The following is a 72089-nucleotide window of genomic DNA, read 5'->3' on the forward strand; positions in this document are numbered from 1 at the left end:
TTCAAATCAATATACACACAAAGAGTCATTATTGGGAAAATGGCAAAAACAAGTTAGGGCACATTCATAAAGGAATGACTGTCTAATTATGTACCAATCTGAGAACCCAATGTGTAATAGTCCATTTTCATGTAACAAAAATATCTAATCTGATGAACACATTATACTTTCTAATTCAAGACAACTTGTTTAATCCTAAAGATACATAAAATTTTTTAAATGAGATCAACTAATACAGAAGAATATTTTTAAAATATTAGTGCATATAAAAAAGAAAAAAATGTTATATATGATGTAGAATGTTTTCCTGTAAGAAAGAAAGAATGGTATGTGTGTGTGTGTGTACACACACACATACATATATATATATCTCATTTAAAAAATTTTAAATATATACATATATGTATCTCATTTTAAAAATTTTATGTATCTTATGTGTGTGTGTGTGTGTGTATATATATATACACACACATGCCATTCTTTCTTTCATATATATAGGTACATGTGTGAAGTACCTCTGTGTATGTATAACATACCTTTTTATTATTTTGAAATGTTTCAATTGCATATAACATGTATACAGACACTATACCAAGAACATGAACTCAATGCATTGCTGTAAAATGAACAGATCTACACTCACCCACATCACAAAACAGATATCAAAACCAAGCAGGCACAATGCCCATTCTCATAACAAACCTCACCTTTCTCCCAAGAGATAAGCATGTTAACTTAGGGAGGAAAAAAAAAACTGTGGAAAATGAAACCTCACTTACAGATAAAGGATAAAAGTGACAGATTTCTTGTCAAAATCTTTGCCATCTAAAAGTCAATGGAATGACATCGTAGATGGGCCTGCTTTAAATATAATATATTGAAATCAATGTGGTAGGTATTCATATGTATTGCTTACTATGGGAAAACACTTTTCATACTAGAATAGCTATAGTTTATTTTTGTTGCTATATATTGTCTTTTTATATGAATAACCCTCCATTTACTTAAACATTCTACTACTGATGGACATTTGGATAGTTTCTGCTTTGGGTTTACTATTCATAAAGCTGATATGAATATTTTCATTCAAATCCCATTAAGTTATTATATATTTAGGTACACTTCTGTGAATGTCCAGTTAAAAGTGAATTGGTGGTAGTGTATGCATATGCTTGACTTGAATAGAGAATACTATATGGAATGCCTCTTATGTAGTATCAAGTCCTGAACATAATAATTATTATTTATATTCATTAATAAAATCTAAGTATATTTATAAATATGTGAAATCTATAAATAATATATAATAATACATATATAAATATACATACATAGAATATGTTTAGTATGCAAGTTGTTGAGACTTTGGTGCATGTACAGAGAAATAAACCCAAACCATAAAAAATGGTCTATGTCCAACACAGTAATTTTTATGCTACATGCATGCCCAGTCAAAACAAGAAAATCAATTGTATTTATATACCAGAAGAAGATAGAATTGATTTTTGATATAGATTTTATAGTATTATCCAAAAATTTTAGTCCTTAAGAGTCATCTAATAAAAGAGGTGCATGGTTAAAAACATAAAATATTTCCATGAGAAAATAAATAATGTGGAAAAAATGTTTACCATGTTTCTAGATTAGAGGACGCATTATTTTAATGTCAAATCTCTCCATATTTTTTCACCTGTTTCAGTGTAAATCATTTAAAAATTTTACAGTTTTTTTTTAAATATTCACAAGTTGGAACAACTTGTGAATATATATATATTTTTTTTTCTGTGCAAAAGGTCAGTATTATCCAACATAATCTTTAATAAAACCCACAGAATTTTAAAAATCATTCTTCCTATTAAAATAGACATAAAGACAGAAAATCAGTAATAAAGAAAGAATGTTAACAGCAGTCAGAGGCAAATGAAACATTACTTATAGATGAATTAGTAAAAAGTTATAGATTTTTTGGCAAAAGCTGTGCAAGCCAAAGGTCAATGTGGTGCTATCTTTGAGGTAGTCAGGGGTATCTTAGCTGGCTAGGATTCAATAAGCTTTCAAGTGTCACTCAAAAATGAAGATGAAATGGAGATTTTCTCAGCAAAAAAAACCCTGAGAGTATTCATTGTCAACAGTCATTATAAAAAATGGTAATGACAGTTCTTTAGACAGGAATAAAATGATAAAGAAGAACACAAATGCAGGTGGAAAATTTAACCTACACACATGAATAAAGATTTCTGGTAATGGCAAATATATGAGTAAACATAAAACACTTTTTATTATTTTGTTAAATGTCTTTAAATTATAATGGTTTAAAGGCACATAATTACAATGTGAAATCTGTAATATATGTCTAAAGAAAATCTATAACAAAAGCAGCACAAGGGATAGGAGGAGAAAAGTACTCCACATTTCCTAGATTATGTATAATTTATATGTTATTTGAAAGCAGACATTGAAAAGTTAAATATATACATTGAAAACCCTGGGCTAAGCAGTAAATAGAGAGAGAGATATAGCTACTAAGCCCATAGTGAAGATAAAAGGGGAATTATTAAAAATAATCCAAAAGAAGGCAGGAAAATGATAAAAAGGAATCAAGAACAAATGAGACAAATATAAAACATCATAAAATGGTAACTTATTCATAATAAACTAGTTGATATAAAAATTCTAAAGAAGAAAAGATGGGATTAAAAAGCAAGGCCCAACTATGTAATTCTATTAAAAAGCCATTTAGACATAAAGACATAAGTTAAAATAAATTTGAAAAAAGGAATCCCATTCTGAGGTAACTACATATTTTCAGAGAAAGTAGATTGAAAATCAAGGAATATTACGAGGGATAAAAAGTGATATTTCTTGAAAATCATCCAGAGTTTATAAAAATATAAATATATACATACATAAAATACTTCAAAGAAAATCTATAAGAGTTAAAGGAATAGGCAAATTCACCATTTTGGTTGAGAATTTAAGCAGTCTGCCTAAGTGAAAAGACAATTTGACATACACAGAATCAGTAAAAATACAGAAGACTTGACCCCATTGACATGTACAGCACACTCCAGCCAAAATTGGAGGATGCGAATAGGACATTCACCAAACTATACTATATGATTTTTCAAATAAATAAGTCTCAATAAATTCAATAGGATTGATATCTTACAAATTATGTTCTCTACCCAACCAGAATAAAACTAGAAATTATTTTCAGAATCACTTTTGGAAAATCCTCAAATATGTGGAATTAAAAACAATACCTCTGAGGACTATACAGGCCAAGAAAGAAATCACTAGAGGATTGAACATTATGTTGAATTGCATGAAAATTATAACACAACCTATTGTGGATGCAACAAAAATATTAGGCAAGCAAAAATTCTTTTCTTTTTTTTTTAAGATTTATTTATTTGAGGGAGAGAGAGAGGGGAGAGAGAAAATCTCAAATTGACTCCCTGCTGGGCACAGAGCTGGATATAGGGCTAGATCCCTTGACCCAGAAATCATGACATGAACTGAAATCAAGAGCCAGACGCTTAACCGACTGAGCCACCAGGCAACCCACAAAGGAAAAATTCTAACAATAAGTGCTTATAGTAGAAAATAAGATGTTGACAAGAAATTTTTAAAATTCTACTCTAAGAAGCTAGAAAAGGATTAAACCTAAAGCATATGAGATCATGGCATTACTAAGAATAGAAATCAAGTTGTTAGTTTTTTTAAAAAATGAACTATTCTTTCTCCCCACAGTTCTTCTTTTCTTTTTTTCTCCCCAAAGAAATTCATACATGTATCTTCATAAAGTATGTTATGTGAATATCCTTACTTAAGGAAACTAAAGCATGTAGTAACAAAGTGATACAATTGGACTTCAGATTCTTTCTGTAGGATCTTGAAACATATTTTAAAAAAAATTTCCTAGTTGAAAAATATGCACTATTAATTCTAAAACTATTCATTTAAGGAGCATCACGGTATATCCAAATAATTGTCTAGAAGTAGGTGAAACATAGTTCATATTTAACAAAATAATCTTAATATACTTAGAAGAAAGATAGCATAAACTTTACATATTTATGGATTATAATATGACTGGGAATCAAATTTTGCCTTGATAACAAAAAATCCATAAAATTTAAACTATAACATTGATTATTCTTCTTATTATTTATCTTGTTCTAAGGAATAATAGTTCCAAGCATCCTGAAACTATCAGAATATTGCTTCCTATATGTACTCTCAGGATCATTAACTTCCAAATGCTTCAGGATAAAATTAGCTTACATTGTAATGAAAACATATATCATTAATAAACTAAACAGTTTTTACTTCTTTTTGAATATAACTTTATAGAGTTGTGTATATAAATGATAAATTCATGTTCATCATTTATGTTATATAAATATAAAAACATAAAAATATGTTTTTTTACTTTTATTGAAATTGTCTTAGTGAAATAGAAACTGCATCAAATGTTTGCTATAATCAAAGAAATAATTAGCTTCAGTTCAAAGTCTGGGTACAAGAAACTATTTCATGATAGAAAGCCACAAAGTAGACAAAAATATGATTTTTACTTATTCCATTATAACTTAGATCTAAAATTACACCAATTGAGAACCTATTCACATACATATAAATTAGGTCATACTATTTTATATATGAAAGGAATGAAATATGTACTTTTGTTTCCATATTTGCCTGAAATAATAGATATTTCCTAATCATTTAAGATTATGGACATTTGGCTCAAAATAAAATATTTATAAAGCACTTAAAATACCATAGTATTTGGGAAAAGTGAAAAATAAGTAAGCATCAGGGTGTGGGTGGTTCAGTTGGTTAAACTTCTGCCTTTGGCTTAGGTCATGATTCCAGGGTCCTGGGATTGAGCCCCTCATTGGAGTCAATTTGTTCCTCTCCCTCCCCCCTGCCGTGCTCTCTTTCACTTTCTCTCTCAAATAAATAAATAAAATCTTAAAAAAAAGTAACCATCAAAATGAAATTATGTTAACATTAATATAAAAATATAAATTTATTAGGGATATGTTAAGTTCATTTTGGCTTTGTTTCCTTTTTTTCTTCGGCCCTAATAGTTGTCATTCCATCCTAGATGATGTGTTCAGGCTTTTGTTATACATCATCCAACAGTGGAGCAAATGTATTCACTGCTTGTCATTCAATAATTGTTGAGTTTCTATTATGTTTGTCCCTATACTAGTGATTGAAGATATACAAGTGAATAACCCACATGCACAAGAAGTGAGAGAGACAGACTGCTTTATGGTTCTGCAGAGAAACGGACCTCATAGAATATACTATACGTAAAGAGGTTTGTTCTAACTTACCAGCTCATGTGATTATGGAGGCTGAGTCCACCAACTGCTGTGTGTAAGCTGAGGACCGAGGAAAGCCAGTATGATCAATCAATGGCCTAAGATTATAGAGCTACAGGTGCAGATTCCAGGCCCACGGGAAAGGCATAAGAACCAGGAGCACTGAGGGCAGGGGAAGATAGATGTCAAGATTCAAAAGTCAGAATGACAGCAAATTTAAACTTCCTCTGCCTTTTTGTTCTTTTCAGGACCTCAGAGGATTGGATGAAGCCCACACACACTGGGGAAGCCCATCTGCTTTACTCAGTCCACCAATTCAAATGCTAATCTCATTCTCAAACACCCTCAAAACACACCTGAAAATAATGTTTAATCAGCTATCAGAGTATCCTGTGGCCCAGTCAATCCACACATTAAAATTAATCATCAAAAAAAAAAAAAAAAAGGATCATAGACTAAAATCCAAAAAATTATATGTTAATTTCAGTGACAGATTTACACAATTCATCAAAGGACAATCTTGCAGAAGGAGATTTGAGGAAAGACTGATTTTTATGAGTAAAAAAAAAGTTATTTCTTTAAACCTCAGTTCAAATTTAAAAGGTAAATGGAGAGTAAAGGAAGAAGTGAAGATAGTGTACATAAAGGACCCTCATGAGCAAAGAACCCTTCTTAATCAAGGATAAAACCCTGGTGTTTTAAAACTGCAATGGTTGACTTGAAGGTAATATTTAAGGCAGAAAAGTCATGCACGTTTATGGTGATAGAAGGTTTAAGAGACCAAACTATTGGACCTTAGGAAGCATGATTTCTCTTATGTAGGCATTGATTATATCAGCATAATTATATTAGAGTATATCTGCATATTAGTATTAGAAAGCTCAGTGGTAATCTGGAGAAGGTGTTAAATGAAGACAAGATTGGAACATGGTTTATCAATTAAGAAAGTGCTAGACTATCTTGGATAGAATAATCCTTGTTTGATGAGGATCTGAACAAAGGCACCAGTGACAGAGATGGAAAGGAAAGGATAGATTTAATACATATTCAGGAAATAAATTTAGAAGGAATTGGTGGCTGTTTGCTTGGATGTAAGAATAAACAAGAGTAAAACTGACTTCCTTAGATTTTCATGGATTTAATATTGTGATACTTGATTATGTAAAAGAGATTATAAATATAGCTCTTCATGAAGAAAAAGATATCATAAAGGAAGGAGGGACTTAAGAAGGTACAGAAAACTTATAATTAAGAAAACAGGTTTGCTGCAAGAGCCAAAGATATTTAACAAGAAGTGATGAGTATAAATTACAAAAAGAGCTGGTAAGCTGAGAAATAAAAACATTTATTAGATTTTTCAATATAGTGTCATTGTTATTTGAGTAAAAGCAATTTCAGTGGTTTGAGAAACACCTTAAATTGCAATCTGTTGAACAGTGAATATGGAGTTAGGTAATTATGGCAGTGAGTGTAGAAGGTCGTCATGACAGTGGATTCCCTTTCCTTATTCACCGTAAACATCACAGGGCAGGCGAGACCCGGAAAAGAAAGAGGTGATGTTTTATGGTTGAAAGGTAATATGTACATGTTGGATTTCCTTCTATTTTATTTTTTAGGATTCGAAAATATAAAAAATAATTGGATCCAGAACAACATTTACTGAATAGTTTCCTCAGTGAGTCACACAAGAAGTTCTAAAAGATAATTAAAGTATTAAATTTTCAGTGTTCCTCCATGCAATTACATTTAAAACAGGGTAATAAATTATATCTAATGTTCCCAGGTCCACAAAACACATTTGCAAGAACATTATACCTATTAAAGTGTTATTTTGTTTGCATTCATGATTTTTTATGAATAAGGCAGGTTTTCTTTATATTTGTGGGTCGCTTTGATCCATTTTTTGAATTTTATCTTTGTATTATTTGCCCACTTTCTCTTGAATTTTAAGTTTTCTTTCCCCCTTAAAAGCGTGTGTGTGTGTGTTTATACATAAAACTGGCCCCATGATATTAAAATAATGTTAAATGCAGGTATTAAATCATATTTGGTTATACTTTCTTATATAAAAATTTTGTTACTTGCCTTGTAGGAATAAATTTTAGATCAAAATAAAATAAAATCTATCCGTCATTTAATTTATACCTTCACATTTTCTTTTGCATAAAGGGTTATTTTATACTCTACAAATAGATAAACATGTCAATATTTTCCTTATTATTCTGGTTTTTTTGCCTTACTATCAAACGATTTTCTTATATTTTAACTTGTTTGACAACATGAAGTAGAAGCATAATTTCATTTTTCCTAGACAATATGTCATAAAATCATTTCATCCCCCAATGATTATAAACATCACAGGTATCTTGTGAAAATTCCCATACATTTTTGCCTATCTACATATGATGTTGCATATATGTAAAACACATACACATACACACAAAGTCATGGTTTTAGATTTATCCTATTCTACTGAGCTGCCATGGTATCCTTGTCCAGGTTAAATTATCAGAGCTTAAAATGTTTTAATATTTTTCCATGTATGTATTCAATAATCATATGTGTATTTTCCATAGAAATTCTGAACTATTGCTTCTAAATTGATCTTGTATTGAAATAAACATATGAATATATTCATCTTTTTACTTCTTTATTTTTCTCCTTAAAAAAATCATAAACTTTAAAAACTGTGTATAAATATTAATATACCGCCATTGCTATAATTTATCTTCTGTCCTACAACATTTCTTTATATATATCTTAGTTAATTTTCTCTTTTCCATTTTTTTGGTCATTTTCTTTAACTGCTACTTAGCAGACATTCAACATTCATGATTGGATGGCTTCTCCTCATATCTTTGTCTTTTTCATTGCAAAGATAAAGACGGGAAAAGTCTTCACACTATTTTCCAGACTATATGTTTTGGATGATATTTATCTATTAATTTAGCCATAATCTGGCTATCCATGGATCATCTGTCATCTATCTATCTCTAATTATATTCAGCAATATATATTTTTGCTTTGATATTTTTCGCTGCTCTGTTCTTTTAATTGAAAAAAAAATAATCTTTGAATTTTTCTAAAAATTTTATTTATTTGTTTGCTTGTTTGTTTTAAATTATTTATTTGTCAGAGAGAGAGAGAGATAGAGAGTACAAGCAGGGGAGCAGAAGGCAGAGGGAGAAGCGGGGTCCTCGCTGAGCAGAAAGCCCAATGCAGGACTTTGTTCCAGAACCCTGGGATCATGACCTGAGCTGAAGGCAGACCTTAACTGACTGAGCTACCCAGGCACCCCTAAATTTTTCTAAGAATTTTAATAGGAGTTTTGATTTCTGTTTAACAGGTTTTACTCTAGGAATTACCCCTTTTTTTTTAAACTATTTTTTGTGGTCTTTTTTTACATAGTCTTATTTTGGTTTAAAATTTGTTTTTTCCTTTAATGCTACTGGTTGCTATAACATTTTTGGTGGTTTGGTTGTCCATTTTCTTTAATAGGGAAGTAGGCACTTTGAAATGTTCTAGGTGCATATGTCATTTGAGTTACACACACACACACACACACACACACACATTGGAATACTACTCAGCCATAAAAAAGAATGAAATCTTACCATTTGCAGCCACATGGATGGAGCTAGAGAGTATTATCCTAAGTGAAATCAGTCAGTCAGGGAAAGTACCACAGGATGCCACTCATGTGGAATTTAAGAAACAAAAAAATAAAGGAGAAAACAGAGAAAAAAATGTTCTAGGTGGCTGCTGTGACATAGTCCTGTGACTAGAATGGTTAAGGCTGATCGTGAAATTTTTGTCTTTTGGCAGGTTTTATTATTTTTCTTGTTTATTTTAATATAATTTATTTATCTATTTATTTAGTTTTTTTGTGATAAGCAGGATCATAATTCAGTACCTCAACTGATCCTGATTGGGATGAAAGAATGATTTATAGGGAAGGAATTTCTGTTAACATTCATACTTAATAGGGAATGAGCTATCAAAGACAATTATTCTAGAATTTTTATGTCTTAGAGATCCAGACTATTCATTTGTACTTGAACAGCACACCTGGTTACCATCCTCTTTCCATTTAATAATATTCTGAAATTCCAAAAGGGCTTTCAATTGTATGTTTTATGAATTCAGAAAGGCAGGATCAAGGAAATGTTCAATTTTCACAAAAGGTAGTTATTTTTTAAAAATATTCTGACAAAACATAAGTGTATAATCAATGCATTCTGTACATTTAAATTGCAGGTAACAATTCCATTTTCATACTAGGGCTCTTACCAAAATACATGGTGATAAGAATAATGTTATAAAGCTTCTTTTTATAAAAGAGAAGCTTAAAATATCTTATTATATGAATTGTCATTTAATGAAAAATCTTAGAATGCTTTAAGAAATGGGGAAGAAAAGCAATTTAAGATGCATAATTAAGAATTAATTTAAATCACTATGAAACACCCGACAGTAAGATAAAATAAGGAGATATTGGGCTGTGAGCTGAACAAGAAGAATCACCTATACAATTTGACAAAGAAGAAAAATAAATATTGAAAATAGATAAAATGATTGTTTAAAAAGTTACTGTCTCCTGAATCTTCTGTGTCAGATTTCTCAAACTTTAATCGTTCTTGCACTGGAAATGCTGTTTTCTTTTCTTTTTTTTTTTCTTTTAAGATTTTATTTATTTATTTATTTATTTGCCAGAAAGAGAGAGCAAGCATACACACACAAGCAGGGGGAGGGAGAAGCAGGAAGAGGGAGAAGCTGAACTCAATCCCAGGACCCTGGAATCATAACCTGAGCCTAAGGCAGATGCTTAACCAATGGGCCACGCAGGAGTCCAAAATGCAGCTTTCTATATACATTTCTCTCCCCTTCTTTGGTCATATCTTCACCTTAACTGCACTCAATTTAAAACAATATTTCCTTAACCGACATACAACTTTATTTAAATGTAATGCTATGAAGGGGCACTTGGGTGGTTTAGTCAGTTAAACATCTGACTTGTGCTCAGGTCATGATTTTAGGGTCCTGAGATTGAGCCCTGCATTGGGCTCTCTTCTCAGAAGACAGTCTGCTTGTCCCTTTCCCTCTGCCCCTCTGCCTGTTTACACTCTCTCCTTCTCTCTCAAATAAATAAGTGAAATAAAAATAAATAAATATAAGGATATGGTAAACTTTATCATTAGCGTCAGGGGTGTCTGGGTGGCTCAGCTGGTTAAACATCTGACTCCTGATTTAGGCTCAGGTCATGATCTCAGGGTTGTGAAATGAACTCCGTATGGTGCTCTGTGCTCAGTGGGGAGTCTTCTTGAGATTCTCTCTCCCTCTGTAACACCCCACACATGCACATGCTCCCACTTTAAAATAAATACATAAATCTTAAAAAAATAAAAAGCATTACCGTATCTCATAATAAAGACCAAAAACTGAAAATGAAGTGGCAAAATTTGATTAAAAAATAATACTACCAAAAATACAAATATTGAAACATAATATTAAATCTAATCAATTTCCAGAAATTTACAATCGATGAAGGCAATTCAGTAAAATAATGGAGTATTTTTATTATAGTTAGTAAATGGAGATATTTGGCTTGATATTGATTATGTGAAATGAAACGAAAGGTTGGTGCTATGGATGTGATTTAATTTCTTAGATTTGATGCTGGAAAACATCTATTATTTTTACATATTTATTTGGGAATATATCTATAAAATGCAAAACATATTTAGAGCTTTGTTTGATTATATTGGACAGTGACCTTAATTTTCTAATGCAAATGATTTAAAAGACTTTTGATCAAGAAATCCCTAGTGTCTTCTGAAAGTGTTAAGCTCATTTGGTAATATCTCCAATGTTATAGAAAATATAAAAATAATTCTTGGGGCGCCTGGGTGGCTCAGTGGGTTAAGCCTCTTCCTTCAGCTCAGGTCATGATCTCAGGGTCCTGGGATCGAGCCCCGCATCGGGCTCTCTGCTCAGCAGGGAGCCTGCTTCCTCCTGACTCTCTGCCTGCTTCTCTGCCTACTTGTGATCTCTCTCTCTGTCAAATAAATAAATAAAATCTTAAAAAAAAATTCTTATTTATAAGCCATTGTTATATGGCTTGAAAAATGTTTATAAATTCCTTTTGTGACTTATTTCAAACAATTCTAAATAAGCATGTTGGTCTTGTAAGAAAACAATTACATTTGTGCTGGATATACAAGATATGCTAATCTACAAAGCCAGCCCCATTTGTGTTTATGATCCAAGTAGCCAAAGTGTCCTAGAAATTGCTAAAGTTCATCTCACATCCAATTAAGAGAATGAGTCATGTTAATTGAAAACCTAAGACTAGATTTAAAAATATGTTAATTATAAATAATGTCTTCAGAGGGTAGAAAATTGTTCAGAATTCAGTGACCACTCAGATCTGTGTGACAGTTTTAACAAATCTACCACATACTTCTCTTAAATTGTCATGCATTTCTATAGTAGCAATGTGTACAGTTATTACAAGTTTGTAAAATTTACTGCTGGTGCAATGGCTTGCGTTTACTGAAGGGACTCTTACTGAAGCAGTAGATCTGTGACTATTAGTTCTAATAATATATTTAGCATCTCAAAAACATGTTTTCTTAAATGAATGACTTAGAATAATGAGATTAAAGAAATGTTTCTTGGACAATATCAGAAGATTGGAAAAGTTGATAATATTTATAAATGATCAATTTGGCTTAAAACCAGTGATTTTGCTGTACTTTGGTTAATAATTTTTGCTAACATATTCAACAAATAATTATGATTCTAGGATAATGTATGTTATATAAGAGAAATCCTTTGTTATTCATTTTTTCCCTTTATCTTTGGTTATTATTTTACACTTTCTTTGGCAGCAGTCTTGGTAAATCTCTTGCCTTCATTTCGACATTTTTGGTGTTTGAAGATGCTAATCCATTCTGAGAAAAAGTACAAAGCTGAACAGACTGAAAAATCAAGAACTCTTTTCAGATGCATAAGAGGAAATGACAGGGGCACCTGGGTGGCCCAGTCGGGACATTGGGCACCTGACTCTTGGTTTGGACTCCTGTCCTGATCTCGGGGTCCTGGGATTGAGCCCTACATTAGGCTTTGTGCTCAGCAGAGTCTATTTGAGATTCTTTCTTCTCCCTCCCATTCTGCTCCTCCCCCTGAAGTCTCTCGCAAATAAATAAATAAATAAAATATTTTTAAAAAGCAGGGGGTTGGGGAGAAAACACGCAAGGCAAACTGCTCCCCGGACTGTGGAGGCAGACTGGCAAATATAAGGAGCTGTGACTGACAGAAGCAGAGACTCAGAAGGTGAAACTATCACAGGAACCAGTGGTAGGTAGAAGAAGCTGAACTGTAATTGAAAAATTGCTGGAGGCTCAGTGCAGGTAATTCTCTAGAGTTCAAAACTCCAGGGGAATCCAGTCATACCAATTCTCTACAATCTTTATCAGAGGACATACTTTAAAACTCATTCTATGAGGCCAGTGTTACCCTAATACCAAACCATACAAAAAACTTTGCAGGAAAAGAAAACTAGACACCAATACCTGTCATAACATGGATTTAAAATCCTCAACAAAATATTAGCAAATCAAATCCATAAAAATATAAGAAGAATTATTATGCACTATGACCAAATAGTGTATATCCCAGGTATGGAAGGCTTGTTCAACCTTCAAAAATTGATAAATATAATCTATTATATCAACAGACTTATAAAGAAAAATTACAGGATCAATCATATCAATAGATTCAGAAAAAAATATTTGACAGAATCTAACACCCATTTATGATAAAATTTCTCAGTAAACTGGGAGTAGAGGGAAACTTCCTTAACTTGATAAAGTCTATCTACAAAAAAAAAAAACAAAACTTATTTAATGGTAAGAAATTAAAAACTTCCCCAGTAAGGCAAGGATGTTCTCTCTCATGACTCCTTTTCAACATTAGACTGAAATTCCTTGGTAATGCTATAAGACAAGGTAAGGAAACAAAAGGTATACTGATTATGAAGGAAGAAATAAAGATTTTGTTTGTTAGCTTGATGATGACAGGATTGTCTCTGAGGAAATCAAAAAGAATTGACAAAGAAACTCCAGGAATAAGCAGTCACGGCATGGTTTCAGGATATAAGGTTAGTGTACAAAAAACAATTGCTTTCCTATATACTACCAATGAACAAGTGGAACTTGAAATTAAAAACATGCCATCATTTTACATTAGCATCCCCAAAATGGAATACTTAGGTATAAATCTAACAAAACACACGTAACATTTATATAAGGAAAACTGTAAAACTCTGATAAACAATACAAAATACTAAATAAATGGGGAGATGTTCCAAGTTAATTGATAGACTCACAATTGTCCAGATGTTGGTCCTTCCCAACTTGACCTATAGATTTAATACAATCCCAATAAAAATCCCAGCAAGTTATTTTATGGATATCAGCATATTGATTCTAGTTTGTATGGAGAGGCAAAAGACCCAGAATAACCAATGCAATAATGAAGAGGAAAAAGAGAATGGAAGGACTGATGTTACCCAACTTATAGAGTTATTGTAAAACTACAGTAATCAAGACAGTGTCGTATTGGTGAAAGAACACACAAAGATCAATGGAAAAGAATTGAGAGCCCAGAAATAATCCCAATATATATAGTCAACTCATCTTATGATGAGTTGATAAAGAAGCAAAGGCAATACAATGGGACAAATTATTTTTAACAAATAGTGCTGGAACAAACTGGATACCCACATGCCAAAAAATGAATCTCAATATAGACTTTACATTATTCACAGAAATAACTCTAATTGGATCATAGATGGAAACATGAAATGCAAAATTTAGCTTCTAGGAGATCACAGATTAAAACCTATTGGGTGTCATGATGCCCTTTTAGGTATAACTCCAAAGACTTGATATATGAAAGGAATAATTGATAAGCTAGAGTTCATTAAAATTAAAAATTCTGCTTTATGGTAGACAATATCAAAAATGAGAAGATCAAGAGAATGCAGACTGGGAGAAAATATTTGCAAAAGGATCAATGAAACATTATTATCCAAAATATTCAAAGAACTCCCAAACTCAACAAATAGAAAACAAACAACTTACTCAAAAAAAAAAAAAAGAAGAAGAAGAAAGAAAAAGAAAAGGGCCAAAGCCTTTGACACTTAACTAAAGAAAATATACAGATGACATATACACTTATGAAAAGATGCATCACATATCTCATCAGGGAGATAAAAATTACAACAAAAATGATATACTACTCTGTACCTATTAAAATGGCCCACATCTTGAACACGGATAACCCTAAGCGCTGGTGTGGATGGAGCTACAGAAGGTCTCATACGTTGCTGGTCAGAATGCAAAATGATACAGCCACTTTTGGAGACAGTTCAGCGGTTTCTTGCAAAACTCCACATACTATTGCCATATGATCCAGCAAGTATACTTCTTGGTATTTACCTAAAGGAGTTGAAAACTTAAGTCCCATAATAATCTTCACACAGGTATTTATAGCAACTGTCTTTAAAATTGCCAAAAATTGGAAGCAACAAAAATGTCCTTCAGCTGGTGAGTGGATAAATGAATTGTGGTACATCCAGGCGATGCAATATTATTCAGCACTGAAAAGAAGGGAGTTAGCAGACTAAAGAACATAGGGAAGAAACTTACATGCATATTACCTATGAGGTAATACCCCGAAAGAACCAATGACCTTCCCTTGAGTATTCCACTAAGCCTCCTTGTACTTCCAGTCTAGTAACTGGACATGCCTAGCCTCCTGCTAGCTCTGACATATTAATAATACCATGCATGGTTAGTTATTTTTTCTGATCCTTTTTGGACTTCTTCTTCCTCATCTCCTTCCACAACGGTGTAAGGACTAATTTACATAACATAATTCATATATGACAATATTCATGTGGTTTTCCTTTCCAGTTTAAAAACTAACAGATACAACAGACATATATAACTTTAAAACTATGTAGAAAGTGAAGAACATAATTAATAAAAACTAGTGGTTGCAGTTGTCTCTGAGAAAGGAGGGAAGGGCGCTATTATGAAAGGTACATGGAAGACTTTGGACATAGTATTGATATTCTATGTCTTGATCTGGAAGGTGGATATTTTATATCATTTTTTTAAAACTTTATTTATTTGACAGACAGAGATCACAAGCAGGCAGAGAGGCAGGCAGAGAGAGAGAGAAAGGATGAAGCAGGCTCCCTGCTGAGCAGAGAGAGCCCAATGCAGGGCTGGATCCCAGGACCCTGAGACCATGACCTGAGCCAAGGCAGATGCTTAACCCACTGAGCCACCAGGAGCCTATGTATCATTTTGTTTTATTATGATTTTAAAGCATACATATTCTATATGTTATTTATATGATGCATTTTACAATTTGCTGTTCAATATACTTACAAATGGACTATTACTGCTCACTATGTGGAAAAGATGTTTTTTAAATGACATAGTATAAAAGAACCAAGTATAACAAAAAGCAATGAAAACAAACTAAGTAATATTGAAGCAAATTGAAATGACTATGCTTTTATGATGAGATACTGATTTTAATTGGCTCTTTTCGATATGAAAATTTGAAATACAAATGCATTATATGAACAATTAATAATTAGTAACTATGTAAACTAAATATGAAACAAAAGAACCTTTATGAAAATTATAAATTAAAAATACTTTATTAGCAGATACAAATCTTTGAGTCACAGATAAGAATTTTATAGAAGGCTAAAAAGTTGGGCATATATAAATGCTTTCGTATCATTTGATTAATCACAGCCATTTGGACAAGTAGTGATGCGTTCCTTTTACATATAAGTAAACAAAGAATTTTACTTTTGATGTGTTCATTTCTATTTGCTCTGGCCATTTGTTTTGTCTATTTCCAATGATCTGGTTTTGAGAGTTAAGATGGATTGTCCTTTAAAAGGGCTTCTTTATTGAACTATAAATTAAAGCTAACGTTAAACTAATTATTTTGCCAAAAAAGGTAGAACTGTCCCAATGTACTTTCTGAAGGACTAATTTTGGAGAATTGCAAGGTAAGTAATATTGCTCTCAGCATTCATGCAAGCACATGGATTTAATGGAAAGATCTTTTAGAAGTCTTCAGCTTATAAAGAGAATTAAAGTTGTCATTCTACAACTTATTCATAAGGCAAATTTGAGCAATTAGGAAATGTTTCTGAAAATTCAGTTTTTATTCTTCACAGTATCAGGTGAAATGTCAGGCCCTCTGTACAAATCTGCCAGGACTATTGAGTAGCAAGATCCATTAGATGTTTCATTAATGAGGTTTCCAAATGTGTGCTTCTATAGATTTGTGCCCATCTTTCTCCATTATTTTATACATCACAGTCTAATAAGGTATAATATTTGACTGTTTCTAAACAGTCTTATTTCCGAAGTTCCATATAAACTCTCATTTTGTCTTCAAAATTCCACCCTGAACTATAACCTTATTTTTTCCCAGATATTTGTCAAAGCTCAACATATCCATTTCTCTTTGTCTTTTTTCTTATAAACACATATTTTTTTGGTATATCAAACATTCTACTGAAAGTCAACTTTCCAGAAATATTGTGTCTATGTATTTATTTATTTACACACCAAACTCAAATGTCCGTTCTTTTCCCTCACCTTACTCTCAAGCATTTGCAGAGAACACATCTCAGCCTTCATGAATGTGTTCATATTAACCTTCCAGTCATCATTCTATATTTTGCTTCTATATCAAGTGACCTTGAATTAGAATCATCCAGCCAACTGACTGAACAATTCTTCTGACTCCTTCCATCTTGGTCCCACAATCACAGTTTATTTTATACACAATTGCTCAAATTATCCTATAAAAACATAAAGCAGCTTACTGAAAAATCCTTGACTTGAATTGGAAATGAACCATTGGCTCTTCTATGTCTCAAGCTTTGGAGAACTCTAACTAATACATCAACTTTTCCATTTGCTTCTTCAGCTTCCAGAATGTGTGATTACCCAGAGAAGCTCCCCAGGAATCTTCCTTCATATACGCATTTTTCTCAGCATCACTTTCTGAGAAACCCAATCCCTGACAATGCCTAACACCTGACCATGCACTAAACTTCATGTATAATCTTTTTTTTTTTTTTGCTATTCTACTGTAATTCATTGAAAGCAATAATTTTCTAGTCTACTTAGTTCAAAGTAAATGCCTTGAATCAGACTTTTGAGTCTTCATATCTGTCCAAACTACTAATCCTTCTGACTTGCAAACACATATCCATTTAATACTTCACTCATGTGAAACATCCTGAACCATGAGAGACTATGAACTCTGGGAAACAAACTGAGGGTTTTAGAAGGCAGGGGGGTGGGGCACCTGGGTGGCTCAGTGGGTTAAGCCACTGCCTTCAGCTCAGGTCATGGTCTCGGGGTCCTGGGATCGAGCCCCGCAATAGGCTCTCTGCTCCACAGGGAGCCTGCTTCCCCCTCTCTCTTTGCCTGCTGCTCTGCCTACTTGTGATCTCTCTCTCTCTGTATCAAATAAATAAAAAAAAAAAAAAAAAAAAAAAAGAAGGCAGGGGGTAGCAGGATTGGTGAGCCAGGTGATGGGTATTAAGGAGGGCACAGATTGCATGAAGTACTGGGTGTTATACACTAACATGAATCATGGAACACCACATAAAAAACAAATGATATACTGTATGGTGATGAACATAACATAAAAAAAGAAGAAAACATCGTTTTATTCTCCTTTTTATCATCTCTTGCATGATTTTCTTTTCTTCACATTTATCTCCTAATTTTACTAAATTTGTTATCTCCAGTCATCCCCACAATGTATTATACTTCTGAGGATCGGTATAATATCTATGCCAAATTTAACCCTCTCATTTAAATTGTGTTTTTAAAACAATGAACGAACATTGGATGAAGTGCGGGTCTCTCTATAAAATTATTCCTAAATCAGTCTGTAGATGATTATGGACTACTGGGAGGTGGGGCAGGAGTTGGACTGGGGATATAGAGATAGATGTATGAAAGAGAAATACAAAATGTTGCTTGCTTTCCTATTTTGACTAAGTACCCATAACAGCTCTCATGTTGAAAATACGTCTCCAGTATTTATATTAGAGGCATTTGGGGCTCATCAACTGCATATTTCAGTACCTTGGTTTTGTTCTCCCTATGGTCTCCAGTTCCCATCTGATCCCCTAAGTTCTTTAGCTCTTCACATCTAATTTCCCTGGTTACCCTGCAAAAAGTAAAGATTTATGAAATAAAGAAGATAAATACGAGGCAAAAGGAAAAATAGATCTTGCCTCTGGTTTCTTAATATTCATTCGGGATGCTCATGACAAGTCTCTAGGACTTTTAAAACAAAATTCTTTAAAACTTTGGCATTTTCCAGTCTGATTTTGACACTTATCATTAGGTCACTCTTTGCCTTTTATGGAAATTTTAAGATAGGTACAGCATTCCCAAGTTGCTACAATTAACAATACAGTTTCCATTACAAGGACCTTAGAAATGAAAAGTCGCATAATAAAGCTCAAAAAACAGATTTGAAAGTTAGCATGTATAGAATAGTCTTTGTAATTCTGATAAAAACCAAACCAGCCAACCAACCAACCAAAGAAACAAAACTTTGTTTTAATTCCAATGGCACTTACTTAGTATCTACTTGTTCTTTATTATTCTGGGAGATTAGGAACTGTGTTTCTTATCTATAGAATTGTAAAGTCTGTTTGTGTGTGTGTGTTTGTGTGTGTGCATTTTCCTACAAAAGTATATTTTACAAACAGAACACAAAATAAATAGGATATATTAGAGTAAAATATATATATTGTCAATAGAGTTTCCTTTACTATGTGTAGTTACCTCTGGCCTTATTACAAGGCATAAAATACCAGCAGTAACATCAAATAGAAAGCTGAACATTTCTTTCAATAGCCTACACTAACCATTTCAAGCACAAAGACTGCATTCTACTTAGATTGTTTCAAATTTGAAGCACCCTGAATCAAAATGAAATGCGAGAGAGATGAGCAATAAATGTTCAAAGACTTTTAAAAGTTACTGCTATTATAGTATCTGACTTGGATTGTCATATTGATTACAGCTGAACAATGAAACACACCCAAAAGCAATCATATATATTTTAGTTGATGATTCACTTTGTATGCTTCTGTTCTCTTTCATAAGGTATTCACTTTAGGACTTTGATTTGACTTTCTATATTTTCTCTCTTTTAATTATAGTCTGGGATATTAAACCTTCATTTCAAACCTTCATTTCAAACCCCTTGATCAATAAGGCTCTACTTTAAGCAGTGGCTTATAATAAATTTACAGTGCACCTTTGCATTTACTAAAAACAATTTCAAATATGTTGTAATAAAAGCACACAAGCATTACATAATGCCATACAGAGCATAACAGAATTGCAAACTTACCCTCTAGATGCTTATAACCATTTTTAAAACTTAGCTGGAACTAAAAACACTATGTATCATACAATAATTTGAATATAGTCATTATTTCCCATGTTACAAAATAAATGTATTTAACGCATGCTTTTCTTATTTTTATCCACATATCACTGTGCTTATTTCTCTTGCTAGATATAATATAAAATAAACATGTATTGTGCAACCACTACACCAGCAATTAACAACAAATTAACTTTTTTTTTTTTAAGATTTTATTTATTTATTTGACAGACAGAGATCACAAGCAGGCAGAGAGGCAGGCAGAGAGAGAGGAGGAAGCAGGCTTCCCTGCTGAGCAGAGAGCCCGATGCGGGGCTCGATCCCAGGACCCTGAGATCATGACCTGAGCCGAAGGCAGCGGCTTAACCCACTGAGCCACCCAGGCGCCCCAACAACAAATTAACTTTTAAGTAGAATAAAAATTTATGAAAAAAGTAGAGGTTTTATGGGGGATTTTATAAGCAATATAGGAAATTTAAAAGAAAATTTCTTTTCATAAATACTAGAAAAGATTTTGCTTTATTCTGGGGACTATGGAAAAGAATGCACAAAGGTAGTCCGGAGTGGAATGAGATGTCTACAGGTTCTTTGACAGTAGAGACTTGATTTTCTGTATTTGTATATATTACATGTGTCTTATTGGCACTGGCATTGTGACACAGAATAGATTATGTTTTATACATTCTAGGTAATACAGCAGTTAGAAAGGGAGAAGGGATACATTGGTATGTATGCAGAACTTTCTTCATTTAGATCTGCATATTTATTAATCAAATTACTCATGGAAGAAATAACACTAACAGTGTAATATTCATTTAAAGAGCTGCCTCCTCATAAAATTAGTCCTACTTGTATATCTCTCTCCCTTATAGCCAGACTTGATCTACTTCTTTCACATGTCAATTCCTCACACGCCTCTCTATTTCTGAAAGTCCAGCATTTGGGAGATCTCGGTATAAAGAAAATACATTTAAAAGTTAAAAATAGGGACGCCTGGGTGGCTCAGTTGGTTAGGCAGCTGCCTTCGGCTCAGGTCATGATCCCAGCGTCCTGGGATCGAGTCCCGCATCAGGCTCCTTGCTCAGCAGGGAGCCTGCTTCTCCCTCTGCCTCTGCCTGCCACTCTGTCTGCCTGCACTCGCTCTCTCTCCCTCTCTCTCTCTGACAAAAAAAAAAAAAAGTTAAAAATAAAAATTTTATAATAATTTAATATTATGAAGTTTATGAAAGTGACTTGGGAGAACTTTCCCAATCCACAGAAAGCCAGATGAATGAGGTTCTGACAGTACCGTACATATTGAAGCATGAGAAAATGAGCAAAAAGGATGTAGTCCTAAGAACTCCAATAGGATTTATTTTGGATATCAAGAAATTAAAGAAGATCCTTGGAAAAAGAAGGAATCCTCAAATATTGTTGCAAAGTGACCTTCATATCCATTCTAGGAGGGAATCCTATATAAGATGAAATAGTTTTATCTCACTGTCATATTTTTCAAAAAATCTATTCAAGGATACATGAATTTAAGATTTTTTTGTCCTGTCTATAATTTCTAAAACATGATACTTTGTTAAGGCAAAATTAATGAACTAATTTAGAAATATTTTCTAGTGTTATTTTGTAAGAAAGTGTCTATAATGAACTTTACGGTAACTATCCAGTACAATATTTTGGTGCCTGTATGCTTCAGGTACAGTTATTTTACCCAGCTTGATTTATTTATTACTAAATATTCTCCATCATGAATACTTCCTTACATTCTAGTAATACCAGTTTTGCCTATAACTGAGGACTTTTAGACACCTATCACTTGATTTGAACTCTAATTTGAAGACAGTCCCCAGGCTAAAAATTTATTTATTTCTGAACTTGCCTGTTCAGTTTAACATACATTTGTAGAAAGTCTGTGTGTCAGGCAATATGTGAGACTCTTATAAGTAAAATAATCAAAATGGTATGCTGTGTTCAAGAAATTAAGAATTTAGTAGATCAAAATCAGTACATTATATTAAGTACCTAAACAGCAATACTTCAATCCCATGTGTTATGGAAACACATCAAAAGGTGAAAATCTGTGAGAAATTCCAATATTTCTAGAGGCTAGAAAAAATAATTATGCTAACAGATAATGATATTAATATCTCTATCTGGATATACTGTTGCCCTCTCTATAAAAACATATCCTACAATGAACTCAGCATCTTCTATCTTTAAATATCCAAATTAGCTCTACTCACTCTAGACATGCCTACATCATCACTGGTATCATCACTGATACCAAGCTTGATCCGTTTTTGTTCTAAAACAATTACTTTGTCTCTCTGTTTCTCTCCACATTCTACAACCTGTATCAAGTCAGTTTTTATATATACTGACTTTTTACCCTTAGGTGTGTGGTTGGCTAATCATTCCTATGAGAGGACATTATTCTAGTTTCTAATGGTCTGATTAATCAGTTATACAACAAATACCTATTGAGTACCTATTGATTCATTCATATACAAAATGAGCACCTATTGATTCATTCGTATTCATATGTACCTAGTGATGTTACATAGCAAAGACAGAGTCACATTTCTTAATGTTTCTTCTACAGCCAAATTGTGATAATTTGGAAAAAAGATGGCTCAGAAAGGAATTCGCTATTCATGAAAAGACAAAAACCAAAAATTGGAGAGTAATATTATAGACAGGATCATAGATGCACACACACAAAAATAAACCGGTAATCTGTATGTATTCTGTATGTATATGTATACAGATATGTAATCTGTATACATATATAATATACATACATATATTCTTAAAAATATTTATCTACTACTCAGTTTAATCACTATCATCCATCTCCCATCTCTTTTTCAACCTCACTTATTTCTTAAAATATGACACTTCTTTACAGATATTCCTCTGGAGCCTACTCTCTTCCTACTCATGTTTTTAGTGTTTGCTTTATGGGCTTGATATATAAATATTATGAATGATTGATTAATTTATTTTCATGGAAATTCTGAGTTATAACATTTACCTTATAAAATATCTTATATTCACTGTGTCTTCCTTTTTGTCATTTGCTCGAGGTGATTTCCTAAGAAATGATGTATGGAAGAGAAACCTTGTTTGATTTTTCACATATCAGAAAATGTATCTTATTTTACCTAGCTTCTTGAAAGACAGCTTTTAAAGGTGTAAAAATGGTGAATCAAAATTATCTCTCTAAATTACAACTTGGAAATCATTTTTCAGTGTTCTCTGGTGTACAGTTTTACTGAGGAGAAATCAGGTGCCAGATAATTTCTATTTCCTTTCTAGAATTTTTGGAATTGTCTCTTTATCTTTAGAAGTTCTGATAATATAATTATGATCTGCTTGTGACTTGCTGTTCTTCTGCTCTTGCAAACTAATTGATTTTATTAGATTTTCATACATACATATATACATACATGAGATACTGTGGGTGATGTGTATCATTACATAGATTTTAATTTCATGAACAAGTTTATCAAAGAACAATTTATAAAAATATTTTTATGAAATAAATAACCCATAATGACATGCACTTTGTATTTCTATGCATTTCTATATGTGTGTGTGTGCATGTGTGCTATTTTTATATAATACATTTTCTATGGGTTTTTGCTTCATATTCTCTATAGTATTAAAAATAATTATCAATGTGTAATATATACTAAAAAGATGTATTTGTGTGAGTTGAGTTAAAATGTAGCAGAGAGGAGTATAACTATTTCTTTATAAATTGACCTATGGGTGCCTGGGTTGTTCAGTCACTTAAGTGTATGCCTTCAGTTCATGTCATGATTCTAGGGTCCTGGAATCAAGTCCCACATTGGGCTTCCTGCTCAGTGGGGAGTCTGCTTCTCCCTCTGTCCCTCCCCCTACTCATGTGTGCTCTCTCGATCTCTCTCAAATGAATACATACATACATACATACATACATACATAAAATCTTTAAAAAAATGAACTGGCTTGTAGTTTATACAGTTTAATTGGGTGTATAATCAATAGTATTGATACTATTGAAGTGAAGTGAAGAATCTATATACAGATATTCCGTATGTTTTATGTGGAAGATATGAAAATCATGTATAATCTTCTAGCATATTTGCAATGCATTTTAGAAACTCAGAGTTCTTGGGGCGCCTGGGTGGCTCAGTGGGCTAAAGCCTCTGCCTTCAGCTCAGGTCATGGTCTCAGGGTCCTGGGATCCAGCCCTGCACTGGGCTCTTTGCTCAGTGGGGAGGCTGTTTCCTCCTCTCTCTCTGCCTGCCTCTCTGATTACTTGTGGTCTCTGTGTATCAAATAAATAAATAAAACCTTAAAAAAAAAAAAAGAAACTCAGAATTCTCTATTCAGAAACAAAGATTCACATATCAAATCATGCTCTTTTTTTTTTTTTTGCATTCATTACATACATGAGGTTTTAACTCAAGGTATTTTTGCTAGCTCATTTTTTTTTCTTGATCTATAAGATCAGTAAGCAAGGCTATATCACTTTTCCATTGCACATTAATAATCAAAGAGTAGTTTTTACTGCAGGAGGTGTGTCAGGGCAATTTGACAAACAGTGTTTTGAAGGATCATGACCTTGAAGGTCTCTAGCAAGCCAATTTCTGAATTTGAAGAGGCTGTCAGATTGAATTTCAAAGAACAGTATATTAATGTCCATGATTAAAATTGGAGATACCCTATGCAATGGTTTTTATTTTTTTTAATTAGATTGTAATTAGATAATAAGGTCCATACACAACCAATTAGAATCAAAATTGTCTAATGAAAGGGGCATGGTGCACAGGAGAGTATATATCTATGCCTTTGCTTATGTGTGTGTGTTTATGTGAGTGTTAGAAAAGCTACAGATATGGTTCAATTTTTACCCAGTTCAATTCTACAAAATGATTAAAATATTTAATGGATATGTTATTCAAATCCCAAGATTTGCCATTGTAGAAGATGAAGAATTGTGACAGGAAAAGTTAAAGCTGAGAGTGTTAGCTTAATCTGTTAGGATCAGATCCAAGCAATTTTAATTTCCTGCAACAGAGGTGATAATAAGACGAGTGGATGGTAAGGACACTGTGTTAGAATTTCTCTACAGTTAACATGGGACAATATTATGATTTATCAATTTAAGCTAACTACAAGAAAATTTCCTGGATTCTTTTGAAAATAATTGAATTTGTTTTCAGAAAGATGAGAGAAGTACGAGGGAAGCATGAGAAGATTTCTAAAACTGGAAGCTTCAAAAAGAGTATGCTCCTAGAGCATTTATAATTATTTTGATGACCAGTAAAATAAAATTTGTATTAATGGTTAAGGCCATATTCCCACTGAAATATACCTACACACATACTTAAATGCATAAATATATATATTTAAGGAATATGTTCACAAAACCAATCATTGTTCCTATGTGGCTAATATCATAAAAAAATGAATATTTGGGGAGATAACTATCATTGCACAACCTTGAATTTCACAAAATTATTATGGATAATAATACACGGAAGTTTTATTTAAGAAAGCACTTTTCTTTGTATATAGAGTCATAAGGTGTATACATAATTGAACTGTTATTCAGGTTTCTTGTTGCCCAGGTCCATAAAATTATAAAATACAGGTTACTTTCATCCATTTCCTAGTTCAATATTGATACATAAAACATCAAAGTTACATTAGTAAATTTAACAATGACATTGAGAATTATAGGTATTCTTCACCTGATCATATCACAGCAGCAGAAACATTCCCCATTCTATAAAGACAGTAAAAGAATTTAGATATTATATGACAGTCTTAAAAAGAAATACTATTCACACATCTTAAAATGCTACCCCCCCTTTTTTGCTCAAAGTTTTTATTCTAATGGCATTTCTGGTTCAATCACTGACCGAGGTCTTCATTTGTTTTTTTTTTTTTTTTTTAAGAAGACTTCTTTACTTGTTTTAGAGAAAGTGAGACAGAAAGGGGTGAGGGAGAGAATCTCAAGCAGACTCTCCGCTGAGTGCAGGGCTTGACTTGGGTTCATTATCAGGACCCTGAGGTCACAACCTGAGCTGAAATTAAGATTCAGAGACTTAACCCACTGAGCCACCCAGGCACCCCTTGTTTGATATTATCTAAGTGCTCACTGTACAGGGATTTCTATTTTAAAAATGTAGCCATAGAATGGAGTTTATTCATGCACTTACATAGTTATTTCTAAGGTTTATACCATGTGGCAGGATCTTTGCAATGCCATGGGAAAGAGCCTTATATATAGTTGAATCAGTGTCTTGGCTTCTTGGAGCTTATAATGTACTAGAGGAGACATGTATTATGCAGTTGTAGTTTCAGTATGATGCATGACACAAAAGGGAAAAAAAGAATACCATATATCTATGATAGAAATGGAGAGACAGGATATAAAGGTAGGGAGAATAATTTCTGCAAGGAATGATTACTGTTGCTGAGATATGAAGGAATGAATATATGTTAGATAGATGTTTATAGGCAGAAGGAATGACACATATTCTGTGGAAAAAAAAGAAGTTTGGGAAGTTGGATAAAGCCAAGCATGACACTTTGGTTGGGTTGTTCTGAATGAGAATGAGAGGAGCAGAAAGCCTGGAAAAATAACCAGAACACCTCATGCAAGGTATCATAGGCCACAGGAAAACTTTTGAGTTTTATTTCAAGGGCAACGGGAAGCAACTCAAAGTTTTTAAAGTTGGGAGACAGAACTATATTCTATATCTTAATTCATGATGCAGAGAAGTATGCATTCGATGAATGCAGAGTATAATGTGAAGAAAGATACATTGATGATGCCAATGAATTGGTTGTGCTTTTGGGTGAGAATGGTAAAGGAAGTTGTAGAATTCACTTTGTGGTATTTGAATTTTTTACAAAACTAGCTAATATTTCAGGGAAACCATGAGGCTGTTCCTTTTTAGTTCTCTTGTCTCTTAAATGGATCTATTAGTGACAAAATGTAAGATTTTGTTGCTATACAACTATTGCTTCTGGGAATTGGGAGAAATGTGGTAAGCTCCTCAACTAAACTGAAAGCTTTTTATTTTATTTATTTATTTTTAATTTTTTAAAACAGATTTTATTTGGTGGGAGAGAGAGAGAGCACAAGCAGGGGGAGCAGCAGATAGAGGGAAAAGGAGGTTCCCCACAGGGCAAGGAGCCCAATGCAGGACTCGATTCCAGGACCCTGGGATCATGACCTGAGTCAAAGGCAGATGCTTAACCAAGAGAGTCACCCAGGTGTCCCTAAATTAGAAACTTTTTATATATTTTACTGGCCTCTTCCTTTTAAAGTTCATTGTAAGAGAATATTGTTCCTCTCCTGGTTTTTTAGTAGCTTGAAATTTTCCTCTGGATTTATTTTTGATTGAGATTGCATAATCACCTCCAGTTCCTCAAATAATTCAATGAATTTTCTCATGTACACATTTAATGATGTTATTTGTCAACATTATACAAATATTCCATTATATATGTACTCATTTCTTTATGTAGTACAATAGAATTTCCAATGGTTTTCTATCATAAGTGATTTTGAAATGAATATCTTTTAAAAAAACATTTGAATTTGGTTATACACGTTGAATTTGGTTATACACTTTGATCAGGTTCTAAGAAGTAATCAAATGCATTTTGGAATTATATCAATTAAAACTTCTATAGATAACACGCAAAATTCTCTCTCATTACAATATACTGAGGTGAATACATAGTTAAGGAGGACAGAAAGAAAGAAGGAAAGGGAGAGAGAAAGCAAAATATGTTTATACTTACAGCACTGTAATTAAAATATTTCATTAACTATATTTAGATTTCCATGTAATAATTGTGCATGAACATTGCTCATACTTATTAGTCTTTAGTACTTTTTTGTCTACAAACTGTCAGATCATTCCTATAGCCCAAATGATTAGTATTTGCACAATAATTCCTTTTTTTGGTCTGTGTGAGTGATTTATAGACATTGTCTTTGTTATAAAAACATAACAGCAAACATCAAACTGAATTTTCATTACTCCCTTGTTTTCTTACATTTACAAAGGCTCAATTTCTGGAATAATTATTGCTCCCCTCCCCTTCATTCTCATGCTTTGGACTCTTCTTTACTTCTGCACTCTCAGCTGATGACCTTATGTCACACTTGACAAGGATTAAACTCTTAGCCAACAAATGATAATTCCCTCCATTTCGAACACCACAGTAACTAGCATAACTAATATCTGTATCTATCTTTACTTTACCCTTCTCTTCTATTATGCAGAAAATGCATTTTTCTTCCTTTCAAAGATCAATTCTCTTGTATTCTGGATCCCTTTCAGAATATTTATTTTTTGTTTTTCTGGAATATTAAAATTTACCCACTTTACTAAGTCATTCTCATCATTATTCTAATATGATCCAAGAAATCCACTTTTTACACTTGGTTAGTTTAAAAAAAAAAAGGAATAGATTAAACAAAGTTAAACACATATAGTAACTGTTACCATGTTTTGCAAATATCCAGAGTATACAGTATATTTGTATTTAATTTATAATGAAATTTGCTTATCATTAATAAAAAGAACAAAGATGTTTTTCAAAAAACCTTAAAAAATAAACTTGTTCACAATGAGAGACTATGGACTCTGAAAAATAATCTGAAGGGTTTGAAGAGGTTGGGGGGGGTGGGAGGTTGGGGGAACCAGGTGGTGGGTATTAGAGAGGGCACGGACTGCATGGAGCACTGGGTGTGGTACAAAAATAATGAATACTGTTATGCTGAAAATAAATAAGATAAATAAAAATAAATAAATAAACTTGTTCAGTTTGAGATACTAAACATCCAAGTAGAAAACAAAGAAAGAGAAAGACACTTTTGGGTAAAAAAGAGTCACTCAGGAGAAAATCTGAGTTAGAGACATAAATTTCAAAGTAAATGAGTACACTGACTTTTAAAGTCATAATCCTGGATGAGTCATTGAAGGAATAAATATACATAAGTAAAAAGGAATAATGTGTGATTCTAAGATATTCAAATACTTATAGCTTAAGAAGAAAAAGTGATGCCAGTAAATGAGACAAATGTAATAAATGATACAATAATGGAATGCCAAGAGCAAGATATACTGGAAATAAAGTACTTCCAGAGTGAGAGATGCCATATTAAAGGCTGCTGAGAAATCAATTAAGAAGATTGAAATGGACTACTGGATTTGTGAAGCTGATGATAAAGCATCTAGAAGAGTAAATCTGCTGGTTATCATGATAAATCTGAAAAACAAATACAGTTTAAAATTCTGAAAATAGATTATCTAAACTTTTTTTGTTATGCAGGTAATATTAAAAATACAGCTCAGAAAAAGATATTACAAATATTTAATACATAAAAATTAGGGTAGTAATATCAACTCCAATTAAAATTTAAATATTATTAGTGTGAAAATCATTTAAAATTAACAGATTGTATAAACTAATAAAATAAATGTACAAATCATTGACTCATAACTGAAATCTAATATTTTTAGAAACATAAAGAAATAAATATAATTGGCAAAGAATAGAATGATAATTAATGGACTTTCACAGAATCCAGAAAGCATGCTAGTCGGTATTGATACTTGATACTTATGAATTTCAAATATAAGTTCAGTTTGGAAGTGATAGGCAAATTAAATAATTACATTGACACTGCTTGGAGGAAAAAGAAAAGATAATAAAGAAATACATTTGCTCTTTCATTAACAATTACTTCAAATTTTAAAAGACATACTTGCCATGTTTTATAAAGCGTTTCAGATCATAGAAAAGGAAGGAATGGTTTTCAATTCCTTTTCTTAAACTGTTGTTAACCATTACAAATCTGTCAAAGGTATCTTCCCATATTCAGAAATCTCACCTTGGAACAATAATGATCTGAGATAAATGCTGAGACCTAGATTAGGTAAGGTTATCTAAAAAGTAAAAAGGTGGTATAGCACAGAAATTCCAAAAGGATGCTGTTAAAAGAGGTTTATCTCTGTGTAGATGTTTTTCTGAGGTAGCCATTCAATAGAATGCCATTCATAGATATAGGAAATCTTATACATCTGTGCTGTTTTGTATGAAACTCTTTATCAGAAAAATACAACTCAAGTAATGATTCTCTTATTTACGGAGACCTGTTTTCTTAAATTGCAAAATTTCACAGGATGCTTGAGAAGATTCAATACGCAAAATGCCAAAGAAGATGTTTGACAGAAAACAGATGTTCAATATATATCTTTGCCTTACATTATTTTTCTGAGAAAAATGCACTGTGTTACCAGACATTTAATGGTATAAAACAATTGCATACATCTTTAAAGGACTGTCTTTATCAATTCCTTCCAGTCGAAAACCACCTGCAACACACCTAGAGAAGAATAAAGCTAGGTTTCTTAGCTCATTGCAACAAATCAGACAGACAACAATATGGGATTTATGGGGTGTCTCAGTGAAAGGGCATTAGTAAAGGATTTGTTAGAGGATTTTGGCTAGTGTTATATAATTTTGGAGAAGGTTCAAAGAAGTACAGTGTTGCTCTTCATAAAGTATGAAAAAGGATAATCCTTGAGTATCTTACCAATTTTTATCTAAAAAGCAGAAGAAATGAAAGGGAGCCAAACTTTATGTGGGAAAGGAACAACAGTTATATCAGCATGAATGGGGTGGGGTGGATCTTAGGTCAATTGTGTGATTTGGATGGTGCTTCAGTTTTTGTTTGTGCTCAGTCATTGTTATGGAGTGGTCTTGTTTCTGTCCCACTCCATCAAGGTCACAGAATGACCTTGTATGCTTTCGGTATTTTGTAAAATTGTTTATTGTCAATAAGAGTACACTATCACTTAGCTATGCAAGCTGGGACAGCTCAGCTGAGTGTGATCAGGGGCTGCTTGTGGTATTTGTCACATATTATATGCTGATGTAAGATTAGGCCAAACGAGAGTGATAGTAAAAATTTTACAATTATCTCTATCCTTTATCTAAATGTTATAATAAAGAAAGATTCAATTATTAGTTGGTGTAAGGGAAAATAAAATAAGATCAAATTATTTTAAGTATAACTATAAATATATAAATACATATAATTATATATATTTACATATCTGCAACTTATATGTAATATACACCTATTTTGAATGCAATTATGTATTAAAACCACAATTATAAAACATTTTGTTAAAGATAGCCACTTAAACTTAGAAATACACAAATGATGTAAATTCAAATATAACCTTACTTTTTAGTCTTTTGTGCTGTCTATAAACTGAGTATCTATAAAAGCTCTCTGACTTTTGAGAAAAGTCTATAAACATTTTATATTTTTTTGTAAATTAAAACCTGAATTTTTCCCTAGGCAATCAACATCTGAAATCTGTCTTAACTCAGTTGTTGCTTGACTTTCTGGCCCTGTTTCCACAGAAATATAGATCAGATGGGTTAATATAAGGGGATGAATCTTTTTTTAAAGATGGCAGTCTTTCAAATTTTTGCTGTCTGATAGAACAAGCCAGTAACTACTTTCCTCGGGGGGAAAAAAATCAAAATCAAATAGAAAAATGCCCCAATGCTTCTGTAATACTTTTAAAGAGCTCTGTGATTGTCAGCCTTTTGGGGGACATAAAGGTATCTTTGAGTATGATATGTTCTGATATTTGGAATTTTAGGAAGCCTGTAACATAAAAGCAAAAAGGAGAGTAGTTAGTTCTATACTAGTGGTATAAAACTTTCAGTCTTCCCATTAAGGGGAGGAAAAAGTATTGTTGAGTGAATATCTGTTATCATTGATTTGTTCACTGTAAAGTGTGTTTTTTTTTTCCTTCAAACCAGAAGTAACTGGTTAAACCATTACCTATTTCATAATTATTACAGTTCATAATTATTTACATCAATGATTGTGAATGTGAATTGCATTATTATTATTATTATTATTATTGGAGAGTTATCAGTGGAGAAAAATTCTTAATTTTTATTACTAAATGATTTTCAGTCATACACAGAACAATCGGTGATGATATTGTAAATAGTAAGATAAAAGCCACAGGGGAAGAATATAGGATAGACATACAAAGTAATGCACTTCTTCCTGAAGATTTCCTTTTAAAGTCTACAGATAATATTAGTTATAAGAAATTTTTCCTTGATTTAAAAAATACCTTAAAACAATCTTGTCTGAATGTATCTTCTTAGTCTATTATTCTTATATAGACGCTTCTTAGAAATGATTCTGATGAACCAATCCCAAAGATATTGTATCACTATTATGTAACTACTGATACTGGGTCCTTACATTATCATTTTCTAGTTTTAAGAAAAAAAAAGATGTTTTTTAAAGATGTCCTGACAGCTATGTATAAAAGAATGAAACTCCACCATTCTCTGGATACACAAGATAAACTGGAAATGGATGAAAGATCTACACATGAGACAGGAATCTATCAAAATCCTAGAGAACACAGGCAATAACATTGGCAAGAACATTGGCTACAGCAACGTCTTTCAAGACATGTTTTCAAAGGCAAAGGAAATAAAAACAAAAATGAACTTTTGGGACTTCATCAAGATAAAAAGCTGCAAAGCAAAGGAAACAGTCAACAAAACAAAGAGGCAACCCAGAGAATGGGAGAAGATATTTGCAAATGACACTACAGACAAGGGCTGATATCCAAGAACTATAAAGATCTCCTCAAACTCAACACACACAAAACAGATAATCACGTTAAAAAATGGGTAGAAGACATGAACAGGCATTCCTCCAAAGAAGACATACAAATGGTTAACAGACAAATGAAAGAATGTTCATCATCAGTAGCCATCAGAGAGATTCAAATCAAAACCACATTGAGATACCAACTTACACCATTTAGAATGGCCAAAATTAACAGGACAGGAAACAACAAGTGTTGGAGAGGATGGAGAAAAGGGAACCCTCTAATGCTGTTAGTGGGAATGCAAGCTGGTGCAGCCACTTTGGAAAACAATGTGGAGATTCCTAAAAAAATTAAAAATAGAGCTACCCTAAGACCTGGCAATCTCATTACTGGGTATTTATCCCAAAGATATAGATGTAGTGAAAAGAAGGGCCATCTTTACCCCAGTGTTCACAGCAGCAATGTCCACAATTGCCCTACTGTGGAAAGAGCCAAGATGACCTTCAACAGACAAATGGATAAAGAAGATATGGTCCATATATACAATGGAATATTATGTAGCCATCAGAAAGGATTAATATCTAACTTTTGTATCAGCATGGATGGGACTGGAGGAGATTATCCTGAGTGAAATAAGTCAAGCAGAGAAAGTCAATTATCATGTAGTTTCACTTACTTGTAAAGCATAAAGAATAACATGGAGGATGTTAGGAAAAGGAAAGGAAAAGGGAATTGGGTAAATCAGAGGGGGAGATGAAGCATGAGAGACTGTGGACTCTGAGAAACAAACTGGGGGTCTGGGGGGGAATGGGTGAGCCTCCTGGTGGGTATTAAGGAGGGCATATATTGTATGGATCACTGGGTGTGGAACATAAACAATGAATCTTGGAACACTGGAAGAATAAAATAAAATTAAAAAAAGAAAAGAAAAAAAAAGATGTCCTGAGAAAAGAAAATCCTTAATTCAAAGGAATGTTATGGTAGAGAAAAAATGTTGTTGGTAGAGAAAAATGTTGGTGGTAGAGAAAAAATACAGGATAAGAAATGTTGTTTGATCAACTATGAATAATATGAGGAATATTGAGCCAGATAGAACTGGCTTTAAATACTCTGCCACAAAAATAAATGGTAACAGAAATTTCTTAATCTTTTTGAATCCAATGACTAGGACTTAGACAAAAGATAAACAAAACTTATTTTAACTAATATTTCAGGAACTCTTAAAATATCAGAACAGGAAAGGACTTAGAATTTCAAGTTTGGAAAAGAACCAATGGGTCACACAGGACAATTACAATTCAAACACATGCTTTAAACAATCCCCTTTGGTTTGCCACTGTTTACAGAAATTGTACAAAATACTACTGTTAATAATAATATAATTATTTTTTAAGATTTTATTTATTTATCCGAGAGAAAGCATGCACAAGAGTTGGGGGAGAGTCTGAAGGAGAGAGAGAGGAACAGGGAGAGAGAATTTTGAGCAGACATCTCTCTGTGCATGGAGCCCAACCTGGGTATTGACCTAACAACCCCGAGACTATGACCCCAAAACCAAGAGCTGACTAAGCCACCCAGGCTCCTCAATAAAAATATAATTATTGTTAAAAAATGTGTTTATTAGAAATCTTGTATGTGGCAACATACTTGGATTATTTATAATCTATTTTTCAGTATGATACAGAAAGTCTTCTAGGTTTTCTTCCAATTCTCTTATTTTTATGATTAATGATATCTATGAAGTTTAAGTCAGGAAGACAAAGCAACTAGTAAACAGGTGACTAGAAAAATTAACAAATTGATCCTATTTTTGTCTTTTTCTTCTACAAAGATATAATCAGTCCCTTCATAGAGTGCTTTGTACCTATGAATCATATGCACAAGAGATGAGAAGCTACGTATAATCAGAAACCTGGAATCACCCATTTGTGATTTTGTTTAAAATTACACATTCTACAAAGAATTTTTTAATCCATGTACCAGATATCAAATAAAAATTCTTTGTATGCCAGAACTCTTTTAGATGTTGGAAATTCAGTGATGAACAATGCAGACAAAGGCCCTGGTTTTTATAGACATCCCATTTTAGAATACTGATATGCATGCTAAATTAACTGATATCATTTAATGGTAAGTGTTTATAAGAGAGGAGGTCAGGATGGACAGAAAATAATAGCAACAGTAATAAAAACTAAAATTCATTGAGTATCTGCATTGTAATAGGCGTGGAGTTAAATCAAAACTGCATTGCATTATCTCATCTAAATCCAAAACCGCCATATTAATTACATAGCACATCTCCCTCAGTTTATAGAGGAGAAAAGAGAAACATAAAAAAATTTTAACTCCATAGATTATGTCTCTCAGAAAGGAGACTGTCAATAAATGAATATGAGGTAGAATTGTTTTGTGGGATTAGAGTATGAAAAAAGGCATTTAGAACATTAATAAAATATTTTGCCATTTTATGCACTATAAATTGACAAATAGTTCTTAATATTAAGGATGGCTTATACTTTAAAACAGTTTCAAACACAGCAAATTGTTTAATTGACTTTTTTTCTAATCTGTTCTTCTGTGCTGTGTATTCATAGTATCTGGGCAGACTGACAAGAGCAATATGTATTTTATGAATAAACATCTGAAGAAATCGAGATACACAGCTGCTGCAAATGTCAGTTTCCATCATTTATGATACTCACATATTGCCCATTATATGCGGTCCTCAGAAGGCGCAGGATGCAATCATTGTTCTCATAGCAATAATACAGGGACATTGTATAGGCTCCAGAGGAGGCATTCTGCTGATCATGGTGGTATCCTCTACCTTAATTATGCACTATATTTGCATTATTGAGAGCACATTGCTGCCAAGGAACTGTTACGATGTCAATGCAATTACACTGATATTATGATGTTTCAGCATTGTTCAAATGTGAGATCCTTACTATGCAAAATTTGATAAAAAAAAAGGCAATAGGATATTTATATCACCCCATCAAAAGAATATTTGACATAAATCAGATGTCATAAATCAGACGGGCACACTTAAAGTTTGCTGAAGAATTTAAATAGTTTTGTAAGCTTGGTAAAGATTTATTGTACTTGCAGTTTGTTTTTTGTTTTTTTTTTTCTATACTGAGAGATATTGAGTTTGAAATGTATAAAAGCGCTAATAATCAACCATTAGTAACCATGAAAAGGGCAATTTCAAAGATTCCACCTTGTAAAACAAAATGGCTGCTTAATTGCTAATGTCCCCATAAATACTGTATTTGAGAGCTGGCATATTTGTTTATTGAATTTGCTACCACTTGTTGAAAAATAAAAACCAAACATATATTTTTAAAAGAACTCAAATTTACTTAAGTCTTTCAGTTTTATATATACCATTATATTATGCTGCCTATATAAGACATTTATATTATACCATTATATTATGCTGCCCATATAAGACATTTGCCATAAGGCTAAATGATCATTTAACATGTTCACATACTCAGCAATCATTTTAGTAAGCAGTTACTATATTTCAGGAATTACATTAAGTGATATAAAAATAAACAAAATTACAAAAAGTCTTTCACTGATAAAACTGCAACCTAGACAAAAATACCAATATGTAAATCAATATGTCATGATGAAAGTCATTTCAAAAGCAGGAATATTAACAGATTTTAGGTACATATAAATAAATTAGAATAGAGAAGTTAGGGCAAACCTAACTGAAGACATATGATCTGGATCTTACAAAATGATAGAAATTGGTCAGGTAACAAAATGAAGTAATATTTTAGGAAGGAAAAATCTGTCTAAAAGGAAGGGATGTAAGTCAGTCGGGCTGGTGAATTAGCAGTTAGATCAATGTAAAAAGATCTTCACCACACTGGGTTTCAGAAGAATGGGATAGAAGGAATATAAGAGTTACAAGTAAAAAAGTAGGCTGGACATTGATAATCATGTACTTGTATGTCTTCTAAGCAGTTTTGATTTTAAGTTGTGGTCAACAGGGTTCTGTGAGAGCTTTGAATGCCAAGAAGTACTCTCATTATTTCATGTAGGAAATTTGCAGAATCAGGAATGCAGGGAACAGGACTGCATTCATAAAATGCTGCTCCTTCCATTAAATGTGGACTAGAAAAATGTGCTAATTCGTATACGGGGGGTCAGGAAGTGGAATGACTGAAGAAAACAATATGTTGAGTATCTCAGCTGCCAGCAGCACAAAACCAGGGTATTTTCAGGCAGGAGTCTGGAGGCTCATACGCTGGAGCCTGACAAAATTTCACACCCAATCCACAAAAGTCAGGGTACACCACTGCTATAAGTGCATAAGTATTTCCCCTTCTCTTCCACCTTCTAATCTCAGTCTTCATTTGTGGAGATGTCAAAATCCATGCAGATTATCTTTCTAGCACTCTGAGCTTTCATGTTTAATATCCTCAATTCCAACTATCTCTTTCTTCACCTTGTCTGTCCCAGTGATACCCACAGTAATACTATATTGTTGCTGTCGTCAATAACTGTACCATTCTCCCCAAATCTCTACTGGGGGAGTTCCAATCTTTGCCTACTTTTGTTTGCAGAGTTCACTTGCTCTAAAGCCCTCACTCTGTATGTTATTCAATCACATTTGTACCCCATCATTTTTCCTTTCCACACTGCCCTCACATCCTTTTTTACCTACTTAAGTCAATTTAGATTGGGAAGTGTTATTTGTTTTTATATCCACATCCTCAACTCTTACTTTTTTCTCCTCCCACAACACTTGGCTGGCAGACTTTTTTTTTTTTAAGATTTTATTTAGTTTTTGAGAGAGAGAGAGAGAAAGAGAGAGAGAGAGAGAGCACACGTACAAGCAGGCAGAGGGGCAGAGGGAGAGGGAGAAGCAGACTCCCTGCTGAGCAGGGAGCCGGATGTGGGACTCGATCCCAGGATCCTGAGATCGTGCAGAAGGCATCCTGAGATCATGCAGAAGGCAGACACCCAACCAACTGAGTCACCCAGGTGTCCACCAGCAGACTTTCAACTCAAGTTACAACCAGCCCTTGATTAACTCTTTATCTACAGCCAAACAGTTGAAAGTGGCTTTTGAAAACACACGATCAACTGTTCAACTTTAAGAAGTCTGAAGCGGACCCTTAGTGATACTCAGAAAACCTATTTTATTTTTCTACTAATTTATTATTCCACTCTCTCAGATAAATATTTTGCATCTTACTCTTCTCTTTAGATCTAATGCTCTTGCCCCATGTCTCTCATAGAATAAATCCACCTGTAAAATTAGCAGTCATCAGAGAAGCTCTCATTTGCTCACCATCCTTTATACTATTTTACATTTGTTGCAGTATAATGTCCTGCTTCCCATTAAAATGGATAAACTACCTTTGCTCCACATGGGGTAAAACACCCCATGTTCTCTGGGCAATACCCCCTCTCACTTTCTCTAGTTCCTTCCTGTAATATTCCTCTACCTCTTAAATCATCAAACTTTTCCCTTCTTTTGGATCATTAACACTTGTCACCTGATCATGCTGTTATTTAGTTTATTTAAAAACATGTTATGATCCTCAACCCAATCCAATTATTGCCCTGCCCTGTTCCTTGCTCCTCTTAAGGGTAAATCTCTTTCAAAGATGTTGTTTCATGTGTTTCTTCCTATCTTAGTTTTCTCTCATCAATTTTCCTTTTTTCCCTATTTCTTCTTTCTCCTTCCAACTTATTTAGGTGTTGATATTTCCACAGTTCCTGCCCTAGATCCTCTTCCCTTCTCCCTCTACAGTCTCCCTAGGTTACTGTTTTTATGTTTCTTTGTTTGTTTGTTCTGGTTTTTTTTTATGAGGTTTAAAAACAAAAAGTCATGAAATCAGTTTAAAGAATCATGACCAGATCTTGCTCGTAATGAAATAAAATGAGAATTACATTGGAAATGTCCGTGAATATCACACATAGTAAGAGCATGAGAAAAAAGTGGTTTTACAGCTGGATTGGGACTGCTCTATGCTTAATTGTGAGTATGCCTGGAATCTTATATTGACTTACGGTCAAGATCAGGATGAGTTTTTTTGTTTTGTTTTGTTTTGTTTTTAAGATTTTTATTTATTTTATTTGACAGATAGAGATCACAAGTAGGCAGAGAGGCAGGCAGAGAGAGAGGAGGAAGCAGGCTCCCTGCCGAGGAGAGCCCGATGTGGGGCTCGATCCCAGGACCCTGGGATCATGACCCGAGCCAAAGGCAGAGGCTTTAACCCACTGAGCCGCCCAGGCGCCCCCAGGATGAGTTTTATAAATAATATTGTATACTGGGTGAAAAAATTCCCTGAAAGTCCCCAAACAAGTGTATTTTATAATATTTACCAATTTATGTTAATAGTTTACACTTGGCTTAACTGCTTATATAATCTGCTTTGGGAATGTGATCAATAAAGGTGTAAGAAATGCCTGGGAATGGAAACTTTCCTGGACTCCCTTGAAACAAAGATACCATGTGTATGTATGTCTTGGTGGTTCATAAACTAAAGATGAAGTGGATCTTGTGCAGCTTTTAAAGAACTCTGGTGAGCTGTGCCTAGAAATCTGTCAGGCCACCAATAATTGCCTGTAATCCTGTCTCCTGTTGTACTATATTTTTTAACCGTATTAAAGCTTTAATAAGTATTCAGCCTGTGAAGTCTTGTGAGTCCTTTCAAATATTCAATCCTGTGTAATCAATGCAAGCAATTTTGTGAAAATTTTATTCCAGTATTTATACATGAATATGGGTTAAGAAGTCAAATGTTTTTTATTGTGGATTAAGAAAAGCTGCAGAGGCATTGCCTTAGGTCATTTTAAATACTATTTGTATGTGGTGACTCTCACATTGACATCTCTAACTGCTTCCCTAAGTTCTAGATTTGCATAGTGCACTGCACATTTGACTCTGGATTTATAATGGGCATCTCAATACAACAATCCGACAACAAACTTTTGATTTACTATTGTTTTCTGCCATCCGCCACCCCATTACTGTATCATATTGCCATTTATTCATTGTTCAGGAATAAGAAAAGGAAAAAGGAAAAAAAAAACAACACAAAACTGGAATCAGCCTTATCTCTTTTCTTTTCCTTACTACTCTCCAAAATCTATTAGCAAATTAGTGAGAATTTGGTCAAAATATATCTCAAATCTAACAGTTGTCTCCACAAATGCTTTAACTGCCCCTGGCCAGTTAATCATCTATTTAGGCTACTACTGGTCTTCTACTTTCATTCTTTTCAGGTATAGAACATGCTCTGGTGTGCCACTAGGATTTCCCTTATAACTACAGCATACATTTTCCCCAGCTGTTGGGAACATTGACTATTGATGGCTTACAGATGTGTTCTGTAGCTAAAGGTAGGTGCCTTTCCTATGGGGGAAGGTTGCAATTAATGATTGTCTGATTTGAAAGCACAAAGGCCCAACACCATTGCCTCACTTTGGGACAACTCAAGAAGGCCTGTTGCCAAGTTCCATGTGGGAATGTCTAAAGCCTTTCTTGGCAACTGTATCTTTGTTTAAATTCTCTCTCTGCCCAATCCTGCTTCTCTCGTATTTTTGTATCTACGGAACCAAACCCAAGACACCAATTTAGAACCATTTAACCACAGAAGTTTTAGCGCACCTTTCCATTAAAATCAGATTAAATCACTTTTCTGTTCAAATATTCATTGCCTTTCTACCACCCTCAGAAAAAATCAAAAAGCAAAAAACAGAAAACAAAAACAAAAACAAAAACAAAAAACCTGATATGACCAGTAGGGTCCTGATTGATAATGAGTCAGATTTTCTTTTACTCATTTTTTTTATTGCATTTTTTTTTTTTTTTTTTTTTTACTTATCCTATTCTAAATGCTCTGGCCACTCTTAATTTTGTTCTGGCAAATCTCCCTTCTGTGTTTGGGCCATTGTAACAGCTGTCTCTTCTAGCTGGATTACATTTATTCCTGATCTTCAGATGTTTAAAATCATCCTGTCATTTTAGATCTCAACTTCAATGTAACCTAACATCTTATTTAAATTTAGATTCCTTTCTGCTTAATAAATCAGAAGCATCCTTCCACCTCCTTTCTGTGACATTCTACTTTACCTTTCTGCATAGCTTTCATCACTAGGGTATTTTTCTGTTTCATTTATTTATTTATATATTTATTTATTGACGCATGTATGTATGATGCATGTATATATGTATTTACTTATTTTTGTCTTTCGCAACTAGAATGGAAAAATCTATGAAAGTGGATTCTCCATCTATTGTCTTTACTATTATATTCCACTTCGTACAAAATAAGCAGGACCCCAGAAGTCTGACAATAAGTATACTTGATAACAAATGGCATAATGGTAATCATAACTTCCATTACTATAAAACACTTACTTGTCTGATATCTGTATCACCACAACTGGATTCCTTAAGTATGTCTTTCATTGGCCACCTGGAAGCCAACCAAGGAGGAGTGATTTGTGCAGAAGTAATTTATTAGTTCCCAGGAAAATTTAGTGTTGGGGTTAATGTAGAGCATGAAATCAGCTGTAATACCGAGCTTGCTAAAATATAACAATGGAGGCCACTGGGGGCGAAGAAAATTTTCCAGAGAAGGGCTTAGGCCTTTGGAATGCCCAGGCCTGTGCTACAACTTTGCCTTAGGAATGTCTCCGGGAATTGCCTTCCCAGAAGCTTTCTAAGCCCAAACAGCGGCCCCATGGTCTAAGAGTTGTATGCATTGTCCTTCAGGCTATGTTTAGCAGAACTGTAGAACACACAGTTAGCATAACCTATCTTTCCCGTAAACTGAGCGCCCCAGTTGCAGTAAGACCCTTGTCACACATCACCTGCTGGAGAAACAGTGATCAGGTTTTGTGATTATCCTGAAAGACTATGAAAAGCGGGAGCAAAGAAAAAAGCAAAGCGTCTTCGTCTCTTGAGCGTTGACCCCCTTGCTTTCTCCTCTCTTTCACAGCAGAGTTTGAAGTTATCTTTCATCCCTTCATACGGGGAATGCTGGCCATTTTGGGCAATTTAGCAGAGGCGAAAAGCAAAAAAAAAAAAAAAAAAAAAAAAGGACCAGAATGGGAAAGCGCCAAGCAAGGAAATAGAATCAGCTAAAGTCCCGAGAGAGTACCCATGGTTCAACTGTGGATGAATACTCGAAATAGTTCAGGTCACACCTTGGAATCGTCCTAATCAGCAGTAAGGGATTTGGAGCATCAGTGCTCCCTCCTCATCTGTCAGGCTTTAGTTATAAATCCTGGTCACTTGCATAAAACATACAAATACAACAGATACCGGCAAACTGAAGAATGCTCTTTAATCAAGAACAGGGACATACTTAAAGAAGTGAAAGGATGCCCTTGGCGAAAAGATTTGACAATATGTGGGTGGAACCATGATATCACGTGCTGTGATTGGGCTTCTGAGCAGAAGATTAAAAGGATTTTAAAAAAACAGGTTTTCTTAACTAAATTATCAAATTCAGTTAAAAGCCAATCAACAAACTATGGTGGAGACTTTATAGATGGTTTTAAAATGAAACAGAATACCTGATAAACATTGTCCTGCTACTTATAGCAATTTTATTTGTGGTGAAGATGATTCATTGAAAAAAAAGGTTTTCTTTAACAAATGTAGTTGGAAACAATAAATAGCCATATAAACAAAGCAAAACATGATCCCTAATCCACAATATTTATTTCTAAGCTAGAGCAAAGATAAAATGTAAAACATAATGATGACATTGATGCCCTAGTAGAAAGTGTAGGTGAATGATCATCTGAAATTATTGTTCCTTTCCTAAACATACCACAGAAACTAGAAACAATAAATACTGGAAACTTGACTAATTTAAATAATAAATAATCTACATAAAATTAAAACCAAAGCAAAATTACATGACAACAAATTAAAATAGTTGAAGGCATCACATTGAGACCTTTAAAGGCTCATTAATCAAACACAAATTACTACTAAGTATTTTATAGTACTTTATCTCCCCTTTTTTGTGAAAAATAGGCGATGAGTCAAAATTTCATGTAATTCATTTAATTCCACCAGAAGGTTTCAAAAATCCTCAAATTCAGTTTTCATTTGTGTTCATTATTTAAAGGAAGAAAAATCCCATGGCCTATTCTAAAGATGCTACAAAGGCATCTCTTTCCCTTCTTAAAAAATATCTTTTTTTTCTGCAAAGTTTTCCTGTTTTCTAGATTGCACATGAATACATAAGGATGTGCACATTTTAATATATACACATACATATGCTTCACTGTAAATTAAAAATTAAGGATGCCATAGAGGAATAGTTAAAGGCAATGAGGAAGCATTGATTAAAAAGGAGGAGCCCCTGAGGAAAAAAACAATTATATGCAAATATCTGAAGGTTAGAAATTTTGAAAAGGCAATTGTCTTGCTCTAGGTTGGGATAGAGAAGTGTGCTAATTAATAAAAATTAAATGTAAGTGAATTTTTCCTAAATATTTCCATGAAAAAGCAGAGGTTATTCTTTTCCATTATATCATCAACCTTCTTTTTATAACAGCTTTAGATTATTATTCCACTGCTATTGTCAAAATAATATTAATAAAGATAAAAATTATATCAATACATAGGAGGAGTTCATTTTCCTTATATTCACTGTAACCATGCGACTTGTAATAATAAAAGACTTTTAGTTTTCTGAAATATGCATCAAAACACTTTCTCCTTACTTTACGCCAAATTAGCAGTGGATTGGTTAGTAAATTCAAAGTAATTATTACATTCTGTTCAAAATATCATATTCAAAGTCATACCCAGAGAAAAGAAGCCTCAACAGTTGAGTAGTAAGTAATCTAACTAAAATCTGAGATCCCACCAGTTTAGAAATAATAGTATTCCAATCCATGACTACTTATACTTTTGCTGATACTAATATTTTAATTTGTCCATGAAATAAGGCAACAAAATTGGATACATAACAAGGCAAAAAGCAACTCAGAAGAAAATTATTTAAAAAGTCTTTAACATAAAAAAGGTTATGTGCAGATTATAAAATAATAACCAAAAAAGAATGATTCTACATTTAACTTTGAATAGTAAGAAATGTTAAAAAAAAAAAAAAAAAAGAAAAAGGGAGGCTTTATTAACCATAAAGCAAGATACAAAATAAAATCTACAACATTTAAACTACCAGTTTGGTATTAGCCAAAAGACCATCATCATCATCATCGTCGTCGTCATCACCACATATTCATACAATGTACCTTTGGGGAGCCCTTGTCTTCTAACTAGTGAAAATATTTCAGTGAACAGAACAGATTTAAAACTCCTGCCTTAATGAAACTTATTTTAAGCAAGGAGAGCTTATCTATTGGAGTCATCTTATAATAAAACAGTCAGTCTTCACTAAGTGCTTCTTTAAAAGGAGCTGTATTATCTCTTTTTGATTTCCAAAAAACCTACATTGTTTTACATTACACCTCTAGTACTTTTCATCTTATAATTGAAAGTTTGTACGTTTTGACCCCTTTGCCCACAATGGCTCCTCCACTCACCCACTGCCTCTGGTAACCACAAGTCTGATCTCTTTTTCTAAAAGTTTGTTTTTAGTTTTTGTTTATTTTTAGATTCCACATATAAGTGAGATCATACAGTATTTTTTTTTTCTCTGACTTACTTCATTTAGCACACCACCTTCAAGGTCCATTCACATTATCATAAATGGTAGTGTTTTTTCATTTTATGTTTGAATAATATCCCATTGCATATATACACCACAACTTCTTTATCTATCGATGGACATGTAGATTGTTTTCATGTATTGACTATTGTAAGTGATGCTGCTATGAACATGAGGGTGCAAATTTCAAGTTAGCATTCTTGTTACCTTTGGGTATATTTTCAGAAGTGGCACTGGTGGATCATATGGTTGATCTATTTTTCAATTTTTAAAGATCCTCCCTACTAATTTCCATAGTGGTTGTACCAATTTCCAATCCCAGTAGCATTACACAAGTATTCCCTTTTCTCCATATGCATGCCAGCATTGTTGTCTCTTGTGTTTTTGATGGTGGCCGTCATAACAAGCATGAGGTTATATTTCACTGTGGTTTTGAATTGCATTTCACTAATGATTAGTGATATTGAGCATCTTTTCATGTGTCTGTAGTCTTGTCAATGTATCTTCTTTGGAGAAATGTCTATTCAGGTCCATTGCCCATTTTTAAATTGGGTTGTTGTTGCTATTATTATTATTATTATTATTATTATTGCCATTGAGTTGTGTAAGTTCTTTATATGTGTTGATATTAACCCCTTATCAGATATATGATTTCCAAATATTTTTTCCCATTCCATCGTTCGTCATTTCACTTTGTTGATAGGTTTCTTTGTGCAGAAGCTTTCACATTTTATATAGTCCCCCTTGTTTTTTATTTTGTGGTTTGTGCTTTAGCTTTCATATCCAAAAAATTATTACCAAGATACATGCTCAGGGGCCTTGTATGTCCTAGGAGTTTCCAGGCTTCAAATCTTACTTTTAAGTGTTTAAACCATTTTGAGTTAATTTTTGTGCATAGTATAAGTTATTGATTCAGTTTCTTTCTTTCACATATGAATATTCAGTTATCCCAGCACCATTTATTGAAGAGACTATCTTTTCTCAGTTGAGTTTTCTTTCTCCCTTGTCAAATATTAGTTGCCCAGATATACTTGGGTTTATTTCTGGGCTCTTGATTCCATTCCACTGGTCTCTTTGTCTATTTTTATGTCAATACTATACTGTTCCAATGTATAACTTGAAATGAGGAAAATGGGATGCCTCCTGCCTTGTTCTTCCTTCTCAGAATTTCTTTTTGCTTAATTTAGTGATACTTAAAATAATAAAAGTGATTCTTCCTAACCCAACCATATTATTTTGGAATCAGTAAAAGAGGAGAATATCATTAACATGCTAAAAATTATATTGGGAATGGATCTATAAAGTAAATCACTTAATTTGATTTAGCTGTACTTAGAAGAAAATCTATACTTTCAAATATTAATAAAGACAATAAGAAAAAATACATTAAATAAGCAATTCAATATGCTTAAAGATAAAACAAGCAGAATGAATGCTAGAAGCAAAAAAAATAAAAGAATAGTGTAAGAAGTACAAAGTAAAGTCTTTGAAAAAATATCTATACAACAAAACCTCAGGTACATAGGGAGGGCAAACTTGCATGTGCACAAAACAGAGGATTCTAAATGCAAATGCTTATAGAAGAAAATTTAAAGATCATAAAATGACTATGCAAATAAATATATTCATAATTTGAAATTATACAAGTAAATATGAAGGTGAGATAAAGTGATTTTCTCAGAAAATCCATTTTTTTAGTAGAAGCAGAAGCTAAGACAACACATTTACATTGTAAAAAAATGTCTGATTCCATTTTCTTATGTTTGACTGATGATGTCTTAAGCCTCTTAGCCCTTTGCATCCACTCTCTCCTTCTATCCCACATCTAGATATGATGATAAGAAAGTTTGGGTACTACCTTTGGCATGGCAGGTGGTTCAAAACACACAAGCCCTTTTTTGCATGCCAGGGAACCCTTATCAGGATTCAACCATGAATCATGTGTAAACATACTACATATATGCATTTGAATGTGTATACATGTATCGTATATATCATATTGATCCCAAACCAGAATCTTTCTGAATGGGAAGACATCAAAGAATTATTATTAATGTCAGTAGCAAACATATATGCCTTTTATTTCCACTATTATTAACCATTAGTAGAGGTTTTCAGCAGATCATTTAGTAAGAAAAATTTTATAGGTACTTGGGTAATTTTTTATTATAAAATGGGAATGGGGGAAATATTAACTATGGCATAAGCAAACATATACTTCAAGTTCAGTTTATCTACTATACATGACTTTCCACTCATGCAGCTAAAATTTCATACATTCTTTATATTATGACCAAAGCTAAATGTTAATTGGCTGTCTGGGCATGACTGTGTTGCTGTTGGAACTCAGAATCCACTGGTTGTCTATTCAAAATGAACTTATAACAGTCCCTATAAGACAAGGAGCTAACATCATAGAGGAAGAGATGACATATGTGAACAGTTCAAATATAATGAAGTAAAGGGTGTCACTGAGTTAAAACAAAAAAAAAAAATAGAGAAAGAAGATACTAATTTTTAAAAGAAGAATTTGGAAAATATTTATGGAGATAACAGAATTAAGCTCGGTGCTTAAAGTTTGGTCAATATTTCAATAGGTAGAAATGGAGTATTGACCCAGGAATTCTTGGCAAGGGGAACAGAAAAGGCATAAGTGGAGAGGGAGGTCAAGTGAATGTCTTCTTTTGCATACAGTGAGAAGTCTTGTATGCAAATATGAAATTATAGGTGTTTTGAAGAGCAATATTTAAATATTTAAATGACTGATATCTAGAATCAGAAATCCTCTGATTCTTTTCCCATATCTCTCTGATTGTGTATAGTTATAATTTTTAACATCACTATCTCTAAAGACTGCAGTGTGATTGATTTGGTATAACAAATCTTGAGAAATTATAGTAAACAAATTGTGAGTCTTTAATGAACTAGTAGGAACAAGACTAATGGAGTATAGCCAATTTTTCTAGTAACTTTGACAATCAATGAGAAAGGTTTTATAGCATAGTAATTATACCATAAAGTTAGCAGATTAAATAAAAGATATACAGTGGCTTAAATTTGAGAAGAGGAAAGTGAAAATAAAGTAATAAATTGTGACCATTATTAACTGTGACAAAAAGAAAGAAATAAAAGATGACAATTAACATTAATGGACTGAGGTTTGAATAAGAATGAAGTCATGATCACACAAGTATGGACCACCAGTTTTGAGGGAGAAGGGCACACTTAGTTATATGTCATAAACAGTTAGGGATAAAAGTCATAAACAATAAGGGATAAAAGATGTGCACACACTGGGAAGCCAATATCTAGACATTTTTCTAGGTTTCCATACAAACACTTATGTTGCTCACTTCTTTCCTCTATTGTAATAAAAGTTTGTATTTTATTCAATGCTTATCACACATTTTTGCTTTGCTTTTTAATTTATTCATGAAGTTTAATATTATCTCAACAGCAATACAGCATTTCTTTTTTTTTCACCCGGTCTTTTTAATTTTACCAGAGTACTATGCATATGATTAGTGCTTAATATAAACTTTGTTATATTGTTCATTATCTAGCAATAGAAATTAATTTTCTACTGTTCTCAATTTTCCTTAAAGAATAACACATTTTCTCCATTAGAGTATTATTTACATTAAGAATAATTCATAGCTAAAACATCAAACAGAGTCTTAAAATGATTATGGTATTTTACCAAAATTAATGAGACCTGAACACGTCTAAGGGATTTGGCATCTATACCAGTTTTATTATTTTAATATTTTTGAGTTATGCATTAAGAATTGCAATATGAATATCATTAAAGAAGCTTTTAGAATTTAATAAGACGTATTTCAGTGATTTATATCTACTACTATTTCATGCTGTTGATGAACAGAATTTAGCTTGGTTGAACTGTATATCCTCAAAAAGGGTATTTCATCCTCCATTACTTTTCCACATCAGCAGATGACAACTTTTGATACCAGTTAACAATTCAAAAGATAGAATGTGATCTTAAATATTTATGCAGAGTTTGGTCTATTTTATAAAATTTTGTACAAGAATTTTGGATTCACCTGTAAAGAATGAGATGATTTAGTTAGAATAATTGCTTATGCCAAATATATATTCTGTAGGCCAGGGATATCATCATTGAAAGTTATTTCTTACTTGGATAAATTGGAACTCAATATAAGGTGAATTACATCAAAAGAAAAAATCTAATTTATCACGTATAAATATATCATATAAGTTAAATTAAACTCTGATAAACACAAGATGACACAAAAGAAATTTATGTAAATAAATTATCCATAAAATCTGCATTAGGTTGTTGTAAAGGAAATATATTTATTCAAAATGACACTATTGCTAAGCTACATGGCTTTAATGAGAGAAATGAAATACAGAAACTGTTCTAAAAATGCTGTGCAAAGCACCTCAGAGGGTGTGAAAATTACATTTATGTTTCTGTGCTATTTTTTTCTCTTTCTCTTAAATGTGCTCTGAAATCTATCACTGTTTTACCAAGAATTACATTTTGCTCATTTTTTTGCTCAACAAAGAGAAAACATTTATGATTTTGCAATAATATGGTTTCTAATTTCAGACAGTTCTTTATTTCTAAAATTTTTAAGCCACTTTTCAGTGAAGATTGCATTTGCTTCATGCATATATAAAAAGCTAGGTTTTATAATGTTACTTCAGTTCTTTTGATATGATAATGTAAAGTTAATTGTATCCCTTTTCAGCTATTGAAAACATTAATATCATTGCCTGTTAATGTGAACAGGTGGGGAGAAGAATTAGCATATTCACTAATTAGATTTTATTTGCAATTTTATTGTCAAGCGCCATGTCTTTATCTTCAAAGTTTTTAATGAGAGACTCTCACTCTTCTAATAACATTTTTGGCTTACAGAAATGTGTTTGAAATTCCAGATATATTTGAATTTCCTCTAACTTCCCTTTCATGGTAACTCTATGAAGAATAATTAACATATTCTTCTGCTTGTATTCATAAGAAAAGCGCGAGGTAAGTTAATTTCCTAATGTTTATTTGTTTTTAATAACAGTTCATTCTTTGCTACAAACCTAGAATGATTAATACCCTGTTTACTGATAGATTCATTTCTCTCCACCAGTTTGAATTACATGTTCTGATAACTATAACCGAGAGGGGTTTCCTCAGATTATCTCTACATATCAATCAGCAATGATGTCTTTTCATGCTTACAATGGTCACATGCAGGGCCAGTAACATAATTAGCTAAACGAAAACGTGGGGTCTCTTGTTCACAAATTATTAAGAACTCAAACGGCAAGAACAGAGTGTTAAACAAAAAGAAATGTTCTTCCTAGCATGAGACCCTGTGTGGTTGCAAAGATCATAGGTGGATGAAACTGGCCCTGGCCACACACTATGACAGAATCAATATATCATAATGGTTGAGTTTATGGCCTCATGCTGAGATTTTAATTCTATTTTGTCAATTCTTTAGCTATTTGATCTTGGACAAGTTACTCTGCCTCAGTGGTTTCTCTCCACACAACCAATGATATCTAATTTATGTGTGTGTGTGTGTATTTAAGAATGGATTAATTAATATATGTAAAATATCAAAAAATGGTATCTAAGTAAGTTTTCAATAATATTAGCTAATATTACTTTTATAAGATGTAGCTATTTTTGAAAAATATAACTGGTGGGTCAATTCCCATAGAAAACTCCTTCCCACACTAATTCCATAAAATGGCAGCTTATATTTGGCACGAACATTTTTTTTTTGCCGCTCTGAGAGCCACTGATAAGATGGCTCATCCTAGTTTTCTGTTAGTCTGGCATTTAAATTCAGAGGTAGAATTAAGATCAATCAATTTTTCATTGTAAATTCTGTATATCTAATGGACATACGATCTGAATTTTCTAAGCCAGTTATCATTATTTTTTTTACTATTTTCAAAACATGATTAAATAAATATACGATTGTATAATATCTATACTTACATTAAGAGATTTCCAAGTTGACCATGTATATAATAAATGTGTGTGCATTTGTGTTAATTGGTAGTCTCAGAGCATTCAGTTAGACTAATCAAGTATTCATTCTCAGTTAATCAAGAATTCATTCATCTAGTATGTGTATGGTCAGCTAGGATTTAATCAGAATGTCTACACCCTAGAGGTGTCTTCCTCAAACATTTCTATAATGCATATCTTGACTCAACATCAAAAGCTTTACCAATTTCAATAATGGATTTTAGAAGTGGATTCCCTTTGGTAAAACTATTAGTTTTAAAGTTACGTGTTTTGTTTAAAACAGTTTCTAGGATTTCCACAGTCTTGCATGTTTGAGGCATAAGAATCAAGTGAACCGGGGTGCCTGGGTGGCTCAGTGGGTTGGGCCTCTGCCTTTGGCTCGGGGCATGGTCTCGGGGTCCTGGGATTGGTCCCACATTGGGCTCTCTACTCCATGGAGAGCATGCTCCCCACCACCCCACCCACCCCGCCTGCCTCTCTGCCTACTTGTGATCTCTGTCAAATAAATACATAAAATCTTTAAAAAAAAAAAAAAAGAATCAAGTGAACCTTCACTTTTTATACTGACAAAGACTATCTCCTTAACTAAACATCACTTAGGCTCCTAGAGTCCTTTTGTCTACTAAGCCTCAATCTTGGTCGCTATTCTTGCTAGGCTTCCATAGTCCAGTTGTAGCAAGAATTCTGCTAAGTTAGTTTAGCAAGAATCCTTACCCTTGATATCTGATCATTCTTGGTATCAGATCTAGGGCCTTACCCCTACTATGTCCCAGGTGATACTTGATCACCCTGGCCTGACTTCATCAAGAATCCTATTAACTCAATTTGCAAGAATTTCCCCTTCCCTAGATGTTTCCTGTTAGTAATTTTCCATTCACTGACCTGTCACCCAATGTGCTCCTTGGCTATAAAATCCTACTTCTTGTTATAACAGAAGTTGAGCCCAATTTAAATCCCCCTATTGCAATAGTCTTGATACCAATGGGATGGTGCTGAATAAAATCTTCATTATCATTTTAGCAAGGGTTAATATAATTGCTTTTTTTTTTCTTTAATAGTACTAAGAGATAGTACCCTGCATTTGACTCCTAAAAAGATCTGAATTCGACTACAGTATAGACAGTTCACCTGAGTTTGCAGAGTTAGGTAGCTTAATTCTACCTCTAGAGTCTTTAATCATGTACCACAGCTGAGTTTTTCAAGGAGGGTGCTTTCAGACCTCCATAAAGAAAAAAAAAAAAAAAAAAAAAAAAAAAAAAAAAAAGTTAAGATTTTATTCTAAATGAGAGAAGTGGGTATAAGAAAATTTCTGCCTATCTGTACATGATTGAAATATGGCAGAATAGAGTCTGAGATTTCTTTCCTTTTATGCTGGTAATGAAGTTAGTTGGGAGTGATTAACCATCCTGTACCTCTAATAATTAACAGTTTTCAATATCTTAAATAACTTACTCGCTTTGTGGCAATACCTTACAAATCAAAATTTCAATTTTCTTTTAGGATTTTTATATAAATATAATAACAATTCAAAGTAAAACTTTTCAGAGCACAAGTACTAAGTTTTGGTAAAGAAAACATAATGATCATATTTTTATTACTTAAAAAGGGGTAGAAAATTAATAATTACCAAAAATTTGGTAGGCTTTTAAATATATTAGCCTTGTATTATTTTTCCTATTATTTTAATAAGGACAATATAAGTAAGATATATTGAATATCCTAGCTGTTATCATATACTTATTAAATAACTAGAACTGGGATTCAAATCAGGTTTTTTTTTTTTTAAGATTTTTAAAATTTATTTATTTGACAGACAGATCACAAGTAGGCAGAGAGGCAGGCAGAGAGAGGAGGAAGCAGGCTCCCCACTGAGCAGAGAGCCCGATGCGGGGCTCGATCCCAGGACCCTGGGATCATGACCTGAGCTGAAGGCAGAGGCTTTAACCCACTGAGCCACCCAGTCGCCCCCCAAATCAGGTATTAATGACAACAAAATCAATGGGGATGTTTTTCTATTGTTATTGTTTGTGTGTGTTGCTTTGTTTGCTTATTGCTTTTATCTACTATATGGCTTCCTTAAAAAAATATGGGGATAATTGGAGAAATAATCCTTGAAGAATTATAAACTCTGAGATAATTCCTATGAAAACTACACAAGTTACCTATTTTAAGTAATTATGCAGAAGCTATGCATGTTTGGTTGACTATCAGTCTCAATGCATAAATCAATATATTTATCAATAGTTATCATGCCTTTCTGTCTTTTTTTTTGGTCATCACATTCAAGGAATTTTTATTTTCTAAAAATTTTACCAGTTTAAAAAAAAAAAGAAAAACAATTCTCACCTATAAATTTCTCCTAGAGTGTAGGCATTATGAACCTATTTCTTATATTTTTTTCTTACTATAAAATTTTTCTCTTAGAAGAGTCATATTTGCTGAATAACATGAGATACATTATAGTTAAGGTCTCAGGCAAGCAATACATATTGATAAAATAGTTATTTGACTAAAATATTCACAGTAAATTGAATGCATGTGGTCTTAAACATCCTAATCCTGTACACAAACTAATTAAAAAGGAAAATAACTTTTTGATCTAAGGGAGTTTGCATATTGGATTATTAGATGGAATTAGAAGTAAACCATTCACCCTAAGTAGTGGGGCACCTGGGTGGCTGAGTGGGTTAAGCCTCTGTCTTGGGCTCAGGTCATGATCTCAGGGTTCTGAGATCAAGCCCTCCTTTGGACTCTTTGCTCAGGGGAGAGCCTGCTTCCCCTTCTCTCTCTGCCTGCCTCGTTGCTTACTTGTGATCACTCTCTCTGTCAAATAAATAAATAATATATTTTTTAAAAAATCACCCTAAGTAGTAAACTGAAAATAAAAGTGGAATCTAGGTATTTATATTATTTTTTGTACATATCATGTATACACATAAATCTTGCCACTAGTGGCAACATGGCTGGACCTTGATGGCATTATGATAAAGGAAATAAATCAGACAGAAAGACAAAAAAAAAAAAAGAAATAAGAGTTAAAATCCAGATATGTATTGTAACTAAAGTTCAGTTTGTTTACAAACATTACTATTAAATAATACCATAGTTAATCTAGTAATTAGCTATTTATTCACTGATACTTTCTTATGTTATTCACTGATACTTTCTAAGATAAGAATTCAAGATCACAGAAACAATGATTTTTTTTTTCAATATCTAAACTGCTAAGTATTGCTTGGTTGAACCATTAATTGTATAATTTTGAAAATCTTGCATGGGTTATTATTTAGAAAAATGTGTTCAGTATGTATTCTATTCTAAAGTAGTTTTAGGGGCACCTGGGTAGATCAGTTGGTTAAGCGCCTGCATTTAGCTTGGCTCAGGTCATGATCTCAGGGACCTGGGATCCGGTCCTGTGTTGGACTCCCTGCTCAGCTTGTGCAGGGGGCAGTCTACTTCTCTGCACCCCACTCATGCTCTCTCTCTCTCTGAAATAAATAAATAAAATCTTTAAAAGATTTATATAGTAGTTTTAAGCAGTGAGACTATGAGAATGAGGTGATTGGACAATTTAAGTTTATGAATAGGATGGAAATAGACAGAGCTGAGACAGCTTGTTACAGTTGGTATTTCAGACATGTAGAGTAGCAAAGTTTAATGAGGACAAGCAAGACTTGCAAGCGGGGGTTATGTCACAAAGTGCCTTGTACATCATGTTATGTTGTCAGGCTTTATCTTGTAGTACAAAAATGATTTTAAGAGACAGTCACCTTATCAAGAAGCATACATTTCATCTGTAATTGTGAGAATTTAAATTAAATTGGTGATGAACCAAAATAAAGTTGTTTTCTCAAATAAATAGTCATAAGGTGAGCAGTCACATTGTAGGTTGGTTCTCTCACCCTCAAAACATGACGTCAAAGGTTGTTTCCATCCAACTAGAAGGTAAGAAAAAGTAGTTCAGGGCAAGTGGCTTTGAACAAATCACCTATGATCACAATCGATTGATCAAACCTCATCATTTGTGAATGCATATGGATGGCTAGGAAACACTGTCTCTAGCAATGTTGCTTCAAAAATTTAAGTGGTGGTTCTGTTATTAGAAGCACAAAGGAAGAAATAGACACTTGGGAACAATTAAAATCTTTTCACAATATCTCATTAATAATCCCAATTTATCAAAAAGTAGACAGAAGAGATGCCTTGGTTAAATTATTGAGACACCTCTGTAGAACTCTAGAGGTTCTAAAAAATACAATTTTAGACCATTGTACAAAGATAAACAACAACAGTAAAATTATATTTCACAATGGACAGTCTAGCAGTTTCTCAACCTCAGTATTATTGACGTTTAGTGCCAGATAATGCTTAAAGCCATTTAAAGTCAGGTATGAATTTTTTAATTTTTTTATTTAAATTCAATTAGCCAACACACAGTACATAATTAGTTTTGATGTAATGTTCAATGATTCATTAGTTGTGTATAACACCTAGTGCTCATCACATCACATATGAGTTTTAAATGCATATTACTAAGTGCAAAAAGCCATTCCATAAAGGCTATGTACTGCATGATTCCAATTATAAGAACTTCTGGAAAAGGTAAGACTATAGAGATTATAAATAGATTGATGGTTGTCAGGAGTTCAGCAAGGGGTTGAATATATGAAGCATAGAAACATTTTAAATTGGGTTTAGCGTATTGAAACTATTTTGTATGATTCAATATCGGTGCATATGTGGCCGTATGCATTTGTCAACATTTATGGCCCTTCATAGCACAAGGTGGGAAAGTTGATGTATGAAATGAAAAACAAACAAAAACAAAAACAAGAGGTCAAGAGATTTCAGGATTGAATTCAGAATGTGACTAAAGAATCTAACTGTATTTACCAATGTATGGTGCAACCTACCTGAAGGGAGTGGAGAAACTGGTGCTAACCTAAATTACTTTGGAAATGAATATCATCTGTAAGACTTAAGGTAAAATAAGCTGTATATAAGCACTGTATAAAAGTTAATAAAGTTGTCCCCAAAGGGTCTGGAATATCAATTCTAGAGTCATTTTATATTTACACTTGAATCGAGCAATTAAGTACTTGAATGGATGGAGGGAGCCAGGATTCTCACAGTTAGAGTAAGAGGTTACAGACCAGCCACATGAGAACACTAGAATGATCCAAGTAGTGATAGCATTAGAGACATATGTATTAACCAATACCAATAAATAAGTACAAAGACTCCGTGGAGAATTGTGTGAATTAAGGACTGAAGCAAGAAATATATAAGAGGATCCCAGAGAAACGTGTAGTTCCACATAGTTAAAAAATGCTGAACAAACAAACTAATGAACCCACGGTCATGATGGGATTACGTCAAAGGCACATAGGAGTGAAAAGAAATAGCTTCCAATGACCAAAGTTATAACAACGTAAGAAACAAATAATGTAGTAATGAATTCTAATCAAATTATAAAATAAATACTCTTGGGTTCATACTAATAGAAATAAATTATTAAGTAAATATATTTGGAGAAGAGTCAAATCTCTCATGTAGAATTATCTCACGGAATTTGTGCAGATGATCTCATTCATGAGCATAATGAGTTTATAATTCCACTCCTTAAATAGTGCTGCACATATTGACTCCTTCCATGGAGTCAAGAATGATAAGGTCAGAAATTAATAACTTTCCAGTGGAGAAACTTGGAAAGCACTATCTCAGCCAGTTGGTCAAAGTTAAGATTCTCCATGATAAGTCATGTTAATAGTATGTATCTGATACCATGTGATGAAAATTATGTTGCCTCTATGAACGTCCACTGAAAAAAAGCATAAAATAAGTCTACTCATGAGAAAACATCAGAGAAAGTCCAAAAGAGATATATCTACAAAAACATGACCACTCCTCCATAAAACTGTCAAGGTAAAAAAAAAAAAAAAAGAAAAAGAAAAACTGTCAAGGTCATCAAAAATGAGAAATGTCTGAGAAGGCATCATAGCCAAGAGGACCCTAAGGAGACATGACAACTAAATGTAACATGGTATCGTCAGTAGGAATCTGGAACATAACAATGAGGTTAGCTAAAAACTAAATATGAATATACTATAAACTTATTTAGTAATCATTTATCAATGTTATTTCATTAATTGTAATGTACCATACTAATATAAGATGCTAATAATAGGGAAACTGGAGTGTGGAGAACATGGGGAGTTTATCTCTGTAACTTTTCTGTGAACCTAAAACCATTCTAAAATTTTAAAATAGTAAATGTTTAAAAATTATCAGAGGAAAACCTGTGTGTTAGGTAAATAAACAATCTAGAGATAGTAACTCATCTCAGAGATAGTAACTGATTCCATTCAACTCAAGTGTAAGCTATAGCACTAGAAGTTTCATTTAATTTTTATGACTCTTAATATTTCATTTTTGGTGAAGCCAAACAATATGATAGATGATTTTGCTCTTGAAAAGATCCTTTATTTTGAACTATTATTGAGGATCAAGTCCCTACTCCTTCCCCAAAATGTAACATGAAAATAGTAATTGAAATTTGCTTCGATGCTTATGAGGTTACTATCCTCGAGAAAGAGAGAACAGAAAAATATATCTTGAGTGTTTTTCCCAGGGTGCCCTTTGGCATTCTATAAAAAGATGTCCTTGATGAAAGATTTTAAAACTTTCAATGATTTTTTCAAAGCAGGATATCTTGAAGTAGCCACTCTGAGTGACAGCTGAACACAAATTTCTGACTACCAGAAGAGGAGTCATGCTCACAGTACATAAATATTCACAGAGATGGTATCTTTAAATAAACTTGCAAATAATCTGACAGTAAAATGTATTTTTATGTTACCCAGTGGAATTAAAGTGAACTTTTTTCCTTTCCATTTTTCTTTCAGTGAGTTTTTAAAAAAAAGTTGTTTCCAATTTCAGCATCTGCTACATTGATGTATATTTTCAAAGAAACTGCTTGGTAGTTTTAATTGTTTTTACACTGGTCTGAACCAGGTGATTGAATTCTGATATATTTTTGAGTCACAGTTATTTTTATTGGCCCTTTACATCTTACCTAGCCATATTTCTGTAAAATTCAATGCCACTGGTTAAACAGTAATATATAAAAATAATAAATTATGTCACTGTATGTAGAATACTAGTGCATTATTGATACGGTAAGATCAGACATTATCAACAGTTTTACTCTATTACATTCCCTAAATATACACAGAATCTGAAACAGCTTGAGCCTCTAAATTTAGTTCTTGAGCCTTAAGGTAATTAACTGACTTCTACTTTAGGTCAATGTAGAATAAGAGGGGATAATATAAACCCTCCTGCTTGGAACTCCTACTATCCAGGCAAGTATCAAAAATAAAATACCTCTGGTTTTCATACTTTAGGTAGTAGGCAATGCAGGAGACTGAATTTGGGGAAAGAGGAAACAGATGATACTCGTTCTATAATTGGGCATATGGCTTGGAAACTGCTGCCAGGCTGAGGAATGAAGAAAGAGAATCAAAGTGGAACTTAGAAATCTTACGAGTTCAGGAGATAAATCTGGGTCTGGAAAATCCCAGACATACAGAATTTGTAGGGAACTATGCTGGAAAAGAAAAGGTTACAGAAAGACAAAGCGAGGGAGAGAGAGGCCTCTCTGAAGATTTTAGTTAAGGATTGAACAGCATCTGAGTGTGAAGAAGCTGTACAACGCCAGGAAACAAACCACTCCAGAGGAGTAAAGGAAATAATCCCAGGTGTTCACATAAAGTGGAGATGATTTCCTGTTCCCATTGGTCGGAGGAAAAAAAAAAAACACAACAACACTATAAATCACAGAAGGATATTGACTCGGTAGCGGCAAAAATGAGTAACAGGCTGATAGCTGCTTGGGTCCTATAAAATGAAGCCTAAAAACAAGCTTTGAAGGAAACCAACTGTCTCCAAGAAATTTAGTGTATCTCAGAACAAAACTCAAAAAATTTTTGAAAATACAGAAACTATCTAGCAGCCTGTAGAGTAACATTCAAAGATATCCAATCTCTAATCCAAATTAACCAGGCATTCAAAAAGCAGAGAAACATAAAATGAAGAGAAAAAAAATCAATGGAATCCTACCTAGAATTAGCATTATAGATTTCCTAGACAAAGACATTCAAAGATTTATTGTAATTAAAATTCATATGTTCAATAAGGTAAATGGCAAATTGAGCATATTATAAGTATTGAAACAATAAAAAGTCAATAAAATTAATTTTTAAAGATGGGAAGTATAAGATCTAAGCAATATATACTGCATGAAATAAATAAAAGATTAAAAACTGCAGGAAACAAAAACATGGTAAGATTAATAAACTTGAAGTTAACCAATAAAAACTACCAAAAATGAAATACAAAAGAAGCTGAGAATAAGTAAACACACTATCAAGGAGTTCTGAGATCACTTTAAACTATCAACTATATGTACAATTTGGATTTCCAAAAGAAAATAAAAATATTAGAAGAATTAATAGTTGTCATCTTTTCATATTTTATTAAAACCATAAACAAATGCAGCCACATTCAGCAAAGCCAAGTATATGAAACACAACCTGCACCACGTAATCTAAAATGAAATTCTTGAAAAACAGAGAATGTTAAAGGCAAACAGAAGCGACAGAGATACTGCAGAGAGAAACAAAGAAAATAATTATTGCAGGCTTCTTTTAAAATCAAATCAAGACAGAGAATCATGGAATGATGTTTTGATTGGTGCTACAGAATAAAACTTAAGGTAGATTACTAGTAATATATAACCAGCAAACATATCTTTTCATTTTTTAAAAGTAGCAGACTGAGGGTTACAGAAAGGAGGAGGGTGGGGGGTTAGGGTAACCCAGTGATGTGTATTAAGGAGGGCATGTGTTGGGATGAGCACTGGGTGTTATATGCAACTAATAAATCACTGAACACTACATCAAAAATTAATGATGCACTATATGTTGCCTAACTGAACATAGAAGAAAAAGAATAGGCTTTGACGCATACAAAAATTAAAAAAAATAGTAGCAGACTTTCTCAGATATGCAAATGTTGAAAGAAATAATAAACTGCATGACGGTTCAGTTTATATAAAGTCCTTCAGGTAAAACATGATACAATATAGAAATCTCTATTCAAAATAAATTAATATTAGTAGAGATAGTAAATGTGTGTGTAATTATAAAACACTTTTTTGCCAACAAAGTTTTTTTAAAGATTTTATTTATTTATTTGACAGTGAGAGAGTACAAGCAGGGGGAGCAGCAGGCAGAGGGAGAAACAGGCTGCCCGATGAGGAAGAAGCCCGGTGTGCGGCTTGATGTGGGGCTCCATCACAGGACCCTAAGATCATGATATGAGCCTTATTTAACTGAGCCACCCAGCTGTTCCACTTAAAACTGGTTAAGGTAATTGACAGATGCATTAAATAATGGCAACATATTATACAATTTTCACATACATAGAGGTAAAATTTTTTATAGCAATCGCACAAAGGCTAAAAAGGCAGTTTAGGAGAATTAAATTGGGAGATTCTTACATTGCAAAAGAAGAGGCATAATGTTATTTTAATTTAATTTATTTCACATTTAATGTGATGCATTAAAATGCACTTATTGAACCTTAAAGCAAACATTCAAAAAAAATTGTAGCTATAGCTAAAATGGCAACATGGTTATTAAAAATGATCAATGAAATCCAAAAGATGTTAGACAAGGAAAAGAATGGAATAGAGTTGCCAGAATGTTGGTTGCCAGAAGAATGTTGGTTGCCAGGGGCTAGGGATGGAAGAGAGAGGGAAATGTTAGTCACAGGGTGCAAACTTCCAGTTAAGATGAAGATCTTAAGAAGATCTGGAGATCTACTGTATAGCATGGTGACTATAATTAATGATACTGTATTATGTAGTTGAAAATTGTTGAGAAAGTATATCCTCAGGGTTCTCAGCACACACACAGAAAGATAATTATGTGAAGATGTGAAAGTGTTAACTCATCTCATTGTGGTGATCATTTCACAATATACACATGCATCAAATCATCACATTTTACACCTGAAACTTGTATGATACTATGTATCAATTATAGCTCACAAAACAAGGAAAAAATAAAGTAAAATTGCCTATAAGACAAGATGAAGAAAAATGAAAAATTACAGGTTGGACAAATAGAAAACAACATAGCACAAGCATTTAAACACAACCAAATTGGAATACTTGACTTAAATCACACGGTCAACCAATACTACCTAATTTAACATTTGTAGCATACATCACTCGACTACAGAAGAATACACTGATTTTTCCCAAATGCACAGGGATTATACAGCAAGAAAGATCATATTCTGGGCATAAAGTCAGTTTCAGGAAATTTAATGAGATTTAAATATTTAAAAACAGATAATGATCAAAATAGAATTAAATTATATTAGCACTGATTTGATTAAATTAAATTAGAAATAAGGAATAGATATTTCCAAAAGATTCCCACATAAATATTAGGAAACTAAATAATATGCCTCCAAATAAACCATCAGTCTAAAAGAATACATAACTAAATATAAAACACTGAACTGAAAGAAAATGGAAATAACATATCAAAATTTGAGATTCTTCTAAGTTAGTAAGCAGACAAAAATTTTTAGAACTAAACAAAAAAATCTCTAACAGGAAAGAAGGAAGGTCTCAAATAATGTCTTCACTTCACATGTTAAAAAAGCTAGAGAAGAATAGAAGAGAAAATTCAAAGAAAAGAGAAAAAATAAAGATAAAAAACATGTATAAGATAAAAACAGAAAAACAATACAATGAATGAAACTAAAAGCTGGTACTTTGGGAAAAGCAGGCATTAATATACCATAATAAAGTGGGTTTATTCCAAGAAAAGAAAGTTCTTGTAACTGTTTTTTGTTGTTGTTGTTGTTTTAAATTTACTTATGTTTTTAAACTGCCCTCTAGGCCCAATGTGGGGCTTAAATTCATCACCTTGAGATCAAGAGCCATGTGCTCAACAGAGCTGGACATCTACCCCACCTTTTAAGGTCAATAGAAGTCAATTTTTTTTAATGGACTGAAGGGGAAGACACACACACACACACACACACACACACGCGTGCGTGCGCGCACACACATGCATCATTTCAATAGATGTAGAATAACATTGGCAAATCTAATCATCACCCTTGATTAAAAAATCTCAGCATGCCAGAAATAATTGGGAATTTCCTCAGTCTGAGATAGGAGATTTTAGAGTAACATCTGGCTTATGTCAGAGTTAATATTAAGCTTAACTATTTCTCCTTTAAGAGCACCAAGTCAAGGTTGTCTGCTCCACCACTCCTATTCAACATTGTAATCATTATAGTAAATGCTGTAGTTAGTGAAATGTGCCCCCAAAAGTTACTGAGATTAGAAAGGAAGAAGTAAAACTTTATCACAGATGGCATTACCATGTATGTGCAAATCCAGTGTTCTACAGAAAAGGAACTAGAACTAATAATTTATTTAACTTAGTTGTAGGACACAAAATCAAGCAACAAAATCAATCATATTTTTTATATTCAAAATAAATGCTAAGAATTGAAGTAAAACTACCATTTACAATAGTGATAGGAGTATGATATTCTCAGGAATAAAAATGTCAAAAGATATACCAGATCTGAAACTACAAAATAAAGCTGCCAAAATTAAAGAGGCAAAATAATTGGAATAAAATAATAAAGTGGGAGCTACCCAAAAGCATAATGACAAATTTCTCAGGTCACTTGTCTTATGACTTGGCATCACAGGGTTTATTCTACCTCTCGAACTTCACCTTCTCTTTCTACGATGAATGCTTTTTTATTTTCAGTCATTAAGGACTCCTTGTTATTTGTTCAAAATCTAGGCCATGAAATAAGCCTTCCTCTTGGCCTTTGCTCCCTTTGCATTTGTTTATTACATTCTTTCTTCATACACCTACATGGATCATTTCCTCACTCCTTTTAGTTCTCTGTTCAAATGTCACCATATGGAGGGATTACTCCCAGATCTCATTAAAATAGCAGCTCCCTACCCTGACATTCAGTATCCACTTCACCCTCGTTTACTTGTAAAACTGTTACTTTTAACAGTCTGGACCGTTTATGACCACCATTTCTTACCTGTTTCATTGGTTAGCTAGAATGTAAGTCCATGAAGGCAAGACAAGAAGTTTATCTGTCTTAATTCTTGCAGTATTTCCAACATCTAGATAGTGCCAAGCATATCTCCAGTGTTTGATAAATACCTGTTGAAATTATTTGGAAAAAGGAAAATAATAACTGTTATATATTTACATATCTTTTCTTCCTAAAACTGAATGTGTTAATAAGCAATATTAATTTTCATATTCCTTTAAAATACTTCCATGAGAAATATTTTTTTTTCAGAAAAAAATGAGATAATGACTTACCTGTAACATACACCAAACAAGCAGAAATTTGATTCAAGGACTCTGAGCTGATTTAAGTACAACACTGTTGCAGAAAGCAGAGCAAGGTGCATTAGATCTGCTAACTCTTGTGGGAGAAAGGGTCTTCAAGGGGTGCCTGGGTGGCTCAGTGGGTTAAAGCCTCTGCCTTCGGCTCAGATCATGATCTTAGGGTCCTGGGATCGAGCCTCACATTGGTCTATTCTCAGCAGGGAGCCTGCTTCCTCCCTCTCTCTCTGCCTGTCTCTCTGCCTACTTGTGATTTCTGTCTGTTAAATAAATAAATAAAATCTTAAAAAAAAAAAAAACAAGAAAGAAAGGGTCTTCAACTTACAGGCAACTCAAATATGTTAAGTCCAACAGCCAAGTATGAAATAACGTAAAGCATGACCTGAGTTTCTCTTAGAAATGCAAATTGTACCATGTGTTTCCACATCCTGTGGAGAAGATTTGATATTTAAGATACAAAGTCTAAAGGAAAAATGAATTTTCCAACGTGATTCAGCCTGGTTCTTTTGCATCCCTGTTTTGTTTTCTTTCTTTAAGTTCTATGAGGACAGAAATGTTGCCTTAGAAATATTTCCAGTTACCTAAAAGGACTTGGCAAAACATAGTGGTCAAGAATCTGGCAGGTCAGGAAAAAAAAAAAAAGAAAGGCATATTCTAAATTATAGTAATCACTTACATTTTTATAAGCACTCCAAACTTTATGTGTATATAACACATACATATATTCTATTGTGTGTAAAAATTCTACAAAATATATATACCCATTTCTTTTTATCCTTATGAAGTCCTATGATGCTAAAAGACACTGTGCACTCATTTTCAAACTGAGAGAAAAAAACTGCCTTAGTGAGAATGAGCAGTTTACCACAGGGTACAACTGGAGAATGACAAAGCAGGACATGAAATTCCCTTTTCTTCAGCTGATTTACCTGTGGAATATCTTTTTAAAATTTTGAGTGGACTTTCATTCTTCAACAAGATCACAAATGGGTATTGGTTAAATTACTCAGTCTGTAATATTTTGTTATATAATGGTACAAAACTAATATAAGCAGGATCTTAAGTGTTAAATTCCCAGGCTCCACGACACAGGTAGGAAACACTGTATTTATTTGTAACTCAGAGTGTTATTGTGAAGTATCTAGAACAGTGCTGCCAAAAGAAATAAAATATAAACTACAAATTCAAGATACATACTAATTTTTACTCTTTAATAATAACACTAGAAATAGTGAAAAGAAATGAGTATTATTAATTATAACAGTATAATTTATTTAACCTAATATATCCAAAATATTATCACCCAAATGCAATAAACATAAAACATTAATGAGTTCATACATTCTGTTATTGTATTGTCATCAAAATACAATGTGTGCTCTGCACTTATGGCACATTGTAGTTTGCACTAGCTATAATCAACGGTTCTCTAATAGCCTCAAGTGGCTAGTAGCTGCCATATTGCACACAGCCAAATCTAGAGCCTAGGAGATTCTCCGTAGAAGTTCTTTTTCTTCTCTCTACTCCCTTCCTTTCCATCAAGTATAGTATATTTAAGATATATATATCTTACCTTACCCATGCCAAACGTGTTTTAATTTTTATGAACAAATAAACAGAAATAAAAGAAATGAAATGAAATAAAATGAAAAAGAGAGAGAGAGAGAGAGAGAACTCATTACCAGAGGAGTACATTTGGGAACTGTGCGAAAGTTTCAATCGCAGTCACATCAGAGAAGAAAGGAGTGTTCGCATGTGTTTTATATTACATTCAAAAAAATCTAGTAGGATATATGGAAAAGGTTACAGATTTGCCTTAATTTTAATGGCGAGACAGCTATTATTTGGGAATGTTCAATGTTATTTTTTTAGAGTCTAATTATATGTTTCATTTGGTAACAAAAGATTCATAACTCATGGAATTATGGAGTGGAGCTGATTGGATATGACAACTTTCTTTTTTCTAATAATTTTGACAAGGATGATATGGGAAGTTGAGAAAAAATATATTGTTGCCACTATTATATTATGACAAACGATAAGGGTTTTTTAAGTCAGATAGCGATAGATGCTAGAGAGATAGATGATAGTTAGATAGATGATAGATAATTGGATGCTGTGCTAACATGAAGGGTTGAGTTGTCAAGTCAAAACACATATCACAAAGGCATTAAACTTCCCTAAAGACTCAAAGGTTACAAGTAAGAACAAGGCATAGAGGATGTACTATTTTCTAGGGCTTAAATCCATCAGGTGAAATTTCCAGCTGAACATCTCTTTTTGTTCCCTTCATTAGGACACATTTTGGCTTATATTTAAAATAATTTATTAAAATATCCAGTTTTCATTTTTGAGAATCTACTATGTAACCAATATTTCACACATGTAGTTTTGAATACTCAAGACAAACTTCAAAGTCTAAGAGAAATTTATTAATATGCTCAAGGCCACTGAAAAAACAGTGATAGAGGATCTGGATCCAAGTCAGCTTCCAATAAAAATTTATTAAATGGGGCAATTTTGGTTTGAATACTGCTACACTTTATATACCATTAATTACCCAAAAAAATATTTTTTGTTGCTCCCTTCCACTCTTCAACCGGTATGCCCCTCAAATAAATAAGTTGTAGTTTATTTATAAATAATCTATTTAATCTGAGAAGTAAGATCATGTGAAAATATTTTATAGATAGAAAACCCTCTTTTCCACTAGCAGATGGCATTAACATGTTTATAAAGAAGTTCATTTAGAGACAACTGCATGGGGATCTGAGTGAGGTATTTACTCAGGTAGCCATCCTCCACATAGAGCCAGAGTGAATTACTTGTTAATATTTCCCTCTTCTCCACTCCTCCTTTAAATTTTTTGGCAATAGTTAATATATTTTTTGGAGATTTAAATACATGTTTATAAGTTACAGATCTACTGAACAAAAATATGTTTGCATTATTGAAATAAATACCATCCAAAAAGTTTAATAATCTAGAAGCTCTAATTACATATAGTAGTTTTTATATAATTTATACAACTTTGCATAATATGATATGACTCTAACTACTGTGTACTTCTTGATATTGCTCCATTAGATATTCACAGGTGAGCATTTTTATCCCAATAAACAGATGAGGAAAATAGATCTAAGGTATTAAATAACAGCCACAGTCTCAAAGACAGTCTGTGGCAGAACTGATATCTAAACTGACTTTTATCTCACTCTAGCATTATTTACACTACATGTGTGCATGTGAGAGAGAAAGAGTAGAGTTACAGAAAAAGAAAATTTATAAGTAATAAGCAAAAATTAATGAGCTTACCAGCTGTAAACAACTGCTGGAAATACCAGCTGTATCATTTTGTAGGCAAACTGCATGCCACTATTAGCTTCTATAAAACATGTATTTTGTTCACCTCACAGAAAAGTAATTCAAAATGATGCCACTCATTCTTGTACTAAATGAATGTTAATTATGTGTGTGTTGCAGAATTGTGTAAAAGTCAGGTGGCAGAAATGAGTAGATGATTTTAATGACAAGAGAGAAAACCAAAATGGCTGAGAGCAATCTTTTGCTTTACTTATTTATATGATCAAAATAAGATTTTTAAATACTTTATTTATTTATTTATTTATTTGAGAGAGAGAGAGAGAGAAAGAAAGAAAGAACAAGCAGGGGGAATGGGAGGCAGAGGGAGAGGTAGGCTCCATGCTGAGCAAGGAGCCTGGGATTTGAGCAAGGAGCCTGGGATCGTGACCTGAGCTGAGGACAGACGCTTAACCGACTGAGTCACCCAGGCATCCCCCAAATAAGATAAAAACAAAACAAAATTGTAAACAGCCGGAGCCTGTATTCATGACATGGTTAAGATGTGGGCAGTATAATGTTTTGGCTCAAAAATTCCTCACTGATTAAATTTAATAGCCTCAAAAGAGATTTTTATAACATTTTGTAGTGGTAGATACTGTAAAAAATGAGCCTAAGTGCTGAATAAGAACTTAACGATTGGTTTACTGACTCTGTGTAACGAAACATCTGAAATCTACATGTTGTCCTAAAGGTTTGCTAAATTTGATCTATAAAAAGAGACATACAGGAAGGAATATAAAATTATCTAGCCATCAGACCATGAAAAAATGTGCATATTACTGACGAAAAAATACTTGCTACTTATACTCTGAAAGTTGCTTGAGCACGTAGCTGAATATTCTCCAGGTGCCAATCTAATTTATTTTAAAGAAAGTTAATGTGCAGGTATATTACTGGTGGGGAGATTTTTATATGAAAAGTAAAAAACAATCACACTGTAATAATCTTAGATTTGTAATAAGTAAGTCATGACAAATATTTAGAAATAAATATAAAAATATTTTATATTTTAGGACAACCGAAGAAAGAAATTCTTGTCTCAAGAATATTCAACCAACACAAAATGAATTTATGACAGTACATGGATTATTTCTGTTATACACTAATATGATAGATATGGGGACTTTAAGGGCATGCAAAATCCAGCCAAAACACACCTCCCCAGATATATTAATGTTTATATTTGTAAGAAATTCAAGTATATCTACTTTGACTCAATATGTTAAAAATATATAGCTTAAAAAGATAATAGGTAAAATAGTATGCTTAAGATTCTTAAAGGTTTTCATTTCCCCTTAAAAAAATACTAATTCACATAAGCGTTAAGCACAAAAATTCAGCATAAATCCCAGTACTGCACATTCTTTTTTTTTTTTTTTTTTGAAGAGATGGGATTTTTTTTGTTTTTTAAAGATTTTATTTATTTCTTGGACAGACAGAGATCACAAGTAAGCAGAGAGGCAGGCAGAGAGAGGAAGGGAAGCAGGCTCCCTGCTGAGCAGAGAGCCTGATGTAGGGCTCTATCCCAGGACCCTGAGATCAGGACCTGAGCTGAAGGCAGAGACTTTAATCCACTGAGCCTCCCAGGCGCCCCCCATACTGCATTCTTAAAATTAACCTCAACATACAATACCTGGTAAGAGTTAAAAAAAAAAAACAAAGAAGCACAGTGTTAGAATTATATTTCTATGCTGACTGAGCACCTGGTGTTTAAAAGCTTATGATGGAGCCATGTAAGATCAGAATTCACGTCTGCATTTAATAGCTACATAGTCATAGACAACTTGCTCTTGCTTCGCCTCACTCTAACTCAATGGGTTTGTTGTTAGAACTGAATAAACACATGTAAAACACTTGGAAAAACTACTTGGCATATACTCAAGATTTAATACTTATCAGTTGTTACTACTTTTTATGGTCTTTCTACATAGTGACACAACATTTCTTACAATTCACACCACTTACAGACAGCCACATGAAATTAAACTGGTCAAATTCAAATACAATGAGAGAAGAAAAGTAATGCCAGACGTTGGGATGGAAACTGTATAAATGCTGAGTAGCATTTAGTTTTTTTTAGGAAACTTCTGAGATGGAATTTTTATTCTAATTTCCATATTATTCTAAGATTCAGTAAGTTCAAATGAATTAGCTAGGGTCACACAGTGAATGCATGTTAGTGACAAATTTCACCTTCAGGCACAAGGGGAGGGAATGAAGTGATGATAAAAGGATGAAGATTAAAAAGTTTATGAACATCTGTTTATTTATATTAATATATAAAGTACGTAGCAGCACATGGTATATATTCAGTCCCCAGTAAATGTTAGTGCTTTTTTCATTAATCCTATGCCTGTTTCTTTAACAATGTCTTCCATCACCCTCCACCCATTCATTTACTTCATATTTTCAGCTCCCCGCAAGAAATTCCACACATTCATTCAAGGAGTTACCATGTCAGATGTTGTAGACATAGACAATGGAGTAATAAATGGCATGAAATAATGTAGATAGTGGCCCATACTGTCACTTTGATATTTTAGAAGAAACCATCTTGTGAATACAAAGATGTCTCCTTTTGTAAGGAGGACACTCAAACAAAGTGGTGGAAGATGATAATGATGATGATGATGATAATCTGCCACTGGCAGAGTGGAGTGGATAGAAAACATACCTATATGTTTTAGTTCTAACCCTAGATAGAATTACCTAACTTAATTCTGACCCTTGTCTATTTACAGACTGATTAAAATGCTTTGTCTGCAAGGAAAAACAAAATATTCTTTTATAGAAGATTATGGTTCAAATAAAATAGGCATAAAGTAGAAAATCAATAATACTCTAGGGGCCAAGGGATGTTTAATCTTCTAACACAATAAGTATAATGGAATTAAACAATAGAGGAATCTATTTGCCTACTGGACTCTAACAGCAACTATAATAATATTAACTTAGCTTTTATTAAGTACTCTTCATGCTAGGTATTACAATGATTTACATGTATTATCTCACTGATATTTTTTCTATTTTACATATGAGTGAAATGAGCCTTAGAAAAGTTAAGGTATTTGCATAGTATCAAATAGGTATTGAATGACTGCATAGAATTAACAATGGCATGGGATTGCCTCTATTGGAGAAAAATATTACAGTGACATAGAATTAACAACAGAAGAAACAACAGATATTGGGTAGGATGTGGAGAAAGGGGAATCCTCTTACATTGTTGGTGGGTACGCAAACTGGTGCAGCCACTCTGGAAAACAGTATGGACTCCCTCAAAAGTTTAAAATAGAACTACTCTATGATCCAGCAATTGCACTACTAAGTATTAACTCAAAGAATACAAAAATATGAGTTCCAAGGGTTACATGAACCCTGATATTTATAGCAGCATTAATTTCAATAGCCAACGTTATGGAAAGGGCCCAAATGTTCATTGACTGATGAATGGATAAAGATGAGCATTTATTTGTGTGTACACACACACACACACAGACACACACACACACATGATATGCATGTGTGTACACACACACACATACGCACACATGATGGAATATTACTCAGCCATAAAAAAGAATGAAATCTTGCCATTTACAATGATGCGGATGGAACTAGAGAGTATCATGCTAAGCGAAATAAGTCAGTCAGAGAAAGACAAGTACCATATGATTTTGCTTATATGTGGAATTTAAGAAACAAAATGAATGATCATAGGGGGAAAAAAGTGAGAGGCAAACCAAAAAAGAGACTCTTAACTGAGAGAACAAAGTGATGGCTACCAGAGGGGAGGTTGATGGGGAGATGGGTGAAATAGGTGATGGGGATTAAGGAGTGCCCTTGTGGTGATGAGCATCAGGCGACGTACAGAAGTGTTGAATCACAATATTGTACACCTGAAACTAATATTACATTGTAGGTTAACTGGAATTTAAATAAAAACTTAAAGGAATGTAGCATGCAGACAGAACTCAGATTAACTAGAATATGTAGGTAGAGTAAGAGTCTTAAGAAGCGGTAATCTAGATACTTGATTTACAAGGTAAATCAGTAGTCAGAATTTTTTCCAAATTATTAGATGAAAAACTCTTGTGGTATGAAGAATAGTGATGCCCCAAAGATGTTCACATTCTAATCCCTGGAATCTGTGAATATGTTACTTGCATGGCACAACAGAGTTTGCAAATGTGATTAAACTAAGAATTCTGAGATGTGGTAATTATCACAGATTACGCATGTGAGCCTAATATAATCACAAGGGTCCTTAAACCTGAAAGAGGTCATTAAAAGGGTCAGAGTCAGAGAGAAATGTGAAGATGATGCACTGCTGCTTTGAAGATAGAGAACTAGTGCCATGAGTCAAGGAATTAAGTGGTCTCTAGAAGTTAGAAGAGGCAAGGAAATGGATTCCTCCTGAGAACCTCCAGAAAGGAATTTAAACCTATAGGCACATTGATATTAGCCCAATAAAGACAGTTTTGGATATCTGACCTCCAGAGTTGTAAGATAATAAATTTCTCTGTCTTAAGCCACTAAATTTGTGACAATTTGTTTTAACAGCAACAGAGAACTAACAGAACCAGTATCTGTAAAGATTAAATATAAAAAAAACTATGGAGCATTTGAAGTAAAGATTGAGGAAGAATGCTAATTAGCAATAATAATAGCTATAATTCATTGAGAATATACTATGTGCAAGTTAGTTATGCTCATATCAACTTGTTCATGAGGACACCAGAAATAACTCCATTTTACAGAGGATGGAAATTTCAAGAACTTTAAATATATGTCCAAGTGACAGAAGGTAGGTGAAATATCAGTGAGAAAGATATGGGACAAGCAGAGGAGAAATTCAGAACTGTGGTAAGTCACTGAGCCAAAGAACATCTATCATCAGTAAAAATGACCTTTAGTTATTGCTATAATAATAAACTTGGGCTATCTGTACAGTCAAAATTCCATGGCTCACAGTTGATAAGAAATATGTACAGAATGTTCTAGTATGAGCTGGTTTATGTGTAATACATAATAAATTATCTTAGGATATAAATACAAAGTCAAAAAATTTAAATTGATCAAGAATGCTTAATTTATTGAAATTTCTGGGAAAATGAAATCCTTTGTAGTATTTCAAAATTTATGTTGCCTTTGAACTTAAAAGAAATAATATCTATTATTCTTTTTTTTAAGATTTTATTTATTATTTGGCAGAGAGAGACACAGCTGGAGAGGGAACACAAGTAGGGGGTGTGGGGGAGGGAGAAGCAGGCTTCCTGATGAGCAGGGAGCCTGAAGCTGGGCTCCATCCGAGTACCCTGGGATCATGACCTGAGCTGAAGGCAGATACTTAACGACTGGGCCACCCAGGTGTCCCAATGCTTATTATTCTTAAATTACATTTCTTATAACACAGCGAAATTTTTATCTAGGTTAGCATGAAGCCAATAATTTGATATTAGGGAGGGTTTCATTTTTTTCAGGGCTGGGGATGGAAATAGTCCTACAAAGCTATGTGAGCATAGAGATCGATCACTTTCAAAAACTAATGAGTAGAACTCCAGGTATTGTATGTGAATGTTGAATCACTAAACTGTACACTTGAAACTAATATTACACTGTATGTTAAGTGGAATTTAAATAAAAACTTAATAAAAAACTAGAGTACAGTTATTTCCCAGTAACATTCAAAGAAAAAAAAACTACAATTATAATCAAGAAATTATTTTATTCCCATATATTTAAGATTAGGTCTAGAAACATGACCAAAGGTCACAAAAGAATGTGGTGCAAAAGGCTTAATTATTTCTTAGTGGAATACTTATAAGAGAAATTAAGGGGTTTGGATCCCCACAGTTAAACAACTGATACCATGTTTAGTAGATAGAACTGCTGCAGTATACATTGGAGGGAAAGAAGGTATAAAGTGAATTACCAAGGTTCATAATAGTGAAAGCAAGCTATAATAACAAATGTAACAGGAAGAGAAGAAGAGG

Source organism: Enhydra lutris, unplaced genomic scaffold (genome assembly GCF_002288905.1).
Source record: "Enhydra lutris kenyoni isolate GAN:26980312 unplaced genomic scaffold, ASM228890v2 scaffoldscaffold14, whole genome shotgun sequence".
Classification (NCBI taxonomy): Eukaryota; Metazoa; Chordata; class Mammalia; order Carnivora; family Mustelidae; genus Enhydra; species Enhydra lutris.